General features: G+C 33.9%; 2 protein-coding genes and 1 long non-coding RNA gene across 6 annotated transcripts; 2 read left to right on the top strand and 1 right to left on the bottom strand.

The window, feature by feature from the left end:
* Window positions 1-1025: 1025 nt before the first annotated feature.
* LOC145327771 (uncharacterized) lies at window positions 1026-10273 on the top strand. The gene is made up of 16 exons (XM_080171325.1): window positions 1026-1085; window positions 1629-1712; window positions 1851-1905; window positions 2307-2387; window positions 2703-2779; window positions 3178-3292; window positions 3515-3557; window positions 3865-3998; window positions 5603-5666; window positions 6118-6196; window positions 6871-6937; window positions 7391-7490; window positions 7816-7862; window positions 8476-8528; window positions 9078-9217; window positions 10018-10273. Exons 1-16 carry the CDS (start codon window positions 1027-1029, stop codon window positions 10131-10133), a joined length of 1314 nt encoding a protein of 437 aa, XP_080027451.1. The 5' UTR covers window position 1026; the 3' UTR covers window positions 10134-10273.
* An 817-nt stretch (window positions 10274-11090) lies between these two features.
* Window positions 11091-47423, bottom strand: Mad (mothers against decapentaplegic homolog 1). The gene is made up of 12 exons (XM_080172219.1): window positions 47078-47423; window positions 38353-38936; window positions 36976-37137; window positions 22209-22337; window positions 21346-21433; window positions 20164-20231; window positions 19686-19785; window positions 19121-19296; window positions 18521-18716; window positions 15342-15508; window positions 13485-13607; window positions 11091-12136 (listed from the first exon to the last, which is right to left on the bottom strand). The coding sequence occupies exons 2-12, from the start codon at window positions 38419-38421 to the stop codon at window positions 12020-12022; spliced, it is 1395 nt and encodes a 464-aa protein (XP_080028345.1). The 5' UTR covers window positions 38422-38936; window positions 47078-47423; the 3' UTR covers window positions 11091-12019.
* On the top strand, window positions 41119-45417 carry LOC145328507 (uncharacterized). Of its 4 annotated transcripts, none has more exons than XR_013882478.1 (7): window positions 41119-41264; window positions 41938-42022; window positions 42588-42649; window positions 43013-43075; window positions 43992-44172; window positions 44274-44405; window positions 44866-45417. It is a non-coding gene; the product is annotated as an uncharacterized LOC145328507 (long non-coding RNA). The 4 variants fall into 4 exon arrangements; XR_013882477.1 differs by having other exon boundaries at window positions 44837-45417; XR_013882476.1 differs by having other exon boundaries at window positions 44287-45417.
* Window positions 47424-61731: the final 14308 nt, after the last annotated feature.

Here is a 61731-nt window from a genome sequence, read left to right as displayed (position 1 = left end):
CTATTTTAAAATATCATAACTGCCTCTTTAAAGGTGAAAAAGGTGAAAATTCTTTTGTTCCTTAATTAATAATTATATAAATAATTAAGAAAAAAGTGTCTCTAATTAAGATCTTTAGATATGATATTCATAAATTTAATTTTTCTTCAGGATTGTGAAATTTATTAATGGATATATAAAAAAAATAATAAGATATTTTTTCTTCAATATTACTTATTTTTATTTACTGAACTTATTTGTTTTTGATTTTATGGTAAAATATATATCCTAAATACAAATTTTTCAAAATATTTTTCATCACCCTTAGTTGGGTTACCGGCACTTGGTTAAATCAGCGATGCATTGAGAATGAAAACTACTGAAGAAAGCTAACAGTAACAAACGGAATAGTGACAACCTAACAGTGTGGCGTTTTCTGCTGACATAATCTTAAAAAACTTCCATAAGTGGAGTATCGGGATGTGTGTATGCCAATAGATATTAATTTGATATTTATTTATCGGAGAGAAGCTACTCTATAATTAACTGTCTGTTCAACAGTCCGTCATAACGTTATGGCCAAAATGTTATTTTTTATTCTGATATTTAAGATAGATTGTTATTTTTTTCAAAAGAACATTCAGTTTATGACTTACTTGGTCTGTCCACAGGGCATATAAATATTTGTAAAGAAAGGTTTTATTATTTTTTCTATTTTTCTTTTCATTTCTTTTCTATTACCACTAGACATTTGCTCTACAATTCAATTTGTCTCGTTGTCCGTCCAGGTATAATAAAAACTACGACTTTAGCCCTTTTTTTATTGACAAAATTGAGAAATACTTATTGCTTCAAAATTATTCAATGTTTAAACATTTTATCTTTTATCCTTTTTTATGATAAATAGCTCGTGCACCCTCTATTCTTTTACCTTTTTAATATTTTGATATATATAAAAAAATATGTCATTTGAATTCATTGATATTTTTCTTCCATGTTAATTCTATTTTAAGAAATTAAAAAAATAACATTTTATTTTTAGAAAAAATGAAGCCTAATATAATGTTATTGTTTTTGATATTTTTTGCCATAACAAGTATATTTTGGTAAGTTTTGATTCTTTCTTTTAGTTTTTCTAAAATTAGGGTCTGTCTTTATATGATTAAGTTAAGGACAGTAAGGTCTGGTTCATATTTTCAAAGTGCTTAGTCGAGCACAAAAATCTTTGTTTATTTGTTTACCACTTTAGGGTAGGTGGTAGGTTATATAGCTTATTTGGTAGCACTGTAAGGTTAGGGCATCGCAAGTATTGGCCCCTCAAGGTTAGGGACCCTTGCAGGGATTAGGCATTAATAAAAAATACAATCCCCCCTCCCTATTTTCTATTTGTTTCAAATATAAGGGAAAAGATCGGAGTTTTAAGTTGTGTACTAATCATTCAGGGACGTCCAAGGGTGGGGGGATAAAGGGGTGATCACCCCTCCCCCCTCAATAATTAAAAAAATCTTTGACGTCCTTGTATTCATTCTATATTTAATTGTAATGAAAATTTTTATTCCTTTCTACAATTACCATATATATTGCATAACTTATCTGAATCCTATTTAAATAAATTTTTTTCTACCTAAATTTTATTTGTTAATATTTAGTGCCTATGATAATTCCACACTGGACAGAAAAAGAAAAAATCTTGGAATTTTTAATGTTGTCCAGTTTGAAAATGAACCATGCACGTAAGTTTATTTTTACAATATAATTAATCTTATTATGATTTAAAATCTAGGATTATATTTATAAAGATATTGTAAATGACTCTACGAAAGTTTATTGTCAATTGTCTTATCTCTTATAAACTTCATTCTTTAATTCAGAGGAACAAATAACCTGAATGGAACCTGTTATACAGAATCTGAATGTTCAGACAGGGTAGGACAATTCTTTCATACATTTTTAAAATGCTGTTCAAAGTTTCTGGAATAAAAACTAGAGGCTCTATCCCTAGAGGCCTCTATAGGCACTTTCAGCAGAGTCAACCCTAGGTTTCACTAATAAAAAGAAAAGGTAAAAAAGGGGGTATGGGGATAAATTTTTGGGTGGCGATTTCTCTTAGAGGATTAGATAAACCCACCTCAGAAATAGATTGAAAAAATTTGTCGGGACTAATAAGAAGCTTTTCTGTAAAGAAAAAAATCCATTTCGGTCCGGCGATTAGTTAAACATTTTAGTTCAAATGGACAAATAGATATTCTGCTACTGTAGTACTTAATCTTAAAATTAAATAAATAAATTAATTGATAGATAGATTAATAATTTTGGTAATTTTTCAGTCAGGAACATCGTCAGGAAGCTGTGCCTCTGGTTTTGGAGTATGTTGTACTTTCTCTCTTGCCTGCGGTGGCAAAGCTTCGGCATGTTCTTGTTAAATATTAAAATAATGGATAAAAAATAGGTGGATATTGTGACAGGGAAATTTTTGGTCGTCAATTTAGGTTGCTAATATAGCTCTCATGTATTGGTCAGTACGCTCCTCCATGGCCAGGGGAGAGGATGTTGGTTATTATTATATTATCCAGATGGGAGAAACATTTTAGGTTTCGTGATTTTTAAAGACATATTTTTTTCCCATTTATACTCATTTTAGGATAAGGCAAAGTGAAAATACTGCCATCTGTTAAAATAAGATTTCATGATCATTTTAAAACAAGATCATATGAAATTTGAAGGAAAATGCCACGTATGCCATTATGACCTCCTATTCTACATCAACTAATTCTGACCCATGTATCTACACAATCTGCAAGTAAGTTTTGATATTTTGTCTATGTGTTGTTATTAAGATCTCTTAAACTGCTTAATATAATGATTGAAATGATTAATCTATTGTTTCAACAAACAATTTTATTGATTTATGTTATCTATATGACATACATCTGTATAAATAAATAATACTAATATTATTAAAGTTTTTTTCAATTAAAGACATTGATCTTAAAGCTGAATCAGAAGGATGGACAAAATAAGTTATATAATAGATACCTGTAGACAGACGTACAAACATAAAAAAAATGTAGATTTTCTATGATCCGGAAATCGTCAACAGAAAATAAACATCTTCAAGCAGTGAAGAAAATACCAGTTTTTGTAGCTAATTCACAATTTTTAAATATATTGCTGTAAATGATATTATTATACATCTAGGATGAACAGTGATATTTGCAAGTTGAGGATAGATTTTGAGAGTATGACTCTCTCTGATCCTGAAGATTTTGATACTTCTGCTACTCTTGCTACTGGGGTTCTTCTAGCTTTAGAGGTTAGTAATATATTTTTATTTTGATACATCTAGTACTCTTGATACTATAGTGTTCTTCTAGCTTTAGAGGTTAGTAATATTTTTTTATTTTGATACCAATTTAGATTTTAAGTGGATTTTGAATATCATTTTTGAATTTCTACCGCACGCCAATGAACAAAATTTAACATTAATAAACACATTTTTAAAAATTATTTGTAAAATAGCAACATTTTATTTTAGGCAGGACAGTGTCAGAAGGATACGTTGACTGTAACTAATCCAGGTAAAGAAGTTTCATTTTTCAAAAGTTGAAACATCACTAAATGAGTCTATCAATCCAAGGATCTTCAAATCTATCTTGTAGTTTGACTATTTAAATGTGTATTGATTGCTCTAATAATCTGTCTTTAATTTTAATCCATTTGGATTCTTTCATGATCTATCTATATATCTATTTATATCTATCCATCTGCATGGATTGTAAATGAATCAATCTATCTTTCCTCCAATCCAATAATCAATTGATATATCTATTGTATGATCAATGTATCTATCTATAACTCAACCAATTATCTATATTATCAATTCAGATGGAAAGGCGCCTCCTGTAATCTGTGGAGTGAATACTGGCCAGCATATGTTTGTATCAGCCTCTGACCAATGTAATCAGATAAAAGTAGATATTGATACCGGTACCTCTACCACCAGAAGTTGGCAAATCAAGGTAAAACAAGGAAATCAAATAAAAAAGCAATTTTTTTTGCATAAATCTTAATTTTTACAAAAAAGCCCTACCCATTTGTTCTATTTTTTTATTTTAAAAATCTATTTATTTATCTTTCTATCTATCTATCTTTCTATCTATCTATCTATCTCTCTGCCTATCTATCAATCTATCAATCAATCAATCAATCAATCAATCAATCAATCAATCAATCAATCAATCAATCTATCTATCTATCTATCTATCTATCTATCTATCAATCAATCAATCAATCAATCATTCTATCAATCTATCTATCTATATTTTAATCTATCTATCTATCTATCTATCATCTATCTATCATCTACCTATCTATGTCAGGTTACTCAGTATGAGTGCAGCAGTCCAAATATTCCTGTAGAGGATTGTCTACAGTATCTATCTATCTATATATCTATCTATCTATCTATCTATCTCAGGTTACTCAGTATGAGTGTAGTAGTCCAAATATTCCTGTAGAGGATTGTCTACAGTATCTATCTATCTATCTATCTATCCCAGGTTACTCAGTATGAGTGCAGCAGTCCAAATATTCCTGTAGAGGATTGTCTACAGTATCTATCTATCTATCTATCTATCCCAGGTTACTCAGTATGAGTGCAGCAGTCCAAATATTCCTGTAGAGGATTGTCTACAGTATCTATCTATCTATATATCTATCTATCTATCTATCTATCTCAGGTTACTCAGTATGAGTGTAGTAGTCCAAATATTCCTGTAGAGGATTGTCTACAGTATCTATCTATCTATCTATCTATCCCAGGTTACTCAGTATGAGTGCAGCAGTCCAAATATTCCTGTAGAGGATTGTCTACAGTATCTATCTATCTATCTATCTATCCCAGGTTACTCAGTATGAGTGCAGCAGTCCAAATATTCCTGTAGAGGATTGTCTACAGTATCTATCTATCTATATATCTATCTATCTATCTATCTATCTCAGGTTACTCAGTATGAGTGTAGTAGTCCAAATATTCCTGTAGAGGATTGTCTACAGTATCTATCTATCTATCTATCTATCCCAGGTTACTCAGTATGAGTGCAGTAGTCCAAATATTCCTGTAGAGGATTGTCTACAGTATCTATCTATCTATATATCTATCTATCTATCTATCTATCTCAGGTTACTCAGTATGAGTGTAGTAGTCCAAATATTCCTGTAGAGGATTGTCTACAGTATCTATCTATCTATATATCTATCACAGGTTACTCAGTATGAGTGCAGCAGTCCAAATATTCCTGTAGAGGATTATCTACAGTTTCTATCTATCTATATATCTATCTATCTATCTATCTATCTCAGGTTACTCAGTATGAGTGTAGTAGTCCAAATATTCCTGTAGAGGATTGTCTACAGTATCTATCTATCTATCTATCTATCTATCTCAGGTTACTCAGTATGAGTGCAGCAGTCCAAATATTCCTGTAGAGGATTGTCTACAGTATCTATCTATCTATATATCTATCTATCTCAGGTTACTCAGTATGAGTGCAGCAGTCCAAATATTCCCGTAGAGCATTGTCTACAGTATCTATCTATATATTTATCTATCTATATATCTCAGGTTACTCAGTATGAGTGCAGCAGTCCAAATATTCCCGTAGATGATTGTCTACAGTATCATACAGGTTAACTTTTTAACTAGAAAGCTATCAAGCTGTGTCATTATTTAGATTAATCACAAAATCTTAAAATATGAGTGATTATAGTAGGGGTTTCATAATCAAACTTCCTAGAACGATGCAACATTACGGGGCCTAATAGAAATAAATATTTACAGTCAATCATTTACTATTAAGGATGGAGGGGGTCGCTTTTTTTCTTAATATTCTACATATGTAATTACTTACAATTCTAATAATATTAATTTTTAAAAATATCTTCATCCTAAAGGATGCCAGCAAACCTGGCAGGTTATTTTTATTATTACTCCTTTATGACTTCAACAATACATTAGTGTTGAAAAATACTATAAATACTCCAATATTGCTAGCCTTGGCCTTTTGTCCTGGAGGCTAGCATAACTGGTTTTAATCTATGTGATAACAACTTTTTTTTATTTTAAATGAATTAATTCAGGAACCTCTGGTACATTTTACAGTTTCGGATGGGATAAATCTGTTACAACTGTTACCTCAACCTCGCATATTCATCTACAGTAAGTTGGTTGTAGCACAGCTACAAAATAATTAGGGTATGTGAATGTCCGTATGTCTGTCTGTCACTGTTTGTGTTTGGATGGGAAAAATCTGTTACATCTGTTACACACAACCTCGCATATTCATCTACAGTAAGTTGGTAGTAGCGCAGCTACACAATAATTAGGGTATGTTCGTCTGTCTGTATGTCACTCTGTTTGTGTTTGGATGGGACAAATCTGTTACAACTGTTACCTCAACCTCACATATTCATCTACAGAAAGTTGGTTGAAGCGCAGCTACACAATTATTAGGGTATGTCCGTCCGTCTGTACGTTACTCCTTTTTGACAAATTTAAAGTAATTAAAAATTGTTTGCAGATTATTTAATTCTGTTACATTTATTTCGTTTATCCAACTTCATGAAAAAATGTCCTTATCATTTTCTAGGGAAAATGCTTATATTATTTTATTTTATCTTCAGGGGATTTAAGAATTCATGTAAACTTTAAATAAACAAAGGTGCTATGTTCAAATCTCGGCCTAATCACATTATTTACATTGCAAGTCGATTTTTCTGAACTAACCGACACACTTGCGATTTGCAAAACTTAGCGCGTAAGGAAGACACAAGGACTGAAAGTTAGGATAGATTAGTTTCCCAAATAACAGTTATTTTGTGTTTGTTATTTAGGAACCAATATTATGACATATGCTTCCGAAGAGAACGAGGGTACTGCTCACTTTGTTTTACTCCTCAGGTATAAAAAATTACAGTTTCCCTCAAATGAAAAGTAGAGCACAGAACCCCCCCCCCCCCCTTAAATTGAAACTATTTGAAAATAAGGAGGAGATTTTAAGGTTAGGTTATATTTGGTACAGGGTAGCCTTACACCTTGTATCTTGGATAAGACCCCGCAGGTTTTAGGCCATGCTTAGAAAAAAAATCAACCCCCCACCCCCCACTGCTAAATTTTATTACGTTAGGTTTCGATTTTTTTTTCATTATCTTGTTTATAAGTTCACATGTTAATTTTTCTATCAAGCATCTTATAGTGCCCATAAAAAATGACATCATACAATACAAATGACTAATGATAGGCAACATACATTTTAAAATTGGTCAATATAAATGTATACCGGCCTATCATTGGTAATTTGTATTGTATAACGTCATTTTTTATAGGTTAAATAAGCAGCTTAATTCTTTTCAGATTTTCAAAGTAACTCCATCCCCGAATTCCTTTACAAGCTTTGGGGTTAGCGCGGCAGGAGCGGGACCTGGCACCTCTGCCATTGGTCTTCTCTGTGGCAGTAAGTACATGGATAGATAGATAGATAGATAGACAATATAGATAGATAGTTGGATAGATAGTAAGATAGATAGATAAATATTCTAGACAACTACCTCTCCAAATTAGCAAAGACCCTTAAGTTAGCAGACGAAAAAGAACTTGAAATTTTTTCTTAACCTACTATCAGTTGATTTTCAAAGACCCGGCCAATAAATAATTTTGACAGGGTATTTGCCACGTTGAGAAAGTTACATAATACATATAGCTCTTGCCCACTCATTATTTTACTTTAATCATATAGATGTTGGAAGATAGATAAAAATTAATGATATGTATAATTTTAGTGACATCAGCCACAGCTATAAACCCAGCAACTCAAGATTACATTGAGGTAGAATTTAAATCAAAGCAATTGGATTTAAATTTATTCGCCTTATTGGCGTAATTGGTTGAATGTATTGTACTGGAGTAAATACTACTGGCGGCAACGCCCATAGAGACCTCTAGGGGCACGATAGGAGGTTGAAAGTTGTTTTCCACCTATAATTTTTTTTTAAATAAAAGAAAAATATTTTTTTAGGGTTGGTATTTTATTTAATGGTGATTTCTCTTGGGAAGGTGGAGGTACCTTTCCATAAATATTTATAAACCTTCTTTAAACATATGTAAAATATAAATGGAATCTATATCGGTTCAGTGTTTAGCAATAACTGTGGTTAAACACAGACACACAAGCATACAGCCACATCATGTTACTTTAGTATAAAAATTTATATTATCTTAAAACAAATTGTATGTTTTGCTACATTAACCACGTTGTTAAGGTCAAATCTACACAAAATGGAAACCGAAACAGTTTGCCATACTGAAAAATCATGAATCGTATCGTGTTATATCCAGTTTTCTACATATAATCCCGTGCCCACTAGTTTTAATCTTATAATTGTACCTTTAAATATCCGCGGAAAGCTGCTTATATACGATGCGATAAATAACTATTTTAGGTTAAGAATTTACAGCCGAGTACAGGGACCACAAAGACTGCTGGCACTTCCAGGTAGAATTTTGACATTTTTTAGCACAGTGGGGTTAATAAAAGATTAATGGAGATTTCTAAGCATTATTCACAAGACCACAAAAAACTGTATTATTGGTGCTTATTTCAACATTAAATAATTTTAGGTATGGGCCAAATTTCCCCCAGAGGGATGATGTTCTATAGCTCCTATCTGTAATGGAAATTTTAAAATAGTCAATTTAAAAAAAATGAAAAAAGAACATGTCTTAGATAGCTAATGTTGCCTTTTGTATAATAATTATTAAAACTATTTCTATTACGACTTCAAAAATATTCAGTGGATTAGAACTGGTTAATTGTGAAAAATTATGTATCGTATCGTATTCATATTATATCCAGTTTTCTACGAGTATAAAATGTAAAATCTTAATATTTAAACCAGTTTTCTTTTTGCCCGTGCCTTATGCATCTCAGGACTAACAAAACTGGTTTTAATCGTATAATTGTAAATTTTTATATTCTGGGAAAGCTGTTTATAATATGATGCAATATATAATTATTCCGGACTGAAGTTTTGATTACAATCAGGATATGTGGTACTGTGTTTAACGCCAACCCAACCGCCGCGGCTCAAGCAGCTGCCAGTCCTAGCTCAGCGTCTACAGCATGTACATGGTCCACTCCATTTAAATGGGGGGTCAGATTCAATGGAGAGGAAATTGCTATTGGTGAGTTTGAAGAAGCTTTTCATAGTGCCAATAAAAATGACGTCATACTAGCCTACCATTGGTCAATTAAAATGTATACTGGCCTGCCATTGGTAATTTAGTCTGTGGTCTAACATTGGTCATTTGTATTTAATGACGTAAATTTTTATGGGCATTGTAAAGTGCTTTGATTTTAAAAAATAAACTTTTAATTAATATCAGTAACTTTTACTAACCCTTACATACAACTTCATTATATAATTTACATTCATACAGCTTCTATTTGTCTTATCATTTATATTGACTTATAATTATCTAGTTAAAGTGTAATTATACAGTCGATAGGTCGATATTATGTCAGTTATAACCACATTTTGTTAAAGTCAACGAAAATATTATACATTTGAAATAAAATGGTATATCTATAATACAAAGTAGAACGATGTCTGTCCGTCTGTCTGTGACTCAGTAACCGCTGGGTATATACAGACGGGTCCTGCGGTGGTTTTAAGATTATTAAATCAATTAAAGGTTGTCGCAAATGTAGGTATTAAATGTGAAAAGGTATTTCCAATCACTTCTTTGGACGAAGACCCAAGAATCTAGGGATGACAGTTTTAATATGGTGCACTAAAATTCATAATAACATTTCCAGTATGGCTTTGAAACCGACTAATATCCGGTGGATAAGTACCGGTACTCAGCCACACAGAAAAATCTTGTATCGTATCGTATTTTATCCAGCTTTTTACAATTTTTTTTATATCCGCGGAAAGCTGTTTATGGAATACGTTGCGATAAATAACTAATACTATTTATAGCCACCCCTGCATCCGCTACTGCCCAGAACACGTACGAGCACTACATTGCTGGCACTACTGGGGCTGGTGTTGGCTACTCAGGATTCTATATGAACTTCTGGCAAAATTCTTGCTAATTTTTTCATAGTCTCAATTAAATGGGTGAGTGCATGACATATAAATTAATCTGCTTAACAACAGTGTGTTTTTTTAATAGAACAAAAGTATTGCTTTATTTAACCCACTTACTATTGACATTTTCTTCATTGGCGTGGGACAAATCATGCCTTAATTGCTGGTTTTTACAAAGTGATTATTTTGACTTCTGTCATTGGTAAGTGGGTTAAATAAAGAAATACTTTTGTCTTTGAATTAAAAAAAACACTATGTACGATTTTCAAAGATCATTCAAAGTTACCGAAAGCGGAATTTGGGGCACGATTAATTTAACATTAAATGTCATCAATGAAAATTTAGTATTTATTATTGTTTTGCTGTTTATATAATGCAAAATTGCTTTTGGTAATGAAGTCCTACCAAATTTTTAAAGATACATGTAGCATTAGTTTAATATGTGTAGCATTGATTAAATATAGTAATTAGAAGTAGATATAAAGTCTTTTTTTTATTAATATTATTAATATAAATTATCCTCTTTAAAAACTATTAATGAAGACGATTTTAATGACAAAATTTTATCTTATGAAAAATCAATCTGGTCATTAGGCCATGTCCTATAAAATTTCCTAGGCAAGACTTGGAGATAGGGTTCTTTGCCATTACATATACTTAAAGGACCAGTTTGAACTACACCTCATCATACTAGAGACCATAAAATGGTACATACTGCTTTTATGTTAGGCTCATGATATCAATAGTAACAGAAGGGGAAATGTCTTGGCCCATGAACAGGTGCAACTCATTACTGTGCTGTGCATAATTAAGACTTCCAGACAAAGACCGTGCAATCAATAAGCCATCGGGCGAATGAAAGCTTTACATTGCAATTATAATATAAAATATACTACAAGGTACGTGGAGAATGGAGATGGCTAGAACCCGAAACAACACATCTAAATAAACAATACAAAGAATTGACTTAAAATTTATTTGTTATCTTTTTATAAAATATAAACGTCACAATATAATGTAAGATACAATAATAATAAGATACAATATCATTAATTTCAATTATTTTTATCATTTTTGTTTGTCAAATAATAAAAAAACAACTTGGCGCCTTGCAGTTGTAATTTTTTGTTGTTGTATGTCAAAATTTCATAAAAATATTAAACATAACATGTCATTATAGTCAGAAGTTTTTCCTATAATTTAAAATGGCACTATATATTAAATACAGAAAAAATGTAAAACTTAAATTCATAAATAAATCTGAGGTAGATTCTTTTAAAAAAAAGTTAGGGTCGGTGCTCGCTGGTGAGGCAAAATCTTTTTGTGAAAAACCCTCCAAAAGTCACATAAAAAATCTACAAAAATTAAATAAAATCATAGAAGGGCTATTAACATAAGATTTTATTTAATTTTTGTAGATATTTTTATTTGGTTTTGGAGGATTTTTCACAAGAAACAATTTTGCCTCACCAGCAATGCTGTGACCCTTATTTTTTTTTTTTAAAGAATCCACCTCTGTTTTTATTAGTAGATTTGTACTTTTAAGACACTTAATTTTCTGGTTTTTTTTACATTGTTCTCTAATGATTATCAAAAATATTATTTATTTTAATATCTAAACGAATATTCTAATAAGAATTTCACAACATTTGCTTTCACAATGCTTTAAGTCTAAACCTGGTTTTGAAGTTATGTGTCAGTATTTTCTTTAAAAAATTATGCCAAATTTAACGTTATTTTTCACAGATTTTCATTGTCTACTTATATGTTGTCAAATCACATTTTCCTGCCATTAGAATTGGTTTGATTATTTTAGACCTTATTTTAGTCATTACTTTGAAAAGATTTTATTTACGACCAAGACCATCTATTTAGTCATAACATGTGATAATTATGACACAGAAGAGATATGATTTCCAGGGCTTCCCATTTGTGTGAGGACCTTGTCGAGCCACTGGAGGGGGCCATGCAGGTGCACTTCTATCCAGCAGGGGGTAGAGGTCACATCCTGAAAAAGATTAAATAATGTCAATTATAAAAGTAACAGGATCTCCAGTATGGCTTCCAAACTTATTATTATCCGAAGGATAAGAACCAGTTCTCAGCTTTACTGAAAGAACCATGTATAGCAACGTATAAAAGACAAATTTTCTACAATACTAAAATAAAAATTATAAGAATCTGTCTATAATTAGAAATTTAGAAGATTCAGGGATAAGGGATAGGAAACCTGGCCATTAATTAGGTCCCGGCCTAGATTCTAAAGGGATATTGCAACTATTACAAATTACTATCAAACTGGCGGACGCTCCCAAGTAGCTATAGCTCTAAACCAATAAGAATCGGCCTGTTTTTAACAACCAATCACCAATTGGCGAAAATTTTAGAAGCAGACAATTCTGGGAAAAATAATGATTTCGTCTGCTACTAAAAAATAAATATAAATGGTGTTAGATCACATTAGCTTAATTATTAAATCTGCTTAGAGTTAAACATTAAAAAAGGGCCATATAGAAAAAACAAAAATAACGGGATTATTTTTTGGAAAGGAGGTAGCTACGAATTTTCATTTGGTAGTTTATAAATTAGATGTTGTATTTTGAATTTTAAAAATTTAATACGGAATTGGTACAACACTTTAACCCTAATATATGTACAATACACAATAAAACACAGTACAAATAGATCACTACATAATATCACTACAAAGAATACTTGATAGAATGTTACCCAAGTGCATATTAATTTATTTATTTTGAATTTTAATTAGCAATGAAATTTTCAAATAAAATTTTTACTCATTAATAAAAATGCAAATAATACAAACTAAAATCTGTCTGAATGAAACCCAACGATAGCTTTCTGACAGTTCAAATTACCAAAGTAAAAGATAAAAAAAATTTGGGAGAGAAAAAACTTCATTTTAACAAAAGCCATTAATATATAGGTTTATAAAAAGTTATGTTTTTTACTTTAAACTAGCTACCTGAATTTGATTCTATACTTTATCTACACACACACACACAGCTTTTTTATTAGCGTTTTATACGAAGCACTGCGCCATCCCAAAACTGGTTTATTAGGCTAGAAATAGGCCTAGGCTTGAAATAGGCCTGAAATAATATTTTCCTACGTTTCCCATCCCTTATCCCTGAGAAGATTGAAAGTCTACATTTGTGCCTGTCCCAATGATTCTTCTGTCTATATGTGTGTGTATCTATCTATTTATTGCTACGGTACATGTCTATGGTATTTAGCTCTCCAACTTTTTTCAAATTACATCTTTATATCTTTCTAGGTATCCTTAATCTATTGGTATTTGTATCTATCTCTCTATCTATCTCTTGCTACACTACCTGTCTATGGTATTCAGCTCCCCAGCCCTTGACAAATGACATCCTAATGGTGCACATTTTCGTCAACTCGTACACGGCTTCGAACCCGTGGTTCACGCTTTGGGTCAGAAGAGTTGCAAACTCCTAAAAAATTATATAATTTAAATGTTTGAATAGTATATGAGTATCTTTACTTAAAACTGATATTTTAGGTAGTAGATTTGCTAAGTATTTACATCCGACCAAAGTTAGTACAGTCTCTACGCAGTTTCTATTTTTTCGTAAGGATTTATTACAACATTATTGTATTTTGATACATATGAATATCTCGCATCGTATTATAATCCGCTTTCCGCGAATGCAAAAATGTACAATCATAAGGTTTTAATCTTAAAATTGTACAGTTTTATATTCGTAGAAAACTGAATGTAATACGATGCTATAAATAATTTTTCAGTAAGAAGGAATACCGGTTCTAATTCAACGGATATTAATCGGTTTCAAAGCGATACGGGAAATTCCATAAGCTAATCTTTTTTATATGTAACCTACACTATTTTATTCAAAAAGTAAATATATGAAATTAAAATTATTGCATGATACCTTTTAAACATTTTTAATAACAATATTTTGCAAAAACCCCTTAGGAGCACAGCAACTCTGTCAGTGGGTTGTAGAACTATTTTCAATTAAGAATTAAATCACATCTTAGATTAAGGCAAATGAGTATCCATGAACTTTTTCGTCAGGCAAAAACAAGTAAAAAATCTTTGTTTTATTATGCATACAAGGCTTAGCTTTAACTGAAGTGATTATCCTTGTTGAAATGAGTACTGGCAAAATTTAATTGCATGTTTCTCTAGACATTATTTGATTTAGCGCTTGTCAAAACTAAAGCCATGGATGTAGGCAATCATACTTCAAAACCATTTGAATGAACTAAGTCTATTACTATCAAAACTATTATGCATGTTTAGACTCCCCGCAGGGGTTAAACCATGGAGATAGGGGAGATTGGACTATTTATTACACTAGTCCCCAAACTTTTAAAATAAAGTTTTATTTGTTTGCTTAACAACATTAAGGACTTTTATTGAATTTTTATTAGTTGATTTATTATTTCAAACGTTTCAACCACTAAGTGTAATCTACAGAAGGGATAATTTTGTGTATCATCATTCGGGATGTACATCAATTTATCGGTCATTGTCTTATCCTTTTAGACCCAGGTTAAACGAAAGTAAACAGATTGGATTTTGAGAAGTTAAACAACGTTTATAATGTATTAAATATTTGAAACAATGGAAAGTAAAGCTTTTTCTTATTTGACATTTGTTTTCTATTATAATTGTCCTTAATTTAAACTTGCTTAAATACAAATTAGAATTTTAATATACAAACATGCTTGTATAAAAATTATAGCAAGAGGATGATTTCGAAGGATGTAACTAATGTAGGTATGTAAACAATGTTTTTAAGAATTATCCTTTTCTCCCATATAATGTTTAAAGTTTGAAATACAAAATTTATTTCATCCTTAAAATCAAAATATTTTTTGTTTTTAACTTACTCCTGTATTTTAGGCTTTTCATACGGCCTATAAAAAATGGAGCCATACTGGCCTACCATTGTTCAATTAAAATGTATATTGGCCAGCGATTTAGTCTCTGTATTGGCCTATAATTAGTCATTTGTATTCTAGTTCATTGCTTTAGCTAGTATAGATATATATAGCAAGAAATATTTTTAGTCCTAAATTTCTGATGTCAGATGGATAATCCATTCATTCATAGATACATTTAAGTGGAGCTTACTTTAGCTCCTTACTCTACCTTAGTCCTAATTTACTACATCCCAAAGCACTATTGCAAAATTTACCTGGTTATTGAAAATTTTGAGGGAACATCCTGGCGGAATCTTACAGACAGTGGTTGGATGGAATCCATGGTGGTAGTTACAGTTTCTGGACTGCACAAATATGGCCGAGTCGGACAAACATTCGGCATACACCTCCCCTCCTACATAGTAAAGGTGCACTCCCTTACCTGAAATTATAAAAGAAATTTCATATATAAAAAATAAATAATATTTTGGGGCCGTGATTAAAATATTGGAATTTTCTAAAGACAGTATTTTGTCAGGGTAAAGTTAGGATATACATATATGGTTTTGGATGTAACAAAGTGTAAGTGAGTTAAATAAAATTATTTAAATCGCTCCAAAGCCATGTTTATCAGTATACTGTTTGAGGAAGAGGACAGTTATATAAATTTCACTTGTACCCAAAGTTTTATAACCACGTTATCTCATTCCTTGACTCAATAACTTTTATTTTCACTAAATTTTGATTGGTTAGTTTAAACTAGTTGTGTCTAAATGTTTCAAGCAATAATTATATCTACAGAAGGGGTTACCTTGTTTATGATCATTGGGTATTATGGTTCGATAAAAATTCATTTAAACCATTTTTAAAAATGGATCATACAAAGTTGGAGCAATTGACACTTGCATCCCATTACACAAGACTAAAGACAATCTATAATACAAAGTAGAATGACGTCTGTCCTTCCGTCTGTCTGTCCCTTAAGATCTCGGTAACCACTGAATCGGTCGGATTCTACTATTTAGGGAATATACCTACTGGTCCTGTGGTGGTTTTAGGCTATTTTCTTCGGACTTGGGACACCCCCAACCCCCCCAAAAATAAAAATCCATTCCCCATTGTTTCGGCAGTTAATTTAAAATGTAGTGGTGATTTTTTAAAATTACCTCTTGGGGCAAAGCCACTAGAGTCAAGGGGAGAAGCCGCTAGTACATATTATAAAGTTGCTACTCGTCGTGTTAAAAGATGAATTATTTGTTGCAAATTTGAGGACAGTTATGAAAAGAAAATGTAAATTGTTAGGTAATCTTTTGTTACATGATCACACACATACAAAACATACTTTCATATGTGCATAGTTCCTTTTAATAGCGAAGCTACTATAATAATAATCTTCCAAATAAAAGTTTCAATAAAAATCTATGAAATACCACAACACATTTTTCCCTTCCTCTAAATTTAATAAAAATGTTGCAATACTATGTTGCTAATAATTATATTCTTTTTTAAAATATATAATGTCTCTCATAGGGTGCAAAAGGGGGGGGGGGGGTTGTCAAATTCCCCCTTTCAATTAAAATTTTAATCCCTTCAAGAAATAAAACTCTGGAAAACCCTGGGCAGGCAACATGTGTCCCATTTATTTATATGTTTTTTTATTTCCTCCACCTTTTTACCAGTTCGGAACTTTTTAAATTATTCCTATCATATTTTACAATTTCTTGTTAAAAAAAAGCATCAAAAACAATTTGTCTAAATTATTACCTAATAAAAAATACTGGTAAAAAAAGTTTAGTATGCTTTTCTAAAGCTTATATTTCACTGTCCACTATTACAAAAAGATTGCCGTTTGAATAAAAAACAATAGTGTAATAAGCACTTTTTCGCTTTCAGTGGATTTTTCCATCCTTGTTTGTTTGTTTCCTTAGTTAATAATTGCCTGTTCTGTATCTAAGGAGTTGCACTTGCAAATTTTACAAAAAAAATGAATGCACTAGTTGATACTATTTTAAACTGCAAAACTTTCATATACTTAAGTATAGTTTGTACAATCTATTTTTCATTAATAGAAAATCAAATTATAAAGGTATCCAAAGTTTCATAAACATTCTCATTCTTTGGTTTAAAAACTTTGATGAATCTTGATTGGTTGATTAAAACTAGCATTGTCTAAACATTTCAAACAAAAATTCTTAACTACAGAAATGGTTATTTTGTTGATTATCATTGGGGATGTAATTGTACATCAAACTATCGTCCATTGTCTTAACTCCAAAGCGCCCGACTTCTATAAATTTTTTTCTGCTACATATACTTTATTTTAATATGCATCTATGTTCCTTTGCTTTGCTGTTTTCTGGATGTGTTGATCCTTGTTATTTAACATACTGCATTTTGTACATAATACACCCATTGTTATCCAATTAAAGTCAAACTAACAATTTTTTTCAACGGAAAAAAAATTTTTAATTGTTTTTTTTAAATCCGCCAGTTCAATACTAAAAATCTTCCAATTTTATTTTGAGTACATTATTTCTTCGTATTTTCACAATAGCTTTTCTTCTATTTCTAGCCCCTGCGGAGTGCTCTAACCCTGCGGGTCAAATTGCCTAAACCTGCGGGGCAATCTCCTAACCTAATTTAACCTAACCTTAAATAACGTATTAAAAGCAACTTTAGAATTACGAGGAAACGCCCCTTAAGAGGTGTTGCCAATTATTTAATTAATAGTTTATTGACGAAAATAGCATGAGCTAGGGAAATGCCTTGATTTATTAGCAGCTAGTTGATTTGTTTTGTATTACTGCTTTACATATAGGACATAGCCTCTACTTTGAACCAGAGTTGTGGATCCGGATCCGCAAGGATCCGCACTTTTTTGAGTCCAAGGATCCGGATCCTTGGACTCAAAAAAATGCGAAAAAAATGGAAAAATCTACCTAAATTTATATAAAATAGTCACTTACAAAGACATTCTTGTGATGAGAGCCAATCTTTAACGTTTAGGTTCAGACTTAAAAATTAAAAGTATTTTTGACTTCGAGATTAAGGAACAAATATTTTTTGAAAAATTTGGTGATTTTATTTTTATTGTCAAGGATCCGGATCCGCGTACAATCAATGCGGATCCACAACTCTGCTTTGAACATTATTTAAAACAAATGTTGAATGTTCTTAATTAAATCTTTTCATGTAAGAAAAAGATACACCTTGTAATTTAAGTAAAAAAGTTTAGTGCGATTTTTCTACGATCTACTTTTTTGTTGATAACAATTCAACACAAGATATTACATTTTGTTCCAATAAATATCTGTAAAAACAGTTCTTATTTTTTTTATTCAATAGTTATATCCCCTATATATGATATTATATCTATCAATAATCCAAAACTTGACGGACGTATAGACACATGTCAGTTATAGAGTAGCTACGTTCTTATAAAAATAAATATTACCTATATGTCTTCTAGTGTTCTCAATAGTTGAATTCCTATTAACATTGGATAGTTGGCCCAGGCAGAATCTGTTGTTATTCTTATTAGATGGGTTGGTGAAGCCGTCAATGATGATAGAATGGGTGTTGGCATGGTACACCTCTCCCACCCGACTGTTCAACTCGTAGTATGCTATGCTGGCCCAGTAGATTGGCTCCTAAAAGAAAATACCTAGGTATTATGATATCCTTTTATAAAAAGTTACAAAGTAGTAAGTTTTTTTTTTAGTTTGAAGCTTAAGATCTCAATAACTACTGAACCGATTGGTTTCGCTATCTTGGTAAGCTTCACGTGGGTCCCGTGATGGTGTTAGGCTATTTAATGTTCAGATTTAAGTCTTGAAATGGTTTTAAGCTATTTTTCTAGTCCCATTGAATATAGAGAACCAAGATGCTAGGGGCGCAACCGCTAGAATCCTTATAATTAAGTAACAGGATCTGTGTGTGTATGTCTGTCTGAACCGAAGGATCTCGCTTACCGATGTGTTTCTTATTTACAAAGTAGCTTTCTTAAAGGTCCTGGAAAGTTTTTAACTTTGCACCTGAAATTTTTAAAAATTACCTGATAGGGAACTGCCTCAGAAAGCGTCGTGTTATCAGTTTCCATGTTCTGGCCGGGTGGTATAGATCCCGCGGAGCTGGGGGCGGGTGGCCGGTCTAACCCGCCACCATCGTCGTGAGGGCTGTAGGCGGGCGGGGGAGTTTCTGGTCCCAGTGAGAATGGAGAATGAGGGTTGCCTGGGATATTTAGAAAAATCAAATACTTTTCCAAAATTTATATGTCTTTTCAACTTTCTATCTAATTTCTTGTCAACTCTAGTTTCTATTTACATATTTTCATGAAAGTCGACTCCATCCCAATTTTCAATTTGAGTTTTAAAAATGAAATTAAAAAAAATTTTGGCCATATTTTAGTTAAATAGTAAAAAATCTTCCCTGGACCTACAAGAAGCTTTACAATAAAGGAGAATCATATCGGTACAGTGGTTTAGATTCCAAAAAGCTTACTACTTTATATAAAAGGAAAAAAATAATTAATTAGAAATCTTTCTCAGCCCAATTTATAAGTACTTCATCATTATCATATATTTCAAGTAACAAATACTCATTATCAATCGCAGGATTACCTGTATGACCCGAGACAGTGCTGCCCCCAGGAGAAGGTACTGAGATAGGACTATGTGGGGGAGGTTGCTGGTACGGGCTGTGAGGTCCGGGGTACCCATTCTAAAAGAAAAAGACAATAAATTAAGCACAAAATAAATAAATTAATAAATTAAAGCAACATTCTTACGTAGGTACCCTTTATTTGACAAAAAAAAAATATGGGTACTTCTGGGCTAGTGAGGGGCTCTAACACTTCAGATCATTTTCCCTACTGGTAACTAATTCTGCGGAGACTTATTCCTACGTAGTACTTTAACTGTGGTGATCTTCTAGCCTTTACATAACCTAACCTTCCTTAAAATAAGCATATTCTCATTTATATTTTTCTCATGTTTCTTGTTTAACATATGAAAAGTTTAAGAATGATACTTTTTCATATTGAAAAATTATTTAATGACTGATTTTTTGGAAGAAAAATTGAACCAAAGTGAAGCTTACCTGATTGAAAGAGACATTGTGTGGCATATTTGGCTCAGGAATCTGTTGATACGGCAACAAAGAATGTCCTTAAAAAAACAAAATAAATCATAATTTTCTAACATATAGTTTATTGTTATTTGTATTGTATGACGTCGTTAATTATAAAGAGCATTCTTTTGCTTTTGCTAAACTCATATAGGAACTTTCCTTACTTAATTATTTTTCGTAAGCTTTTCATACTTCATATACAATAAATGTTATTCTTGTTTCAACATGTGAATGTTTTTGATGGATTGCGCATAAAATATTTTGCAAACACACACACACACACATAAACTGCACACATGTTTTGCACTCTAAAATTATGCAGAACTACGCAAAAACTACATAAATATTGTCAAACAAGATCATGTATTTCCATAACAAATTTAAAATAATGAAGAGCATAAGAGTATGAGGTTTTAAAAGATTAAAAGGCATCAAAATCAATTTTAGTTTAAAGAATATAGATATATTATATACTCCAATATACTCTAATAGCTTTGTCGCCATGGGCACTAAAGTATATTAATAGCGTTATACAACTTTCCAATTGGAAGGAAGGAGTTAGTGAATTAGTCAGTCAGTGAGGAAGGCGGATACTTATAGAGATGCTACGCATATAAAAATCCACAAAGTAAACATAACGAACATAATCTGTGCGAAACTTTAATTTACCATGTAGTATGATTAAAATAAAACATGAGCATATTTATGTGTGTGTGTGTGTGTGTGTGTGTATGAGTGTGTGTGTATGAGTGCGTAGTGTTTAGATTTTGATTTAATTATAATGATGATTTAATATATTTATGTAATTATACTTTATTTAAAACGTTTGAAATCTTTAACTCTAGGAAGATTTTGTTATTTTAAATGCTCTAGAAACTTAGATTAAAATAGTTCTACAAAGATTTCCTCCCCATAACTAGACGTTAAAGATCTATTTTTTACATGTTAAAAAATATAGACAAAATTGTGGGGAGGGTTTTTTTTTTTATTAAAGCATAACCCCCTAACTCAGATGAGCTACCAAATACCCAATATAACCTAACCTAATCTTATCTAAAGTAATAAAAAATACCCATATTGTTAAAAACTTTTTTTTCAAAAATGTGCTTAACAAGACACTTTTACATACCTATCTTAATATCTATCTTTTACCTGGAGCAAATTCCGAATGCCTTGGTACAAGAACAGGCGGCATAACAGGTGATTCCACGCGCTTGTAGTGGTACGGGTTAATGCACACCTAAACAATATTTAGAATTGTTTTATCCTTACATAAACGTTAATAGGATGTCTGTCTGTCTGACTGTGTGTACCAAATGATCTCGCTAATTCCTGCACCGATATTGCTCTTCTTTACAGTGAAGCTTCATAAAGGTCCATGGAAGGTTTTAAACTATTTTGGAGAAGAGTATTTAAATCCTCACAAGAAAAATATTTTTCATAATTTTGAAAAAAACTTGAATTGAAATTAGGGTGGTGGTTGACTTCTCTCACCCCCTCCCTCCCTCAATGCCCTGGAGGCTTTAAAGTAGTAAGATTTTTTTTGTATAATATTCTTTGATATAAAGTAGTAATTTTTGGTTTGATTTTCAGTTTCTTGATGAATTTAGATCCTGGAAAGGTATTTGATAAAACTGTTCTTTTTTTATAAAAGACTTGCAATGTTTTAGGCCATTTTCTGCCTTCTTTCTACCCCCCTCAATGAGCGTCTATAAGATAGGGCCGAAGCTTTTTGTGACAAAAAATTGCATAAGGAATAGTACAATCACATTTTTTTCCTTCAAATTTCTTATGGTTTCTTTGGTTTTAAAATATTTGATTTCAGAATTTAATCTATCTGATATGTTTAAGTAGCGCATCTACAAGAGTATTTAAGTCACTAGGCAATTATAAATTACGTCCAAATGAATATCTAGATATTTGATTTCTTAATATTAAATGTAACTTTATACTATTTATCTCATCTCTTTCTTTCTGGCTATCTACCTATATAATTTGGTATCTATCTATCTCACCTCCATTTGTTTGCTATTGAAAGGAAATTCACAAATATCCAGAGGTTTAAGTTCATGATGAGACTGAAGGTCCGGCCATCTCCATACTCGGCAGTAGATCACGTGGGGCAGACCTTTGCGGTGGGACACCTGCAAATATAATTAAGTTATAATTCAGGGATCTAAAGAGATGAGACAATGGTCGTTAAATTGTTGTACATGCCCAATGATACATAAAAGTACCACTTCTTTAGATTAAAGTTAGTGGTTAAAACGGTTTATTACTCAACTTAATTAGCCCACCAATCAAAGTCCCCAAAGTTGTTAAGCCATCGAATAATAAAACGTTATTAGAAAACTTTGGGGGCTAGTGTAATAAACAGCCCAATACCCGCTTCCTCCCTGAATAGTACAAAAAAAATAGTAGAAAAAAACAGGCAAAATTAAAAATAATATTACAGCAAATTTTACACAATAAAAAGAGAGTGGAAAATTTGATATTTGTCAAAATATGACATAAAAACATTTTAGGTAATCACTTGTTTTAGTAACCTTTTGACCCATAGTTTTTCCTGTTAAAAATATTGGCTGTTATTTTATCAACATAAATAATAGTTATAATCAGAAAGAGAGAGGGGACAATAGGCTTTTTATTACACTAGTCCCCAAAGTCTTCTAATAACGTTTTCTTATTTGTTGGATTAACAACCTTTGGGACTTTCATTGAATTTTGATTGGTTGGTTTATTAAGTTGAACGTTTCAAACACTAATTTTATTCTTCATAAGGGGTAATTTTGTGTATCATCAAAGGGGATGTACATCAATTTATTGGACATTGTCTTGTCCCTTTATATCCCTGCATAAAATATAAGAAGGTTGTTTAGTGCAATAATATGGACGTAAATGTATGTCAATCAAATTTGGTTTTACCAGAATTACATAATTTGTCAGTTAGGGTTCAACAAGTTATTTAAAAAAATCATTATCAAAATACAGAACTCAAATCAAAGCTCTAACTTAAAACCTTTTGAAATCAAGAATCTAAAGGAATAAGAATATTTCTGACTAATTGATGTACATCCCATTCCCCAATGCTAATACAAAAAATTACAATTAGTGGTTGAATCGTTTGGACACTCAATTAAAGAAACCAACAAAGCCAAATTCGAATAAAGTACCCAACGTTGTTGAGCCAACGAATAAAAACGTTTTGATAAAACATTAGGGACTTGTGTAATTAACAGCCCATTGTCCCCTCTCTGTTTTAAAGTAAAAAAAACAATCTAAAAAATATTTTATTCTATTTCATTGAAAAATCCTTTGTAGATTTGTTGAATGAAAAACAAATTAAAACTTCAAAGTGGAATTCCTTTTAATTTTATCAATGAAAATTGTGCACGCTTTGTATGAAGTCACTTTTTAAGACAGTATTCCTTGTTTAAGGAATTCCAGAAAGGGAATGGTAATTGGCAAATAATTTTGAGAAAACTGCACGGTTTTAAGCAAAGATCAGAAGGGATAGACGATAAAGAGAGAGGTCATTTTCTAGTAAATCCTGTAAAGGTGTGTGTTATAAGGCCTAAAAATAGTAGTAGAACGATAAGGTGCTCTATATATTTGTATTCCCTATTGAATAGAACAATAGGGAATTTTTTTTTTTTTTTGATAACCGTACCTGGAATATCTTTAAAAAATACGAAATTTCTATCAAACGCTTTGTTTGGCTCAAACTGACAAAAATTAAAAAAAAATATAATTATAATAATAATGTTTTCTATAGGTACAATGTAAAGGTTAAGAACAATCTATACCATTAAACTAAGGAAGAAGCCATTCTTTACAGGTTGATTTATTATAATTATATTTTTTTTTATTTTTGTCAGCTTGAGCCAAACAAAGCGTTTGATAGAAATTTCCAGATATTCCAGGTACGGCTATCAAAAAAAAAAAAAAAAATTTCTTCCCTATTGTTCTATTCAATAGGGAATACAAATATATAGAGCACCTTATCGTTCTACTACTATTTTTAGGCCTTATAACACACACCTTTACGGGATTTACTAGAAAATGACCTCCCTCTTTATATATATCCCCAATGATAACAAAATTACCCCTTCTGTGTAGATTAATATTATTATTTTAAAAGTTTAAACGCTACTTTAAAACCATCCAATTAAATTTGAATAAATCCATATTTATGAAGCATATTTATGTGTTTTATGAAATTGCTAACATTTTATTTATAGCCTTTATTTTTCCCCTTTGTTTAGGTAAAGTCTATTTGATTTTTAGAAAATTTAACCTTATCCTTAAAAATTTAAAGTGCATTAAAATTAAGCCTCTGTTTTATGTATTAATCAGCTCTTTTTTTTATAAAAAAAATAACTTAAATCTATATCCTAATAAAACTAGAATAAAACAACTAGTAAGATTCCCAGAGAATAACAGCTTAGCAAGATCTTTTACTTTGTGTAAACAGCAAATCGTTCTAAACTGTGCTTTCACTGTATAGTTTAAGTCTTAGTTTATCAATATGTCTACTGTGTCTAGTGTAGATTTTCTTAATTGAATTAAAATAACTCAATTTCGATAATTAGCAATTCTACAGTAACGTAAGGGATATTTTCAGAAAAAAATATTTTTTTTTCTCTTTATTAGGTATACATAGCAAGTTTTGTAAATTTCTAAAAACAATCTTTATGAAGAAAAGACTTTAACAAGATTAAAGATATAAATAAACACAAACCTTTTGAATTATATCATGATATTAACCATATTATAACCTATGTGTCATTATATTTTATATGTTATAACATTATGTTGCTAATAATCTCATAACTAACTTATCATATTTATCGTTTTTGAACATATCTATCTCACTGTGAGATTGTTAAACATTGTTATTAACTTAATGTACTAATGATTATTTGCTATCTGTGTATCATTTTGTTAGTTAATTGTTCGTATTTTTCTTTTTATTATTTATGATTTTTTTTAATAAGATGAATAAATCATTTTAACAACGCTACCGCGCTTAATCCTTAGACAGAATATTATGTTAGTTTCAAAGATATAGACTTTTATTTGCATAAGTGTACATGATTTCTATTCCTGACACTCATTAAATGAAAGCCTGGTAAATGTTTATCTAATCAAACTGACAAAGGTACATTTTTAAGGGATCCAATGGGATATAAGACAATTGCTAATAAATTTATGTACATCCCCAATGATTATACACAAAATTGTCCCTTCTGTAGATTACAAGAAGTGGTTACAACGTTTGGACACTTATGAGTTTTTTTTATCAAGCTTGTAAGCCTTAAAAGATATTAGATGAGAAAACAAGTAATTTTCTATTTAAATTTGGATCGGAAATAATTAGATAATTACTCAGCCTTTACTAGGAAACAAATTACCTATTTTATTGGATTTTTAAATTTGCATAAAAAACAATCAGACTTGAGAGCGTCAACTTTGATGTGCTCTTTTATTTTGTGTCATTTGTTTGACAGCTTTTTTTTTAGAAGCAAATCTACATTGCAATAACAAATTTTCTGTGTGACTATGTTAGCATAAAAGGAAGGTAGGAAGGCGACATTGGGATGTTCATTACACTAGTCCCCATAGTTCTATGAAAACAATTTCTTTTTCGTTGGCTCGACAAATTTGGAGAATTTATTTATTTTGATTGTTCATTAAAATGAGTGTCCAAGACTTTAAACGTTTTATTGCTAATTGAGATCTACAGAAAGGGCATTTTTGTGTATCATCATTGGGGATATACATCAATTAATCGATCATTGCCATATAGAGATTTAGATCTCCGATTAGAAAAAAACAAAGTACAAAGTATAAAACTAAGAAAGAAAAAAAGAGTGAATATATTTTTATAAAAACAAGAAAGCTTTAAATAAGGGGGGCAGCGGTTCTGACACTTTTGCGTAAACAGTGATTATAGGCATTGTCTTTAGAATGAGAGTATAAATTATTTCACAAAAAAATCCTTTTGGGATATAGTTTTCCTATTTAAAAAAAAATTGGATTTGGCCTCTAGGTTCAGGTGCTGCAGGCCTCCAGGTTGTCCCTGGACAGGTAAAAATGAAAATAATTTTTTTTTAATAATTAGAAGTCAGGTTATAAAACAAAATATGCCTCTTTTTGACTGTTATTTACATATTTGAAGATAAAAGATGCATATTTTGTTTAAAAAGTTGAACTTTAACTCGTAAAAAAAAAATTTGTTTCATCTTTTCCTGTCCAGAGACAACCTGGAGGCCTGCAGCACCTGAACCTGGAGGTAAAATCAAAATTTTTTATTTCTAAATAGGAAAACTACATCCCATAAGGAAACTTTTTTTGTGAAATAATCTATCCTATCACTCCAAAGACAAAGCCTATAATCACTGTTTACGCAAAAGTGTCAGACCCGCTGCCTCCATTTGTTTATGTCTTTTGAAGCATGACTGACGGACAAAAACAATGTTTAGACTAAATGCGCATATGTCATAGCAATTTCAGCCGGGAAAATCACATTTGATTTGAGTGTACGAACAGACTAATGGATGGACTTACAAGGTGAATTATAGAGTAGCTATGCTACTACTAATTAAAGTGTCTTATAACTCCCATTCTGTACCTTTCATATTACAATTTGCAAATTATATGAGCGTGCAGAAGGGGGTTGTAGGGGGGAGTCAAACGCCCCTTTAAAAAGAAATTTTAAATTTCTGCCTTTCTCAAGAATTACACCCCCTCGATAAACTATGTGCACGGCAATGATTGTGCACGGTTACCCCTTTAAAAATCAATTCAATTTTGCAAATAAATCTTATAAATAAAATATTTGATGTAATCTTCCTTGCAAATTCTTATCGTATTCCACATTATTGAGACACGCTGTAAAAGTACAAATCGTATATTTGAGAAAAAATGTGACGGGATTAACTAAAAAAATCAAGGTTAAATAAATGTCGTTGAACTTTTACAGATTTCTATAAAATGGATGACAAAATCAATAAGTATATTAAATAGCATTTTTAATATTTATCAAAACAGCACTTAATTTAAAGGTTGATTCACAAATTCATATAAAGCAGTCACAAAATTGCTTAAATACAGGATTATTAATATGCACGTTTTTTAAGACTGTTAAATAAATGCTTTGCTTAACAAAACTGAAACAAATAGGAATTTTAGTAAAAGTTAAAAGATGTGTCCCAAAAGTATTATTTTTCTTTATTCGGGTGAAATGTTAACAAAAGCTAATCAACAGTTTTAATTCTACATACTTTAAATTTATCCTTTAAAAATCTTAGATGTTTTATTGGTTTAGGTTAGTTTAACCAAACTAAGATAAGTTGACCTATGGCGTATGCGAGCATAACTACATCCATGTGGAAATAGGTATACCCACTTTTTTATAGGTAATTTTAACTCACTTTCAAGGTGAAAAATGTACAAAAAACTAAAGCAACTATTGAACATGAAACACAAGGGGGTTACATACAAGGTTTGAAAAGCGTTGCATGACTCAACTTCACAAATACAGATGAAGGGAGGTTCTACAAAAATCTTGCAATAAATGAATTCATCACGCATAAGCGTTTAAATCGCATAAAAATGATTGCCTTGATTTTGTGTTAAGCAGAAAAGTTTTAAATATAAAAAGAGGTTTATATCCTAGTTCTCCAAGACTTAAATTTAAATAGCTAAAAAGAACGAATTATTAAAATTAACATGAATCGTATCACCCACATCTAAAAATGTCGTGTTTTTGTGAAGAGAGTAAATCGCAAAATTCTAATGTTGATACGAAATAAACAAAAATACGTTTGAATTTATCTTAAAACGTTCCAAACTTTTAAAATCATTTCAATTTTTCGTTTTAAAATGTATAAATAAAATAAAATGATTTGGGGAAGGGGGGGGGGGGGAAGGATAAAGCATTTCCTAGTGTCAAATTATCTTGGGAGGGTGAAGGTAACTTTCCCTAAAAAAAACCTTATATAAAAGAAGCTTTTCTGAAAAGAAGAGCTATTTCTGTCAAGAAGTAAGCGAGAACTGCTGTGTAGACACACAGTAGACATCCTGTTAATTTTATATAAAGATTAAATAAAAGTATTGATTTTATCAATTATCAAATAAGAGAGAAGAGGTTTCTATAATATTTTTTAGGGTACAAGTATTTTACTTATCTATAATACGATGTCTATCTGTCTGTCTTTTGTTTGTACCGAAAGATCTCGCTAACTGCTGAGCCGATCGAGTTCCCCTTAACAGGGTAGCTTCTTATAGATCCCGGGAAGGTTCATAATATTTTGGGGGAGGGTACTACCACCCTCCCAAGATAAATAGCCCCTAGAAAAAAATCAACACATCCGAAATATAAAAAAATTTAAATAAAAAAAAAAATGGGATTAGGTTAGGGGGCGTCCCCCCCCCCCCACAACCCCAAAATATATATCATAATATGTTAAGCTATGTGGTAAATAGTTTTTCCCTTCTGGAATTTTAGTAGCGAGAGCTATACTTAATTAAGAGATGGGTAATTCTATAAATTTGGTTCTTATAAAATTTAATTAAAGTTAATTTCTAATATGGCTTTGAAACCGATTAATATCCGCTAGAATAGAACCGGTTCACAGACATACTGAAAAACAATATAGAAGTATCATTTAGTATATATTTTCCACAAATATTAAAATAAAAATCATAAAATCAATTCCAGTTTTAATATCCGCAGAATGATGTCTATAATACGATGCGATGAAAATCTATTCCAATATTTTTTCTAACAATTTAGTTTTCTGTAATATTTATCTTTATCCCAGGCATTAAAACATTTGAAAATAAAATGTTTCATGTGTAAAATGTAAAAAGTTATGATCAATAATACTTAGTATTTATAGTTGTATTTCATTTGTTACAACTTTTAAACAATATTTGGTTGGCATAAATAGAATGTTAATTTTTATCATAATTAGCTGTTTTTTCGTCCCTTAAGTCTATGATATGATTTTTTTGTGATTAATTTATTTTTTGAACAGATTTTTCTTAAATACGGTATAACATTTGTCAGTGAATTTATAAGCATGGGCCAGGAAGAAAAATATTGAAATAGTTATTTCTCGCATCGTATTATAAACGGCTTTCCGCGGATATAGAATGTACAATTATGAGATTAAAACTAGTTTTTTTTAGCCCCGAGGTGACGAAGTCACCGGCTAAAAAACTAGTTTAAATCTTATGATTGTACATTTCTATATTCGTAGAAAGCTGGATATAATACGATGCTAGACATAGTTTTTTTGTATGGATGAGAACCGGTTCCTATCCACCGGATTCGAATGAATACGAGAAAAGTATTTATTTGACGTTATTGAAATCTTAAGTAAATTACCACTCACAATAACATGTCATTACAATAATTTCTCAATTATTATCTTTCTTTATTGGATTTTTAAGATCACAAAGCATATCTGGTAAGCCGAGCGTACTCGGCCCACGGGGTAACGAGTTCGGATTCAACGGGCCCTAGCCTTTAAGTATTCTACCAAACAAACAAGCAGGATTCAATCATACAGAATTATATATTTAAAACTGAATAATATTTACAAGTTATGTTTACTATATATATACAACAAAAATATGACAATAGTTAGGTTTGAAGGGGGTGTGGGGCGCTAGGGCTTAGCGCCCGACGGTAGACAGGCTGTGGGGGCAGCGGTGGTAAAAGGGGAGGCAGTGCCTCCCGATTATATAAGTGCATGATGGACTCGTGATAGTTGCATGTTCAAGTCCCCTCCCCACATTTAGGCAGGCTTAGTTTGACCGCCGGGTGCAGGGTTAACAGCGGTCATGAGATGGATAGTGATATAATAGGATTAGTGCGGTGGGTTTGTTATCATAAGTCACAGCGAAGCAACTCTGTATAGGGCCTGTCCGTATGGGTGTCGTATTACCACAACCTCCCCTTCAAGGGTTGCGTGGCTCTTGAGACACCAGGCCTTGAACCTGGGGATACGACAGCCGGCTCATGCGCCGGACAGGCAGTTCCTGGGGCACAGCTCGTTGGAGGACAGCTCGGGCTACACAGGCTCCTCGGGACACTCGTTGCTCGGTCTGACTGTGGTTGGTGATCAGCATTGTCAGCTCCTGGTTGGCTTCTAGGCGTGGGTTGGCCACGGCCAGGCCTCGCCGCTGGAAATTTTTCCTCGTCTGCAGGATCAGTTCGGTCTCGGCTGGTAACTGGACACGGAGGCCTAGGCAGATTCTGGTGGTTCCTAAGGGTGGAATGGTGATGGCAAAGGGCGCATAGAATTCCATGGGGGCGCCTGCTTGATTCAGGTTGCTTGGCCTCCTAGCTCCTACCCGGATGGGGACGGCTGTCATCAGCAGAGGGCACATGGCTTCTTCTTCTTCTTCTGGGGCGGCTTCTTCCATCGCAGTGGCTGGCTCTTCTCCTACAGGTCCGCTGCTGGCTGGCAGGTTCTCCATGTCTGCGTCAGGGTTCCAGATGGCATCTCTGAGTGGCTCTGGAGCGGGCGGCGGTGGCGGTGGTTCGTTGGGTTGCTCCTGCAGGTTTTCCTCCACTGGGTCACGATCTTGGCCGCTAGGTTGTGGGGCGGCTGCGGCTGGCTGGTGCACTGGGAACTCTCCTGGGTTGCTAGCTGCGGGCGCCGCCGCTCCAACTGGCAGCTCGGTGGCGTCCTCGTCGCCGTCCACGTCAACTTGGATGTCTTCTGGGATCTGGTGGGCAGTCACATCTCCAGTGTATTTGCGCAGTCGGCCTACATGCGCGGTAACTTCTGAGATCCTGGCTACTGGAGAGGCAGGTTTGATGACATAATGGACTTCTGTAGCTTTCCTTACTACCTTCCAGGGGCCCGTCCATCTCTTGGTAATCTTGGCTGCCTTTCCTGGCACCAGGCGAGGGGCCAGGTACCAGACCAAGTCTCCAACCTCATACTTGGCCGTGCCTTCGTAAGCTGCCGCGCTCCTCCTGATGGCTCCCTCCTCTTTCTGCTGGATGGCATCATAAACTGCATAGTAGCGCTGCAACAGAGCTTGGACGTTGGCTGGAACTGAAGCATATTCGGTCTCTGGCAGCCGTAGCACCATGTCCACCGGAAGTTTGGCCTCTCTCCCAAAGAAGGCCAGGAACGGGGTCACACCAGTGGATCTACAGGCCTTGGTGTTGTAGGCAAAGGCGATGGCAGGCAGGTGGGGCTCCCAGTTGTTATCGTCTCTGTCTAGGAACAGGCGCATGCCTGTGTTGAGCGTCCTATGAAACCTCTCCACTCGGTTGGACTGCGGATTGTAGGGTGGTGGATGTGTCAGGCCAATCTCGAGCCGGGAGGCCAGTTCCTGGAATACCTGGCCGGTAAATTCCATTCCATTGTCGGAATGGATCTTCAGGGGGCACCCGAACGTGGCCAGGTGGCGGTGCAACAGGGCTTCAGCCACCGTGAGGGTGCGCTTGTTGGGGATGGCGTAGAGGCTGACAAACCGGCTAAATCCATCTTGGCAGGTGAGGATGTAGCGGTTCCCAGCTGGGGTCTCTGGCAGTGGCCCCACCAGGTCGATGAATAGGACTTGCTGTGGATACCCCTGGCGGGAGGGCACGTGGATCCCCTGCTTCAGCCTCTCCTTGGTAACTTTCTGGACACACTCAGGGCAGGTTTGTACCATCAGGCGGACGTCACGGGCCAGGTTGGGCCACCAGAAGTGCATGGCAACGCGGGCGATAGTTGCGTCCATCCCAAAGTGCCCAGCCATGGGGGTCCCATGGGCTAGAAAGAACGCATCCTGCTGGAGGGCCGCAGGCAGCAGGTATCTTGTCCTCTCTCCTGTCAGAGTCTGGTCAGTGGTGGTGAGGCAGCCATGCTCGTCAAGCCCCAGGGCTGAGAAGCGGCTGGCGTACTGCTGCTCGTCTCGTTCCTTGCCACGCAGCTCAGCCTTGGTTGGGGCCTTGCCATCAGCCACCCATTGGCGGACACGGAGCAGGAGGGGGTCCTGTGTCTGGGCTTCCAATACTCTAGCTGAGTCCAGTCGGGCGGCAGGAGGCCGGCTAGCTGCGGGCTCCCCTAGCTGGGCCAGGTTGTGGATATACTCAGCCTGCTCTGCTAATTCTTCGGCGCTAGCCGTTGGCATGTTGGCATCTTCCCGGCGGCTGAGGGCGTCGGCGTTGGTATTCTGGGTGCCAGGCCTGTGGCAGACGGTAAAGTCTAAGGCCGCTAGCTCCTCCTGCCAGCGGGCCACCATCCCTGTGGATGTGTTCAGCGATTTCATCTGTAGCAGGGCAGAGGAATCAGTGTTGATCTGGAAGCTGCGGTAGGACAAGATGCCGTGGAATTTTCGGATCCCATAGATAATGGCGGCCATCTCTCCCTTCCAGGACGGGTAGCGCGTCTCAGGGTCGGTTGTCTTGCGCCCCACGGCGGCAATCAGCCTCTCCTTGCCCTCCTGGCATTGACTCAATATGGCAGAGATGGCGCGGCTGCTGAAATCTGTGGTGAGCTGGAACACTGCTGGTAAATCAAACCTGGGCGGCGCTCGGATGGGGGCCTGTCGGAACTTGTCCTTGAGTTGCAGCAGCTGGGCTTCCATCTCAGGCGTCCAGGTTAGGGCCTTGGCCGTCTTCTGCCGATTCATCTCGTATGTGAGGTCTGCATACTCTGGGATGAACAGGCGGTAGTACCCAAAGAAGCCCAGCAACGCCAGCAAATCCTTGGGGGTGCTAGGGGCTGGCCAGTCCAAGATGCGGTCAATATAGTCCTCTTGCATGGCTATCCCCTCTCGGCTGAGGGTGTGACCCAGATAATCCACCTTGGACCGGAACAACTTGGTCTTGGCTGGCTTGAGGCGGATCCCTCCCCTGCGGTGGGCTTCCAAGACCTCTCGGAGCCTGGCCAGGTGGGCCCAGGTATCCTGGTGGAAGGTCAGGACGTCGTCAAGGTATGACTGGAGGTTGGCTGTGCCTAGTGGGTTTAGGACCCCTGCAATAAACCTGGAATAGACAGACGGTGCCGTAGCCAGGCCAAAGGGCATCCTTTTCCATTGATACAAGCCCCTGGGGGTGGTGAAGGCGGTGCAGGGCCGGCTATCCTCAGACACACGGATGGTGTAGTATGCGGCCACCGCGTCTAGAGCACTGTAGACACGGTGCCCGCCAGCTCGTTCCACCAATTGCTGGATCCTAGGCAGGGGGTAGCTGTCCAGCTCCAGACACTTGTTGAGGGCCCTGTAGTCGACGGCCCAGCGGGTGCTCCCGTCCTTCTTCTTGATGGGCACCAGGGGGCTGCTCCAGGCGGAGTCCGACGGCTCTATGACTCCTTCCTGCAGCCAAGTGTCCAGTTGTTTCTCCAGTTCAGCCTCTTGCCGCGGGTTCAGATCCCTAAATCTCTGGCGGATCGGCTGGGTCCCTGGCTTGAGGCGCAGCTGCAATTCAACCACATCTGTGCAGCCGGGGGTAGAATTGGAGAAGACGTCCCTGTACTCTGACAACGTAGTCCAGACCTCCTTCCTGAGCAAGGGGTCCTTGCGTAGGAACTCATTGTCTTCCATCTCCAAGGCCTCCCACAACTCTTGCATGTCTATAGGCTCAGCAGGTTCTTGGACCGAGTGGAGACGCGGGGGAGGCGTATCAGAGACTTCCAGAATGTCAGGTTTGACCAGCTCCCCTGCCACTGGGAGGCCAGCATCCAGCAAGAGGGGCACCTCCCCCTCATTGACCACCAGTACTCTAAACACAGTGGCAGAGCCAGGCCTGTGGGCATACAGGCCCTCTGGAATAACAAGGTCCTCCCCAAACCTCTGTTCTGGGGCAGCTAGTTGAATGGCATCCTTGGTGCGATGGCCTACTAGCTCAACAGGGACTGCCATAACCCCGCGGCCAGGCAGGACCACCCGCTTGGCTGTGCGGAGCTGGGGTGGTTGACCGTCAGTTGGAGTGACAGCGCTCAGCCTATACGTGGCTGGTGAGGGGTCAGCCTTGGCTCCGGGACCCACCGGCCGCGACTTGACGGGCTCGGCTTCTGGAGAGGCTGACGTGTCGGAGCCAGGCTTGGCTCCGGGGGCGTCCGGCCACGACTTGACGGGCTCGGCGCTGGGAGAGGCCAAAATGCTGGGTCCAGCTTTGGCTCCGTGGGCGTCCGGCCGCGACTTGACGGGCACGGCGCCGGGAGAGGCTGGGGCCTGAGAGTTGAGTGTGGCTCCGGGTACATCAGACCGCGACTTGACGGGTCTGGACTCGGGCTTGGCTGGTGGACTGGCTGGAGGTCCCAGGTAGAGGGGGCCAGGGGGACACGGCTGGCCGTTGATAAAAATGTCGGAGGAGAAGATTGGTTCTGGAGGGCTGGCAATCTCAGGAAACGTTGTTGGCAGGCTCTCCCTTGGCACCTTGGGCACTGGGGGCAACCCCATGGCTAGCAGGTTAGCGCCCTTGTGTGCGTTGAGCTCAGCGTCCACCCAGTGTGTGCCTTTCTCAACCACACGCGGCTGCTCAGGCAGGGGGCCTGGCAGAGGCCCCTCATAGCTTAGCTCTCTCTCGGCTGTCTCCCGGTCAATGGGGACGCCACGGAGTGGGATAAACTCCCCACGCGCCCACAAACAAGGTGGTTGCATGTCGAAACAGAGCCTAGTTCCGAACTCCTTGAGAAAATACCCTCCTAAGTTCAGAGGGTGGGAGAGATTTCGGACCACAGTCACGTGGTATAGATGGAGTATAAGAGTGTGTGAAACTGCCATATATAACTCTTTTAATTTTCCAATTACCTGGAGGGGCTGGCCTTCCTCATTAGCAGTCAGGATCTGGGTGTTGTCCGGAATCAACATGCGTTGTACGCCCATCGCGTGCATGAGGTGCTCAGAAATTACAGCAGACCCTGGTACACGGTTGCCAGAATCAACCATGGCATCAACCTGTACATGCTGGGCAGGGTCAGGAGTAGGAAACCTCACCCTGATATGGCAGGGGAAGTGGAGGTCCTGCCCTTGAGACAAGGGGGCCTCTCATTCGGCTGGGGTTGGCAGAAACTTTTGTGGTGGCCGCACCGCAGCTATGGTGGTATCGCTTACCATGGTGGCTTAGACTGTAGCTTCGAATCACTAGAGCTTATTAATTATCACTTGGTCAACAATTTTATATTTATTTTTATCACTTGGTTGACTTTTTATACACAATGATGTGTTGTTATCACTAGGAGCTCTAGGTGTGATTCTGGAAGCACTGGCAGCAGGGAATGTCCGTCCTGCAAGGTTCAGAGGGGTGACGGCGGTAGGGAATGACCCGTCCTACAGCGCCGCTGGTTCGAATCCCGACAAATGGCGGCAGGGAATGGCCCGTCCTACAGCGCCTCGGGTTCGAATCCTGGGAGACAGCGGCAGGGAATGTCCCGTCCTGCCGTGCCTGTGGCTCAAAATCTGCTATCCGTCGCAGTGGTAGGGCTTACTTGTGTGCTGAAGCTTCGCAGCCACACATTGCCTTCTTAGGGAGACCAGCACACAGCTGTCTGTCTCGTAGGTTTGGCCTGGGTGTCCTGGGGCTTGTCCCAGCTACACTTGCCAATTTAGACTCAGTTTTGTAGCCGTCTGAGCTAAATTATCCGGTTGCCGTGGCTGCGCACCTAGCGCTACTCCTACACGACACGGACAAAGCGTCTTAACTGGCGCTTTTAGCAGGCTAAATCTGCTTGCCGTAGGCCAGAGGCCCACATATTGCGTTCAAAATGATGGAATTTCGACCTAAAAAGGCCGTCTCACGGGTCAGTTGGCTTCTCAGTTGGCGGCTGATTGTCCCCTTACTTGCCAAAGGGTCCAATCAGAGGTAGAATAGGCTAGTTCTGTAAGGCTCGATTGAAACACGCTGACACCAAGTTCTGGTAAGCCGAGCGTACTCGGCCCACGGGGTAACGAGTTCGGATTCAACGGGCCCTAGCCTTTAAGTATTCTACCAAACAAACAAGCAGGATTCAATCATACAGAATTATATATTTAAAACTGAATAATATTTACAAGTTATGTTTACTATATATATACAACAAAAATATGACAATAGTTAGGTTTGAAGGGGGTGTGGGGCGCTAGGGCTTAGCGCCCGACGGTAGACAGGCTGTGGGGGCAGCGGTGGTAAAAGGGGAGGCAGTGCCTCCCGATTATATAAGTGCATGATGGACTCGTGATAGTTGCATGTTCAAGTCCCCTCCCCACATTTAGGCAGGCTTAGTTTGACCGCCGGGTGCAGGGTTAACAGCGGTCATGAGATGGATAGTGATATAATAGGATTAGTGCGGTGGGTTTGTTATCATAAGTCACAGCGAAGCAACTCTGTATTGGGCCTGTCCGTATGGGTGTCGTATTACCACACATACAGAGTAAGTTTTATGTTTGTACGATGTGATTTTGCTGTTCACGAACACAAGTTCTCCAATTAAGGGAGCTTTACCTAGGCCCTAAAATGGTTTTAGCCTATCTCAAATTTGTTGTCTATTTTTCTGCCCATACCCTTCAACCTAGGAATAAAGAGCCCCTAAAATGTTTGTTAGAGAGAGAGGACAATGGGCTGTTTATTACCTTAGTCCCCAAAGTCTTATAATAATGTTTTCTTATTCTTTTGCTTAACAACGTAGGGGGGTTTTACTGAATTTTTATTGGTTGGTTTATTAAGTTGAGTCTTTAAAACGTTACAACCTTAAATTGTAATCTAAAGAGGGGGTAATTTCGTGGGGATGTACATCAATTTATCGGTCATTGTCTTATCCCTTAAGATCCCTGAAATGTTTGTACCTGTAACCTGCCATCCAGACTCCTGGGGATGGTGACACACTTGCTTGGTTGTCCCGGACAGGACAGAGCCTGTTCCAGAGCCTCTATAGCTCCCTTGGTCTTCTTTAATTTCTTCACAAGAGCGTCCACTGCTTTCTCCGCCCATTTCTCCTCCTCATCACCCTGTAATAGTTTTGTTCTTGTTAATATCTAAAGATACCTTGGATGATAAATAATAGATAAATAAAAATTTCGCCAATTTACAAGGTTATCCTAATGTAAGGTTTTTTTTGTCTGTATCTTAATATTTCTATAACTAATGAATCGATTTAGTTCTCCATTTAATTAAAGCTTATTTGTGGCCTTGGTTGGTTTTAGGCTATTTAATTTTCATTAAGTTTTAGAAAGAAACAATTTTTTGCCTATTTTTTCATATAAATCAAAACAAATTTATTTTGTCTGATAATCATTATTATTATTTAGAAAACAGTTGCATGTAAATCAGAGGCCATATCCATTATCCATGTGTCTTTTGGAAATAATTGTATTTTATTTATCTTAATTTACAAATCCTTGCAAATGCGTAATTTCTAATATTATAAGGTGTAACATATATACTAATTAATACGTTCAAAACATAAACAAAACTTTGGACTTTGAAATTTGTAATTTTTTCCTAATTTTCTCTGTAATTATTAGGTACATGTTTAAGTAATATAAATGTTTTGATTTTTAAAAAAATAAAAAAAATGTATTTGATTTTTAGACAAAAACTATTTATTTGAAATTTCAACAACCTTACCTACATAAACACATTAAAAAATATCAAACAGTATGTAAGTTTCGTTGAGAATTGATAGCAAACAAGTGTTTCTTTGGATAAAATAGACCAAGAATATATTAGTGTTTTGCCTTGTTGAAAACAATTGCTCCGACCCTCTTATTTAAAAATTAAATTAGAAGTTAAGGCCACGCCATGTATAGTTCCTGAATGGGTTATGTACGTGAAAAAAACTACCCCTCAGACTCCATAATTATGATTATGAAGATAGGAGGGGTTTTCACTCCTCGACAGATACTTCGTGGGAAAGTACCCGCATGTTGAAATAACTACATGCCCATTTAGTCACACTTGAAAAGTAGATTCGCTTCCCCCAAAAAAGTACTGTATGGCTTCGAAACCGATTGATATCCGCTGGATTAAAGCCGGTCCTTAACCTTACAGAAAATGTATTACAGACAATTTTCCACGATTATAATTAAAATCATAAAATTAATTTAAGTTCTGTTAAAATGGCCTTCGGCCCCTCGGGGCTAACAAAATTAACAAAAATTCTTTCATTTTTTAATGTCCGCGGAAAGCTGTCTATAAAACGGTACGATAAATAACTATTATACCTGTTTCCAGCCCAGGAGCCTTTTAACAGCAGGAGAGGTAAAGGAAAACAAAGAGTTTAATGTTGTCATCTTTTATCTTCAGATATTCTATTTCACAATTAAGTTTTTAAAAGATTTTGAACTATTATTGAAATGTACTTTCTGTATTATAAAATGTACATATTTTAGTTTTCACTTTTCTCTAAAAAAAAGTCACAATGAAACAAAGCCTCTAAAGATTCATTCATTAATTCATTATCTTTCTTTTCACTAGAATTAGCAAACACACTCACAGCTTAAAATTCTCTGAAAAAATCTGCGAAAAAAAGTGCAGAGCAGCTGATTTTGCTTTGTGTTTGTGTGTGCGTCTGTCTGTTTCATAGAGAGAGAGAGACAAGTGTATGTTTATTAAAACAAGTGCTTTGCTAAGCTCAAAACACACAAACACACACCGCACTACTACACTAGCAGCAGACTGAAAACTTCTTTTTTCGTTCCTGCCTTCCCCTTGTCGCACTGCCGTGGGTAGGCTACAACAAATCCGCCTTTCCCTTTCTCTATCTCGCTCTGATACGGAAAAAGTAACTCGCTCGCTCTCGCAATGCCTAAAAAGTAAAAGAGTAAGTAAAAGGCAGTTCGGTGGGATTGGGAAACAGGTTTCAAAATTTTAGGTCGCTTTTACCATGTAGTATAAAGTATTTTATCTATAAAAACTTTACAAATATTATTTCATAATTATTTTCTGTTTCTGAGAACTTAAGGGACATAAATAAAGTCAACTTTACATTGGTAATAAAGACTTAAAATATAAAATTTTTCTTATATATATTGTTTTTTTGTGGTTTCATGTTTTTAATTATCCTTATTTAAAAAAATCGATTTTAAGATTTGAAATACAGCTATTTTTTGCTACAATATATTATACACTTTTTAAACGCAAAAGAGTAGTTTTCGAGTTAGGGAGTGGGATGGCGTTCACATAAATTTAAAAATTGTCAATTTTATTTTATCAATGTCGTATCATAATAACAAAGTCTATTTGCCCTTCCACCTGTAGGGAATTGTAGGAATTTTTTTCAGTATTTTAGAATAGTCATATTTATTTAAATTTTTGTATTAAGATTATTGTATAAAAAAATAAAAGGTATCATCAAAAAGTTCAGATTTAAAATCATTAATACAATGTTAATCATTTGCAAGCTCTTTATACTGTATAGTGCCTATGAAATATTACGTCATACTGGCCTACCTATTGTCAATTAAAATGTATACTACCATTGGTAATTTGTATAGGTATGTGTATTGGCCTATCATTGGTCATTTGTATTGTATAGCGTCATTTTTTTTATAGGCACTGTAAATAGTTTCATTTATTTGTTGTAAATATTTTATATAATTACTACAGGGTTATATTTTTTGAAAAATATTCCTTCTTATGACAATTAGTCATCCTTATTTTATCAAATGTTTAAATTTGGTTACATTGTATGGAATTAGCTTAGAATTGTAGTAAAACTGCTTTCCTTTACCCCCCCCCCACACTCACTTTTCCCTTATATACATTCTTTTTCTTTCCAACCACAAAATATGTACAACTATCCCCTTTCCTCTTTGCAATTGTTGGTCATCGAATTTACTTTTTTATGTACTGTTTTTAGAAGAAACAATAAAAATCTAAAAATAATTAACCCTTAAATTAAACATGTTTTGAAATTCAAAAAATCTTTTTTTTAGCTAATCTAATTTCGTTTTTCTTTCTCTATCTACGCGTTTTGATTACGTCTATTATCACTGTAGGTCAAATAGTACAGAATTTGTAGTAATTTTAAAATAGACAAGATACCCAGTCAAACATGCGTCATCTCTCCAAAAAAATCAAATGACAATTTTAAATTCATAGCAATGATAGGAATCTTTTTTTCATTGAAAATGAAAAATAAATGACCAGCATTTTTCTTTCATTTTTGTAATTTTCCCCCAAATGCCAGAAAGATGAAAAGAATGTTTTTTTCATTGAAAATGAAAAGAGAATGACCAGCATTTATTTTTCATTTTTGTAATTTTCCCTAATTTTTAAAGAAATCTTTTTTTAAGTCTAGTGGTGAAAAAAAAATGATGTAGCATGGATTTTTCAATTTTATGTTTTTAAAAAAAATCAATGAATTTCATCCAAAATTCATTTAATACGTTAATAAAATGTGAGTTTTAAAATACGACATTTTATTTTATTTGAAATATAAAATTAAACAAAATTAAACGCGGCATTCATTTCCTTCTAGGATTTAGGACATTTTCTGCATAACAATTTTACCCCTAAAATCAAATCATCTAGAAAATTGTAAAAATTTAACGATTATGCTCTCTTGAAACTTAAAAAATAGTATAAAATAAACAGTTTTAAATCATATGAAATAAAGTATTTCAAAAAACTTTTGCCTATGGACGATTTTAATCTCTTTTATGCGAGGAATTTTTACAGGTGAGAATTTTCTGTACATATTTTGTTGCAGCAGACAGACAGTTTTAAATTGAAAATAATACAACGGTTATAATTAAAAAGCGAAGCCCTTATGTTCGCGTTTTATGGACTTCAAATTGTTATCTCTGTTATGTTTTATTTATCATATGATATAATAAGATGTAAAAACTTTAGTTAATATTTATGATAATCATTGCATAAGCGTACTATTTCTAGAAGTTAAGAAATAAACCCATTTTCGACTAAAATTTACTGTATGCGACTCATTCATAATATTATCATACTTTTCACTAATCTTCTATATTTTCAGATGTTTCGAATTAATTGTTTAACTTTAGATGGCCTGTTTTTGTTAAATATTTCGTATACTGTTTAAAGATGGCGCTAGAGCTACCAGAAGTTCATCAAATGTAACCTTAATTATTCTTCCTGCTAAGAAGTTTTGGACGTACAGGTGTGGACTATTTAATTTTTTAACATAGAAGCTCAGAGACACTTACTTAGAATTTCTTATTTAAGTGAGAAAACAATGGTCGGAAAGTTTTAAAAACCAAGTACCTAAAGAAAATGCTTTTTTAAGTTCCAATAATTAAACATGATCAAAATTGACATATAGCCTTGTTGCAGAAATTATTATCTAAAGTTTAATAAAGATTATAAAAAATATATTACTAACTCAATCGATTCAGTGGTTACTGACATATGCAATGCATGGTTATTTGAGCCTTGGAATTGTACATGCAGTAGAAAACTAAATATATTTATCCAAATGTTTTACTAAATTCAATAGCTTAATCAAACCAAGATATTGTTTATCAGATACGTTTATTTAAGAGATGTGTTATTAGTCGCATCGTATTATAGACAGCTTTCCGCGGATAGTAAAATAAAAAAATGTTAGATTAAACCCATTGTTTTACCCCTAGGGGCCAAAGGCAAAGGCCGACAAAACTGATATTAATTTTATGATTGTCATAAATTGTCTCTAATACGATGCTCTACGTGATTTTTTGGTATGGCTGATAACCGATTCTAATCCAGCAGATATTAACCGGTTTCAAAGTGGGACTGAAAAAACTATATTAATCATAATTAAGATAGGTATGTAAAAAGAAAATAATGTTTAGATTATTGTTTGTCGGATATGTAACCAGGCAGAGGGGATAAAGATGAGATGCAAGAACATTATTTTTCTGCCTTCTTTGAGTTCAGGTTTGTCAGTATTTTTAGTCAGGGAGGGAGGGGACAATGGGCTGTTCATTACACTGGTCCCCTAAGGTTTATTATAACATTTTCTTATTAGTTGGCTTAACAACTTAAGGGTTTTAAAAAGGGGGGGGGGGATGTGCCACTTTTTGTAAACGCCGCTGCCGTTTCTTTACAGTTCCATATTGTTCTCCACGTAAGCAACTGCTTTACCGAATTTTAGAGCTTTAACTCTTTTATGGGCTAAGATCATGCGTGTTTTACTTTTGGGTTCAAAAAGTGGCAAATTCGCCCCCCCCCCCCCTTTTTTTTATTGGTTAGTTGAGTTGAACTTGAGTGTCCTTTCATACAAAGTAGGTAACTTATCTTTTTTAAAGAATCATATTTTTTTTTGGTATATCCTTTGAACGATTTCAGTAGCAAGGTTAACATATCTTTGTAATATTCATGATTTGCTTTTTTATGACAGCTGTATATCTGCTCTATTAATCAATTTATCCATTTGTCCTTCCATGATTTTTTGTGCTTTGAAAGAAACTTATGAATGTTGTCATCCTTGTTTTGTTTTAAGGTGAATAATGAGAGCAAGGGTGGATGTGATTGTGAATTCTATAGTTGGAACTCAACTTCAAGGAATGAAATAAGACTCTGCATAAGGGATTTGGCATCTTTTTTAAAAACAAGATATTACATCTGATAAATGTACCTATCTGTAATAGAAGTTTTTGTAAAATTAATTTTGATAAAGCATTCTAGAAACTTTTAAAATCACGTTATAGTTTCCTGAAAATTGTGGTAATCAGGGAGGGAGGGGACAATTGACTATACAATACACTCCCAAATTTTTATAAACACTTTCTTATATTCGTTGGTTTAAAAATATTATATACTTTTGTCCTAGCTAGTTGTGTCCAAATGTTTATAAATTTATTGTTTTTAGACGTATCCCTTAAGATGCTAGATATTATGTAAAGCTTATTTCTGTGTTGATTGTAGTTGAGCAGAATTGGTGCTTCTGTTTAGTTCACCACTGCCCCGCCAGTCCGTCTGTACTTAAGGGTAAGATTCACAAAAAAGTCCTTTTATTAAAGTTCCAGTATGCCTAATGACCTGAGAAAATAGATGAATGATTAAACTAAGCTTTTTATAAATAGAGGTCCTTTCACTAATCCGTCCGTCCGTATGTTTTTACAATTAGAAGAAATTGAGCAATCGTATTTTTAGATTTTATATTTGTGCCAATAATTTGCAAGTGGATTTTGCCTGTCTGTCTAGTATATGTACATATATATGTCGAAACTAAAAGCTAAAAATTTAACATTTTTTAAAATTTCGACTTTTTATTTTTTTGGTATACCAAAAAAACTCTTTATTTTAATTAAATTGAAAATATTTTTTTTGTCACTATAGGATAGGTAAGTTTATGTTGTGTTGTATTGGGTAGCCCCACAGGGTTAGGGCCTTAAAGGGTTAGTTTATAAAAAAAATAACAACACCATTTTTTAAAAAATATAAGGAGGGTGATTCCAAGCTCTGTAGGCACTTTGTGTGAGGGACCTATTTATTCTATGTTTTATTTCATACTTCCATTTATGTTGCAAATATAAATAAAATATGATTTTCAAATCTTGATATTTTAAAACTACCTGGTAGAAAATTTAAATTCTTTCAAATATATGTCCTTTAGATGTAGTTTAAACCATTGAACAGAAAAAGATATGCAGTTCACTAAATTCAAGATTAAATGCATTTCGTGCAACTACCTCTTTAAATTAGTTAAGATAATAGATAGTAAAACTTTCAAAGAAGAAACTTAAGGAATAAAGTTTTCTTTGTAATTTTTCTTACAAGGACTTGAGACAACCATACACATCACAATAATAGCTTTGTTTTTTTCTTATTTTGTAAATCATTGTAAAAGGGAAAGTAAAAAAAGACAATTTACAGAATAAATAAAAAAAATTTAATATTTCAGATACCAAAATCTGTGTGCAACATATCCGCAATAGTCCTGGGCGCAGAGTTGAAGAAGATCAATGTCGAGAAGAACAATAATTTAATAATTTATCAATCTTTCTTAGCCAGTACTGTTCAAATAGACCTACTTTTTATTTCTAGTCAAAAACCAAAGTTCTTAATTTACTTCAAAGACTCGAGTGAGTGTTATTTTATTACTCGCAGATTTATTTCTTGCCTGATTGATATTTTAATGATATTATTCTGTGTAACAACAATAATGGCTTTAAATATCAATAAGTTTAAAACTACAGCTCTTAAATTAAAAAACTTCAGTAACTTTATGTTTTAATTATTATAAGCCTAATTCATATTTTTTTGCTTATGTGCTGAATATGGGTTTTATTATATTGTCTAATAATGTATTTCTTATGTACCTACAATATACAATCATCCTAATATATAAAGTAGTAAGCTTTTTTTTGTCTGTACTGTAGCAAAGGATCTCACTATCTGATACATATAGGTCTTAGGATGGTTATGTTTTTTTAAAACGTCTGTGTAGGTATATTTTAGGCTATTTTTCTGCCCTTCCATATTCTTTTGAAAGTAGAGCCCTAGTAATATATAAATTACTAGCGGCTTCGCCCCTAGAGGACTTTAGGGTCACTTGCGGAGGGTGAATCCCAAAACCTATTTTTTTTTATTAAAATTTTAGTTTTAAAAATAATAATTATTATCGGGGGGGGGGGGGATACGTTTTTAGTGGCGATTTCTCTTTGGAGGGTGGTGGTACCCTCCCCCAAAATTGTTCTTCCTCCCCCCCCCCCCAACTTTAAGTGCCTCTAGAGTCTTCTTGCGTAGCCGCTAGTATCTTACAAGTCATTTTTAAGCCCTTTAAAGGTTTGTTTCAGTAGGTAGTAATTTTTAAAAACAACTTATACAATTTTATTTACTTACAAATGTTCTGCTTATTCTGACACCAGAATAATTGTTACTTCACTTTTGTGGATATTATTATCTTTGTTTTATGTTGGAACACGGGGAAGGTGGGGGGAAGGGATGATTCCCTCTTCACCACCAACGCCTTCTATCCTTCATGTTGACACCTATTCTGTAATAAAATTGTAATTTATTGACTAATTAAGTAGGTAATTTAGTCTTCAGTATGGCTTTACAACCGATTAATTTCTGCAGGAATTGAACCGGTTCTTAGTCATACTGGAAAATCATGTATAGCATCTTATTATAGACAATTTCCACAAAATAAAAATAATGACAAATATACTAGTTTTGTTAGCCTTGAAGGGCCGTATCTTAGCTTTATCATTTTAATGTTCGCGAAAAACTGTCTATAATACGATGCGTTAAATATCTGTTATTGTGGTGCTGTTAAAATGTCTGATCAATTGAAATATTTACCAAATATATATTTTTTATAGATTTTCATTTGTTTTATTATTTTTAAATGAATTTTTAATGCCGCGTCATTCAAAAGTCAGGTCTACACAAAAATGACTATCATTTAAAAGTCAGGTCTCCACAAAAATGACTGTCATTTAAAAGTCAGGTCTTCACAAAAATGATTTTCATTTAAAAGTCAGGTCTTCACAAAAATGATTTTCATTTAAAAGTCAGGTCTTCTCAAAAATGATTTTCATTTAAAATTCATTTCTATAATCATCAAAATCGGTGCCATTTTAGAAGGGAGCTGATTCTGAAATATCCCTGATTTTCATTTTTCTGGCATGATGATTTTAAATGAATAGATGTAAGCGAAAAAGATGAATTTTAGATGAATTTCAATGAAAATGTTAGCTGGGTAGACATATATTTAAATAGAAAAGAATAGTACAACAAAAACAAATATAATGCTTATAAACAGTGTTGTGGATCCAAATCCGGATCCGCAAGGATCCGCATTATTTAGAGTCCAAGTATCCGGATCCTGGGGTATAAATTTATGGAAAAATCTACCTAAATTTATATAAAATAGTCACTTACAAATTTTGAAAATCAGACATTCTCGTGATGAGAGCCAATCTTTAAGGTTTAGGTTCAGACTTGAAAATTAAAAGTATTTTTGACTTCGAGATTAAAGAATAAATATTTTTTTGAAAAATTTGGTGATTTTATTTTTATTGTCAATGATCCGGATCCGCTCGGACCAAATTTGGAGGATCCGGATCCGCATACAATCAATGCGGATCCGCAACACTGCTTATAAATATAGTAAACATATCTTCTTTTTTATCCGAGGGCGTTTTCATAACATATCTTATAGTAGTGCTTCTAGGAAAAAAGTGTAATTCTTTACGTATCTTATATCAGGAAAAAACTATTGAGCGGTTTTCCTCAAAGAGCCCAGAAAAAAATCGAAAAGAAATTTTGTATTTTTTACTCTAGGGTAGTTTATGTATATCCGCATGTCTAGGGTCCGCATATATGGTTAGGGACCCAATAGGGATTATGCCTAGAAAAAAACTATCATTCCCCCTTTTTTCTATTTATTTCATATCAGGGGGTGTTCAGAGCTCGATAAACACAATGAGGGAAAGCACCAAATATAGAAATGACTGTACACACAAAAATGATTAATTGAAATACCACTCCCTTTATCAATTTAATCATTGATATTCTAAATTTACAACCACAAGAATTCAAAAGCTGTAAATTCTCATCTATTTACACATCTTTGTCCCTTATTCTTTTCATCCCAAGGAAAATAGCTTAAAACAATCAAATATACTCATGTAAATGTCATTCCAGTGGTTAGGTAAATCATTGGCTTCATCTTGACAAAATCTGCAGGGTATTTAATTTCGGTGTACTAACCTAATAGACTTTTAGACATTTAGAGATCTGCTTTGTCTTTTAAAAGATGCCTGATCGTTGTCGGAATCACTCTAACTACAAATAATGACATTATAAGATAGAATCTTCATATTTAAAAAGGACGCGCGGATTAATGATTTTTGAGTCGCTTTGTTCTTTGTATTGTATACCTAACTGTTACAGGAATAAGCTGGCAAAGTTTAAAACTGACAGGACGAGTATAACAAGCACATATTAACGATCATTTAATTTAAGGGGAAAAGTACTAACCTTTCTAAATTTCGTCACCAAATTATTTAAATAACCAAAATTAACCCAATTAATTGGTTATCATCACTATGAAATTATATAACATAATAACTATTCACTTGTAGAGAAATTAAATCACTGAGTGAGTGTGCGCGCGGGTGTGTATGTTTGTGTTTGGGTGTGTGTGTGTGTGTGTGTGTGTGTGTGTGTGTTCCAGACAGACAAGTGCAAAAGAGGGGGAGGGGAGAGGTTCATAGGTGAGAGATTTTTGAGGAATTAGTAAGAGAGGCGGGGGGATGGAGGCGTGGAAAGGGGTAACTGGCGCCATGGTCAAAAGGTGGAATCGTTTACAAGCGAAGAATTAAAATAAAATATGGGGAGAAGGTTCAAATCCCCTCGTTTTGGAAAGAATAAAGGTGTTTATTCAAAATGAAAAAAAAAATAAAAATATTATTCTATATTTTAAACTTTTTGTTATGGCTTCACTCACTTGAGACCAAGGCCTATATAATTGTAAAAAAGGAATACAAGTTTTGTATAATACTACAATCCTTTATTCACAGGAATCTAAAGGGATAAGACAATGGAAAAAATAAATTGATGTACATTGTACATCATCAATGATGATTCACAAAATTACCCCTTCTGCGGATTACAATTAATGGTTTAGTCGTTTTGAAACGCAACTTAATGAGGCAACCAATCAAAATTCAATATAAGTCGCAAAAGTAGTTAATCTAACGAATAAGAATTATTTATAAAACTTTTGGGACTAGTGTGTTAAGCAGCTCAATGTCCCTTTTATCTGCTTTATCAGTTATCCTATACTATATAACCTTTTGGGCTCACATGAAGGAGACTAGCACCGAAATCGAAGAATGAAGAAAGCTAGCACCAAATGTCTTAAAGTGAAGAAAGCTAGCACCTAATGTTTTGACCCTTCTTCTTTGTATTATGTATTAATCTTATCATATTTTGTCTGTCCCGAAGGATCTCGCTAACCGCTGAACTTTACAGTGAAGCTTCTTATAGGTCCTGGGGAGGTTTTAAACTATTTTTCGAGAGTGTGTCTTAATCCCCCTCTCCCCCCAAAAATAATTTTTATAACTCTTTGGAAACTCAAATTTAAAATAGGATGAGGTCGACTTTTCCTTCTCCTACCAGTGCAGTGCCCCTAGAGGCTTCTAGGGGGCGTAGCCGCTAGTAATACATAAATTGCTCCTCCCTCTTTCTCACACAAAATATATCCCGGCCCTTTTACACCAAAAATCCCTCCGACTATTAGAAATCTTGTAAATTTTAAGGATGAAGAACCCTAGCACCAAATGGTGTAGAATGAAAGATACTAGCACCGGTGCTAGTCTCCTTCATGTGAGCCCCTTTTGTACTTTATTTTTTAGCAAAATTGACAATTATTTTACTGTTTTGAAAATTAACCAGAAAGGGAATTAGACAATATTTACTAACAGGGGTAATTGTGAGAATTAAACTAGAATGTTGGATAATGACCCATCCGAAAATATTTCTCCATGCCCTACTTCTGTTTAATCGAAATCAAACTGGTTTTATATATGGGTAATGTATTTACTTCTGTAGTTTTTCCCCTTGTAATTCTATTATGAGTCAATTTAAGATTTGAAAAGAGAGAGAGAGAGAGAGATAAACTTTCTGTAGTGGTTGTTTGTCGTTGAATTAGGAATACAAAAATTGTAGAAATTTGATGGATAATATCAATCTATTTCCATAAAGTTGGTGATAATGCCTTTAACAATTTATGTTATTTATTTCTATTTAATTTTTGATTGATATGCGATTTTATCTAAATTAATCAATAAACAAATATTTGATATGTTCATTATCATATTTATTCAGAATTTACGAGGGCTAGCTTTCTTCACAATAAGATATTTACGGCTAGCTTCCTTCACACTACGATTTAGAGGTTAGTCTCCTTCGTGTGAGCCTTTTTTTTGTAGCAGACACTTGCCTTTTAAAATAGGAGACATTGTAAACTTTTTAAAAAAAATTAGAGAAGGGGTAAAAAATTTATTTCCGTAGTGTCACATAATTTGGAGTCATGTTTTAGTATGAGAGAGTGAGTCATTTTTATTTTTTACTATAGGGGACATTTGTCCTATAATTAGGAGACATTCTAAACTTTGAAAGAAGAGAAGTGAGTAAGATAAGTGTTGGTTAGCTTGGGATAGAGAAAGTAATTCATAAAAAGATTTCAATTATTTTTTTCTTAACTTTAAGCTTATATAAAAATCTATCAAAAGCCAAGAGGGTTTCTCTTGTTATAAAAATACTATCTTAAAAATATAAAACTTAGTTCATTTTAAATTGTCTTCATAAAAAAAACTCAAGAAATACTTATAATATCCTCTCAAGAGAAATCACCCCTAGATAAAAATACCCCCCTCCCCAACATTTTTTACTTTTTCTTTTCAAATCTAAAATAAAAAAGTTTGGTTATCAAATTTAACTCCCCCCTCCTCAAGTACCCCTAGAGGCCTCGAGGGGGCGTAGCCGCTAATATAAATAAATATAGGCTATTTTTTTAGGGAACATTTATCTTGACGGGTTTGTATTAGTCTCCAATACATAGCTTAAAACCTGTCTTGGATCAATAACAAGCTTTCCTAAAATTTGTGGAGCGATCAGTCCGGCCGTTTACGAGACCTTTTAAAACACACAGACAAATGAATATATTTTCTAGTATATAGGATTTTGTTAGGGATCTAAAAGGATAAGACAATGGTCGATAAATTAATGTACATCCCCAATGATGATACCGAAATTACCACTTCTCTAAACTACAGTTATTGATTGAAACGTTTGGACACTCAACTTAATGAATGAACCAATCAAAATTCATTAAAAGTCCTCAAAGTTGTTGAGCAATCGAATAAGACAACATTATTAAAGAACACCCCATTGTTCCCTTCCTTACTGGGATATTGTTCTCTTTCCCTGAAGTGACTTTGTTATTACACCAAAAACAATTCTTTTTACAGAAGAGGGTTAGGGAGAAAGGGGGAAGGTTAATTAAGAGAAAGGGGATTTTAGGGGCCGTAGGGGTTCTTTTTGGGAGCGAGGCTATTCCACAAGTAGGTCTGTACGTTGTTGTGTTGAATTTGTACCAAAGATTTCACCAGCTGTTATTATGCCAGTTCTGTTGCATGACTCTAAAAGTAAGAAAGGGGGTTATGCTGTTGTCAATTAACATGCGAATTTAGGACCCTTAAACAAAGACTGTGGAATTAAAGGGTTGATTTTTATGATGAAAAGCAAGGAGGGAGGGGACACTGGGCTATTTTTACACCTGTCTCTAAAGTTTTATGATAATGTATTCTTATTCGTTGACTTAAAAACTTTTTAGACTTTTATGTCTCATATTAAATTTTGATTGGCTGGTTCATGAAGTGGATTGTCCAAACGTTTCAACTACTAATTTAACCCTGGGTAAAAGGAGTAGAAACTCATTGTCAGCATTATAATACATTAAAGCATGGCCGTTACTTAGCAATGCCTAGTAATGGAATGTAATTGAAGAAGCCATTAAATGCCCTTTAAATGATGAACATAATATACCCAATCTTACAACGTGCAGAAGGAGCTTTATTTCTATGGACGTTGTCATCCTTGTTTTTAATGAGTATGGGTCAATTGTTGATACTTACTAATTAACTTTACAGCTTTAGAAGAGAATAGTTTTGTTTGGAATTTTCTTGCCAAAACAAGAATGACAACAAGCGAAGTTTTGTAAAACTTGTTGTAAAATTGATAAAAGTTAAAGTATTTGAGATGGGCGTATTTACCATATAAGTCGAGGTTATAAAGATGCAAGAACCATAACTTAAATTCTGTGCAATTTAGTAATATCTAAACCTAATCTGATTATTATGTTTATTAAATTATATAATTGTATTATTTGTATTTCTAAAGAACTAATTGAAAAACAAAAAGTTTGAAATATTTGCAATGCTTTTATTGATAAGGTTGCTTTCTCACTTAAATGTTAATTATCTTTGAATTTGGTCCATAGAAATTAAAATTTCATCAATTAATGTTGAATTATCATTTCTGAGATCGAAGTGAAACATAACAAACAATTTAGCTGAAAGGAAACTCTTACCTTTAATTTCTTGTGACAATGAAATGTTATAAATTTTACAAACGCAGCACTCATTTTGTTCGTTTGTACATCCTTGTTTTTTTTTACTTATGGATGTTGTCATAAAATTAAGTCTGTAAATGTAGTACTAATAATTTATCGCACCGTATTATAGAAAAGGTTTCAGCGGATAAATTTAAAATGTTAACCAGTTACAAAACTGGTTATAATTTTATGATTTTTAATTTAATATTCGTTGAAACTTGTCTGTAATACTATTCTATACATGATTTTTTAGTATGGCTGAGAACTGGTTTTAATCCAGCGGATATTAATCGGAATCGAAGCCATACTTGAAATATTTCTAGGGTATCAACGAATGTCTCTAAATAATGCAAAAATTATATTTCAAACCAAATAGTATCCTTTTACGTTATTAAGCAAACACTCCCCCACCCACTTTAAACCCTAATACCTCGTAACAGGATTATGTTAATACCTAACTTTGTGCTTTTTGTTAGGGTGGGGCGTGAGGGGGGGGGGGTGATTTAAAGGATTAAGATAATCAGATAACAATTCATTTGTAAATAATAATAATAAAACCAATTATTTGCTTATTTTGTTGGTTTAGATTATATTTTTTAAGTGTTGAAAAATAGGGAGGGAGGGGACATTGTGATGTTTATTACACTAGTCCACAACGTTTACAATAACGTTTGTTATTCGTTGGCCAAAATTTTTGAGACTTTGATCGAAATTTAATTAAGTTGAGTGGTCTTACGTTTCAACTTATGATTGTAATCTACAGAAGGTGTATTTTTGTGTATCATCATTGGGAATGTACATCAATTTATCTTCCATTGTCTTATCCCTTTAGACCTCTGATTGAAAACTGTAGAAAATTAACGCTTGCAGAATAATTAATGTTTTATTTTACTTTAATATTCTATGCCTGTCTATTCCTTTGATAAATGCGCATCAACTCTATTTATTGGTTTATCCTGTTAATCTACACGCTTTTTTTTCATTGAATAAATGTAAATTAAATGTGGATATTAGACTCGGAAAAAATTGTCGTCCATTTAGGTTGCTATTTTCACTGTCAATTACTGGTCATTTCGTTCAGCCAGTGAAAGGGGAGGGTATTGGGTGTAGGAGGGGTGGGGGGACGGTTCGTTATTTTAGCCAAACTATAAGGTTCACTTTATTAGAAAAGTATGATGGTGTGATATTGGAGAGGTTGCGTGATTTTCTCAAAATACAAATAATTATTGACCGCGACGCTCGGCACCCTAGCCGCAGCGCTCGGCCCCCTAGCTATGTCTATTAGAGCACATGATAATCTAGAGTAAGATCCAAGTAACTCCTTTATTCATCGGTATTAAAAAAAATATGTCGTCATATGGACTAAATATTTTATTAAAACGCAAATGCAGAAATCTTTAATTAAGTGGCTGCGGTTAAAAAATAAGTCTAACAACTACATCAGTGACCAAATCAGTATTTTTGCAGCTATTGCTGCAGCTTGAACGAAGCTTGTACAGGCCAATTGTGGCTGCGGCTGTGGCTCGAATAGTCTGAGTTCAATACTGGCTGAGTATAGCTGAACTAAAATTTGATATTTGCAGGTGAGGTGGATTATATAGAGAATAGCTGCGATTTTTAAGTGTCTTATATATTTAACATATAATTAACAATGAGTTTTAGAATCTTATAAACAAGGATAAACATCTCCATATATAGATAATTAATTAGTCAAGTAATATTTTTAAAAACAATAACAGGACATAAAGTTCTTATGTTAGAGGAATAAGTATGTGGTTAATTGAATAATAGCTTTTTCTCGCATCGTATTATAAACAGCTTTCCGCGGATGCTAGACATAGTTTTTTTTCGTATGGATGATAACCGGTTCCTATCCACCGTATTCGAATGAATACGCGAAAAAGAATTCTGACTTTCATTAAATGTTTAATTAGATTTATCACATTTAATGTGAGAATGTTGCTATTATCATATTCAAAATAAATGCTGTAATAAGCTTTAAAATATTTAAACACTAGTCTCTCATTGGACACAAAATGACGTCCAATAAGAAAAAGGAATAAAAATATTGGAAAATAAATTATTTTATTTCAAAATTAATTCTTGGCATTTTGGAATAAAAAATATAGGGGAAAGAAAATTATTTATTTCAAATTTATTTCTGGTCTTGAAATAATATTCATTATTTTATTTTAATTCGAGTGTCAACCAATAAGAAATAGGCATGCTGTTTTAAAAGTTTGGAATAAAAATTATTATTTTTTGTCAATTCCTTTTTTCAGAGTATAAAATGAGAATATTTTTTCCTATATGATATGTTAAATTTAAATACAGGAATAATTTTGTACTGTGGAATTGAAGAAATAAATGCTGTACATTAGAGTGGCTTGATTTTCAATGATTTTCTAATTTTAAATGTGCTACATACACTTTCTGTCTGAACATCATATAAGAGACCAAAAAATGAAAAGAAAATATTTTGAATAATGGGGAGGCTCGTTGATGCATGTAAACTTTTAGAAAGACACTTGTGGGGAGAATTTTTTTTTTTTTTTTTTGGGGGGGGGCAATTATTTTTCTTTCAAAGTATAGCTTTATGCACCTTCCCAATTTTGTCTTGAAGAGTAGAATAAGAATAAAAAATCTGTTTTTAAAACTATTGATCCTAGGAAAAAAAATCCATAAATAAATTTAAAAACCAAGAGATTTTACATTTAATTTAAGATTTTTCATGCTTGGATGAATATTTTTTAAAACCAATTTGATATTCTTATATTTATCAACAAGACAAATTCAAAAAGATGCATAAACCAATACTTTGAAAGAAAAAAAGTTGCACCTCCAGAATAAACTTCTAAAATTTTTAATGCATGGAAACACCTTCCCCCCATTTCCCCTCAAGGACAAAATCAATTTTTTATATTTAGGTTTCTTATATGACGTTTAAACTGTAGATGTTGATTACAAATTCAATGTCCAAAATTGATCCACTCTACTGTACATTGTTATAATTTAATATTTGATGTGGGTATAAACATTAGACATAGATGGTCAATCTGACCCCATTTTTTTCTTTAAAAGAAACCTTTGTTCACTTTTTGTTGTATATAAAATACAGCCCTATAGGCAACATTATTTTAACTAAATTTTGCAATGATATAATTTTTAGAAAGATAACTTTATTATAAGAAATTAAATTATTCATAACTAACTTATTATATGTTGTGTCATACGCTTCACATTATATGATGGAAGAAATATTTTCTTCAAATATTTCACCCAAGGAAAGCTTTAACCTAAGATATTCAACAATTTATAGCTGATACATAATGTAAACAAAATTCCCTTGTGCTATCTCTAAGTTATCTCTATTGTATAAATGAACGTACAAAAGAGAAGGAGAGAGAGAAGGAAATAGACAGAAAAGTGAGGGAGGGGGGAGGGGGAAGAAATATAGAGAAAAATAGACAGAGATATTTATTGTTCACCCTTAGATGATGTAAATTTTTTGATAGACTTTTTAGAATTTAAGAAAAAGATAGAGAATGAGACAAAACCAAGTATCATATTTTATTGATATTGCTTATACAAGAAAGGTCATTCAAAATTATTTCACCAATATTAAGGTCAAGTGACAAAAATTTAAATTTCCACCTACTTCGCCCCCAGAGGGGGCAATAGTAGAAGGAAAATTCAAATTTTGATCACATGACCAAAATTGTTGAAATGATTTTAATATCCTTTCTAGCATTCACAATATTACGAAAATATGATAAATAACTATTAGATAATTATAGTATTGAAATTTTCACCGAAAATATTTAAATCATAGTATTAACACATTTTTGTTTAAGGCCTGAGTTAATAGTTAAGACTCTATGGGGGCTTGGTGTCGCTTCGGGTACTAGACCTCTCTCCAAGCACCTTGAAACATACTCCGCTTATGATTCCGGTGTAAAGCGTCCATTCACCCAACAGACAACCAACTCTCTGAGATGCAAGACCTATCTAACTATTTACGTCACGCATCTGACATAGCAGCAGTGGGAACCATTTATAACGTCTTTAGTTATGACGCGGTGTTGGACCGAGATTCGAACCTATCACCTTCTCCACGATGAGCGGATGCGTTACGTGTTGAGCAACGGTCGCGGGTAAAGGACTAAGTACCACTTAGGGCCAACAAAAATGTAATTTGTCTATATAATGTTAATATTTCCTTTCCACGGACAACATTACTTATTGCTTTAAAAAAAATGTGCAATTCTTATGATTTATTAGTTGAATTAAATTTAAATTTAGTTCTAACTTTAAATGATTAAAATTAGTTACTGTTTTTGTGTCAAGGCATTACAATTACTCTTACTATTAATTTTCATACTGAAACAAAGACAGCAGAAAAATTTATTTAGAATACTTGCCTAGTTCCAGGGAGGAAGGGGATATTGGGCTTGTTTATTAGACTGGTTCCCAAAGTTTTATAATGATGTTTTCTTATTCATTGGCTCAACAACTTTGGGGGATTGAATTGAATTTTGATTGGTTGGTTCATTAAGTCGAGTCTCCAAACGTTTCAACCACTGATTGCTATCCACAGAAGGAGAAATTTTGTGTATTACCATTGGTGATGTACATTAATTTTATCGGCCATTGTCTTATCCCTTTAGATCCCTGCCTAGCGTCTTTGACTGATTATCATTACGTGGTTAATTTTACAAGATGCATTTCTACAAATCAATCTTTTTTAGTAGCACAGCTACTAAAAATCCAAGACCTATGTGTAATTGTATGTCCTTATTATAAACTAAGATATTAAGATTATGTACAAGTTTAGTGTTTTTTTTTTTTAAAGTTTACAATTAAATTACTGATCTGTGAAAGGTTGGGTGATTTTCGGTCTATTTTTTGAAAGCTCTTTATAGTGCAGTGCATAAAAAAAATGACGTTATACATTACAAATGACCAATGATAGGCCGATACACAGATTAAATAGCTAATGGCAGGCCAGTATACAATTTAATTGACCCATGGTAGGCCAATATGACGTATTTTTTATAGGTAATATAAAAACTTCCAATTTGTGCGAACAAATTTCTTCATTTCTAGTTTATTTGTAAATGATATCCTTCTTCTGAAAATAACTGTTCTTGTTTAATCAGATCTAAATAACATAAACAGTTTTGTTTCTAAATTAAATGATTTTATGATTGTTTCTGGTTGTCAGTACTGCAGGTTGTGTAAGAAAAAAGATAATTTAAAAAAAGAAATAATTACATATTAAATATTTATTAAAACCGTATTTTAATTACATGTAAAATGACAAATAATGTAATTAGAACAATTAATACTATTATTTAGTGCAAAAACAGCAATGGACATTTTTTTACACAATCTGATAATAAGCAAAGATGATATTAGAATTAGAAAGTAAATAACAATTGTAATTGTAAGCAAAAAGACAGACGGAAGGACGGAAGGAATCATAGATTAGCTTTACTTAGGTGATAATGATAAAATCTTAAATGATAATCATGCACAATTACATATCAATATATATAGATTGATTGCAGTTATCTTAATAGCATTTTAAAATAACTAGACCATGAATTATGTCTGCAAATTTAGTTGCCAGAAGTTCTATTCAATATTTTTTAAAACAAGGATGACAACATAGATAAGCAGCGAAGGTTTTAAAAAAAAATAATATAAATTGATTAAAAATGTAATTCTTTTGTTTTTTTTCTCGACCTCTTCTTGTACACAAAAACTCTTCTAAAGTAATAGAAAAACATTAAAGGAAGCCTGCAGGAAAGGCACCGCTCCAATTGCTGAAAGACTGCACCAAGTAAACCAAATACCCCAACTTTGATTTTGACTATGAGAATGGGTGTTTTATGGTTTAAAAATCAGTTACTAACATTCAGACTTTGTGCCAAAAATCAAGCTTCTAATTTTGCTTCTAGCTGGTGTAACTTAATACTAAAATTTCTGATATGATTTGGAAAGAACGTGTCCTAACTTTTGTAACTTTTCTTTAACCCATTCGTGACGAGTTCACAAAGTTGAAAGTTTTGAATCACCGGGGTTCAACAAAGTAGATTTTTTCAATAATTACTCAACAGAATTCAAAGAGTAAGGTGTCAAATTAAAGATCTTACTATTTTTGTTCATAATGGCAATTTTCTTCTTCTTTTGTTGCGTTTTACTACCTTAAACCAACTTAATTAAAAAAAAATTACTTAAAAAATAAGAGGTCTACAAAAAAACGATTGCATATCTAAATTCTATGGATCATTTTACATCTACATTTTACTAAAAACACCGACTAGCTATCTAAAAAAATCACACGTTCTTTTAAAAATATTTTCAACTCCATAAAATATCATTTTAAGATGTTTTTTTTTGTTATTGAAGCTGGCCTCAAAATTGGGTATTGCTTCTACTTGTGGCAGTCTATTAGGAGTTAGATCGGTGTAACAGCCACCATTAGAAATGCTAATCGAGTAGCTTCACTAAACAAAAAATAAAAAAGTCTTTATATCTAAAAATATAATAATGTCATCCTATCTAAAAATTTCTTTGTTTAAAGATTATAATTTATTTTGAAAGATCACTCATAACAATGATTTGTGAATGATTTCAAATCAGAGAAAAAGACCAGGGCTGTTTAATACACTAGTCCCCAAAGTTTTATAATAACGTTTTCTTATTCCCTTTTTAAAAAAAACGTAGGAACTTTAATGGAATTTTGTTTGGTCTGATCATTCAGGTTAGTGTCCAAACGTTCCAACCGCTAATTGTAATCTATATAATGGGTAATTATTTGTATCATAATAAGGGATGTACATCAATTTATCGGCCATTGTCTTATCCGGTAGATCCCTGGAAAAAGACAAACTGTATCAAAATACTATAGATTTAATATATTTTAGAATGCTGTAAAACATATAAAACCTTAAACATAAAGACAGTTTTGTAAAAACTTGAGTGTTATAATTTAAAGATTTTATCGTAACCTTCTAAACATATCCATTTATATAAGTAACAGGGTCTTTATCTATCCGCTGAACCGATACAATTCTCATTTGCAATGTAGCTCCACATAGATACCGGTTAGGTTTAGAGCTATTTTGGGGAGGGCACCACCACCATCCAAAGAGAAATCGACCCAAGTAAAACTAACCCCCCCCCCCAAAAAAAAAAATATATTCTTTATTTCATTTTCATGTCATTCCACTTCTAATTTATATTTCTTTGAAAATTCTATTAAAAATTTTCAGAACTGTATGGTATTGTTGTATTGGTAAATTGTGAAATCATCTTTAAATGACAAATGCGGTTCAAAAACAAGAATAAAATTCTTATGAAATGTGTAGCTTTGGACGAGAGTTATTTATCCCAGCTTTCGGCGGATATTAAAGTAAAAAATATAAGATTTAAGCCAGTTTTGCTAACCCCATTGGGCCAAAGGCTTACAAAACTGGTATATATTTTATGATCTTTATTTTGATATTTGTGGAAAATTGTCAATAATACGATGTTATACATGCTTTTTCAGTATAGCTGAGAACCAGTTCTAATCCAGCGGATATTAGTCGGTTCTGAAGCCATATTGTAAAAATAAATAGAAAATTTTACATGATAATTGTTTAGAAAAAGAAAAAGGATTAAAACATGCAGACAGATAAATAGATTAATCAATAAATCTATTGCTAGATAGATTTATGGATAGATTGATGTTATATGCATCATGGGATAGATGGATAAATGGATTAATTAATACCTGGACAGATTTATTTTTTATTGAATAAGAGAATGATTGCTTGAATGGATGGATAGATGGTTAATGCATGGATGAATAGATAGATATATAAAAGGAAAATCTTAATTACCCAGGGCGGGATGGGCTATCCAGCTGTTTATTACACGAGTTCCCAAAGTTTTATATTAAGGTTTCCTTATGCGTTAGCTTATCAACTTTAGTGACTTTTCTTGAATTTTGATTGGGTGGTTCATTTAGTTGAGGATCCAAACGTTTCAACCACTAATTGTAATCTACATAACGGGTAATTTTGTATATAATCATTGGTGCGGTACATCAATTTACCTCCATTGTCTTATCCTTTAAGATTTCTGAAATTACTATTAGAAAAATGTTAAAAACACCCGTAGAGTTGTTTCGCATTTAAAATTATTATTGTCATGACACAATTGAAGATAATTGACCACCGCCCTTCTTTCATCTTACTAGACTCAACTAGCGGCTGTGCCCCTAGGGACTCGGTACTTTAAAAGTAGGGAAGATCAGAAAAATAGCCTAAACCAATCCGAAGACTTAAATCTTAAAATGAAATAGCCTAAAACCATCCTGGAACCTATGTAAATCTTTCTTAGAATGAATAACTCAATAGTTAATAAAATCTAAAGCTACACGCAAAAAAATAAATGAATTAAATTTTTTTTTGTGTGTATTTTTACTTTAAATCAATTATTGCTCTGTCGAAATCAAGGTTTTTCAACATCTAGGGCGTTTCGGTTTAATAGTCCGAATATGTATTGCTGAAAACATAAAAATACACATCTTAATTAGAGTATCTTTTTTTCAAAATAATATTAACGAAATGTAAAAATAAGTAAGGGTATATATATGACAGCGCTCTAACACAAAGTAACCTCTTGATCACTGATAAGCCCTTAATTTTTAATGTATGAAACTAAAAATGAGATATTATTAAAGAAGCGGTATTTTTCACCATGCTCTAATTCAATTATATAATTTTTATATAAACAGTCATTGTAAATTATAACTTATCAAAGGAAAGAGATGCTTACTCTGTAAAAAAATTAAAGCACAATATTTAAAATTAATGTGTAAAGCTACTTTAAAACTATACTTATCGCTGCGCCCCAAGAATTTTTGGGGCTCTGTACTCAAAGAACAATAGCCTAAAACCACCCCAAGACTCAAATCTTAAAATAGAATAGCCTTAAACCAGTCTGGAACCTACGTGAAGCCCCCCTAAATTGAAAAACTCAAACGGTTCAGTAGTTAACGAAATTTAAGCTTTATACAAAAAAACCTTACTACCTTACTTACTTGTACAGAAACTCTCAAACGAATAGAATTGAGAAGGCTTGAACAAAGCGAAATAAATTTTCTGCTAAGAAGTTTGTTCTTGTTGAGTAGTATATCTCTAGCCACGCGTTTTTTTAGACTTACTACTTTATATATTAGTATCATTTATTATGAATCTGATGTTTTGTTATAATACAATCCCAATTATGTATATCCTCTTTAGGTTCTGTCCATGTTTCTTTTTTTTAACAAAAGTCCCTTTTCTTAGTTTTGAAAAATTAGATTTGTAGCTGTCATCCTTATGACATAAGCATTTTTTTGGTAAATTTGTTGATTTTGTTTCATTTTATGTAATGAAACAAGAGCGAGTTTTTACATCGTCGTAATATTTGAAGCTTAAGATCTCTCTAACCGCTGGACCGATATGGTTCACCTTTACTGTGAAGCTTCTTTTAGGTCCAGGAAAGGTTTGCAACTACTTTGTTAATTATTGTTTGTAAATTTGTCTAAACGTTTCAACCAATAATTGTAATATATTGAAGAAATAATTTTGTGTATTAACATGTGGGATGTACATCAATTTATCGAAAATTCTCTTATCCCTTTAGATTCCTGCTTTTAACACTTACTTAAACAACAATTTAAAATTTGTTTATTGTCCAATGTAAAAAGTACACTCTCAAAATAAAACAATATGCTTAACTTTTGATGCTTATTTAAGACTGAACGCTTTGCGTTCATATCACGTCAGTGACTGTTTATTTTTTTATCCTAGATGTAAAGGAGGAACGCTGCTAAAACAGTGAGAATAACAAAATTAAAACAATTAAAATGCAATAACTTTATTAACTAAAATCTATCTCTATATATAATTCACTAGCGGTTTTTTAGTTTTTTTGAGGGGGGTTTAAGAAAATAGCTTAGAACCACCACAGGACCAGCAGATATATCCCCTAAAGAGTAGAATTAAATCGGTTTAGTGGTTACCAAGATCTTAAGGAACGGACGGACAGACATCAAGCTGCTTTGTATTATAAACTAGCGGTTTCGCCCCTAGCCTCTAGGGGCTTTGCCCCAAGAGGTTTGATCAACCTAATTTTTCGTATTTTAGATTTAAAAAGAAAAAGTAAAAAAAAAAATTTTGGGGGGGGGGTTGGGGGTGTCCCACCCCCCAAGAAAACAGCTTAAAACCATTACAGGACCAGTAGGTATATTCCCTGAAGAGTAGAGCCCAATCGGTTCAGTGGTTACTGAGATCTTAAGCTTCAGACGGACAGACAGACGGACAGACATCGTTCTACTTTGTATTATAGATGATTGAAGACACTACAAATCTTTTTTAATGCATCTATATTAGACCCGAGACAATAATGGTAAGGTAATGGTAATCCCTGGCATATAAACAGGCCAAAATTATACCCATGTATAACCTATATA

The sequence above is a fragment of the Acartia tonsa genome, chromosome 9 (genome assembly GCF_053477335.1).
Source record: "Acartia tonsa isolate MP-2025a chromosome 9, ASM5347733v1, whole genome shotgun sequence".
In the NCBI taxonomy this organism is placed as follows: domain Eukaryota; kingdom Metazoa; phylum Arthropoda; class Copepoda; order Calanoida; family Acartiidae; genus Acartia; species Acartia tonsa.
Note: the sequence above shows the minus strand (reverse complement) of the source record. Positions and strands in the feature narration are given on the sequence as shown.

What these genes read in the sequence shown, in the direction of transcription:
- LOC145327771 (XM_080171325.1), top strand. Translation starts at nt 1,027, where the DNA reads ATGAAGCCTAATATAATGTTATTGTTTTTGATATTTTTTGCCATAACA. An exon ending in GGGTTCTTCTAGCTTTAGAG is followed by an intron (nt 3,293 to 3,514) that starts GTTAGTAATATA and finishes ATTTTATTTTAG; the next exon opens with GCAGGACAGTGTCAGAAGGA. An exon ending in TGGAGAGGAAATTGCTATTG is followed by an intron (nt 9,218 to 10,017) that starts GTGAGTTTGAAG and finishes TACTATTTATAG; the next exon opens with CCACCCCTGCATCCGCTACT.
- Mad (XM_080172219.1), bottom strand. Translation starts at nt 38,421, where the DNA reads ATGACAACATTAAACTCTTTGTTTTCCTTTACCTCTCCTGCTGTTAAA. An exon ending in GCATTCGGAATTTGCTCCAG is followed by an intron (nt 20,232 to 21,345) that starts GTAAAAGATAGA and finishes TGTTTTTTTAAG; the next exon opens with GACATTCTTTGTTGCCGTAT. An exon ending in ACAATGTCTCTTTCAATCAG is followed by an intron (nt 19,786 to 20,163) that starts GTAAGCTTCACT and finishes TTTTTCTTTTAG; the next exon opens with AATGGGTACCCCGGACCTCA.